Source organism: Microtus pennsylvanicus, chromosome 11 (assembly GCF_037038515.1).
Source record: "Microtus pennsylvanicus isolate mMicPen1 chromosome 11, mMicPen1.hap1, whole genome shotgun sequence".
NCBI lineage: Eukaryota > Metazoa > Chordata > Mammalia > Rodentia > Cricetidae > Microtus > Microtus pennsylvanicus.
Genome location: NC_134589.1, coordinates 33,782,899 through 33,851,568, shown reverse-complemented (window position 1 = coordinate 33,851,568; position 68,670 = coordinate 33,782,899). Strand labels below are relative to the sequence as shown.

General features: G+C 51.4%; 3 protein-coding genes across 8 annotated transcripts in view; all 3 read left to right on the top strand.

Moving 5' to 3' along the window:
• Rnf43 (ring finger protein 43) overlaps nt 1-5,437 on the top strand; it is a 70,942-nt gene extending 65,505 nt beyond the window's left edge. The window contains exons 6-9 of the mRNA XM_075991178.1: nt 218-379; nt 934-1,036; nt 1,652-3,007; nt 4,113-5,437. Of these exons, the coding sequence (XP_075847293.1) occupies nt 218-379; nt 934-1,036; nt 1,652-3,007; nt 4,113-4,156 (1,665 nt within the window). The 3' untranslated portion in view covers nt 4,157-5,437. The remainder of the gene's footprint in view (nt 1-217; nt 380-933; nt 1,037-1,651; nt 3,008-4,112) is intronic.
• Nucleotides 5,438-7,394: 1,957 nt separating this feature from the next.
• On the top strand, nt 7,395-14,988 carry Supt4h1 (SPT4 homolog, DSIF elongation factor subunit). Of its 2 annotated transcripts, XM_075991176.1 has the most exons (5): nt 7,395-7,543; nt 8,186-8,292; nt 13,266-13,321; nt 13,642-13,695; nt 14,156-14,988. In XM_075991176.1, the coding sequence occupies exons 1-5, from the start codon at nt 7,475-7,477 to the stop codon at nt 14,221-14,223; spliced, it is 354 nt and encodes a 117-aa protein (XP_075847291.1). In that variant the 5' UTR covers nt 7,395-7,474; the 3' UTR covers nt 14,224-14,988. The 2 variants fall into 2 exon arrangements, with proteins under 2 accessions (XP_075847291.1, XP_075847292.1); XM_075991177.1 differs by lacking the exons at nt 13,266-13,321; nt 13,642-13,695.
• Nucleotides 14,989-31,280: 16,292 nt separating this feature from the next.
• On the top strand, nt 31,281-58,653 carry Tspoap1 (TSPO associated protein 1). Of its 5 annotated transcripts, none has more exons than XM_075991171.1 (32): nt 31,281-32,494; nt 33,296-33,403; nt 33,641-33,769; nt 34,288-34,467; nt 35,014-35,199; nt 36,422-36,499; nt 36,587-36,670; nt 36,895-36,984; nt 37,142-37,264; nt 37,450-37,554; nt 39,482-39,532; nt 39,852-39,872; nt 40,545-40,749; nt 41,208-41,380; nt 42,506-42,621; nt 42,900-43,009; nt 46,724-47,554; nt 47,700-47,851; nt 48,162-48,527; nt 48,612-48,851; nt 49,284-49,466; nt 49,980-50,795; nt 51,355-51,454; nt 51,552-51,703; nt 52,331-52,499; nt 53,001-53,072; nt 53,430-53,459; nt 53,628-53,731; nt 53,818-53,889; nt 54,112-54,216; nt 55,652-55,713; nt 57,477-58,653. In XM_075991171.1, exons 1-31 carry the CDS (start codon nt 32,171-32,173, stop codon nt 55,679-55,681), a joined length of 5,505 nt encoding a protein of 1,834 aa, XP_075847286.1. In that variant the 5' UTR covers nt 31,281-32,170; the 3' UTR covers nt 55,682-55,713; nt 57,477-58,653. The 5 variants fall into 5 exon arrangements, with proteins under 5 accessions (XP_075847286.1, XP_075847285.1, XP_075847287.1 ...); XM_075991170.1 differs by having other exon boundaries at nt 53,376-53,459; XM_075991172.1 differs by lacking the exon at nt 53,430-53,459.
• Nucleotides 58,654-68,670: the final 10,017 nt, after the last annotated feature.

The window sequence follows — 68,670 nt, the reverse complement described above, 5'->3', positions numbered from 1 at the left end:
TTTTTTAAAGTGTCTCTTACAAGTAATCAAAGGAAGACAAGCATAATGGAATATTGCAAGGCGGTGGGATGGAAGGTCGCAGCTATGCAGGAGCTTGGAAGTGATCCGCCCTTCGGCTGTGTGACTTCATGGGCTGATGGAACTGAGTCCAAACCGAGGCCCAGAGAACAGGGACGCTGAGCCCTTGCTCCAGATTGAACTCTATTCCTCTTCCCAGGACCCTCTTCAGCAACGGACAGCCTGGGCCATCAGCCAGCTGGCCACCAGGAGGTACCAAGCCAGCTGTAGGCGGGTGCGAGCCGAGTGGCCAGACTCAGGGAGTAGCTGCAGCTCGGCCCCTATGTGTGCCATCTGCCTGGAGGAGTTCTCAGAGGGGCAGGTGAGGTGGGCCAGGCTGGAGATGGAGGTGGTAGCTGGGGCGGGGGTGGACAGGTCTAGGTATGACTCCATCCTACCTACTCCTGGGGTCCTATGTGTTGCTCCTCAATGTGGTCATTTTGTTGGCTTCTGAGAAAAAGATCGGTATTGCAGAGAGGGAGCCTCCTGTCAGGCGACAGTGGCACTTTAAACACATTATCTCTCATCAGCCCCATGGCAGAGGAGGGTGGGGAGGATTGGGTTCTTATCCTTACTGACAGCAGAAACTGTTAAGAAATTTGAGCCAAGCATTGTGGTGCATGACTCTAATCCAGCGTTTGGCTGACAGGAAAAGGAGGGTCAAGAGTTCAAGGACTATCTCACAGAGCTGTGAGACTATCTCAAAAAAAGTAAAACCTAAAACAGAGAGAGAGAGACTTGCCCAAAGTCGTGCATCTTAACGCAAATCCACCAGCTACCAAAACCCACACCTCCATTTCTCTCCTGCTCTTTTGCAAGTAGGTGAGTCAGGGAGATCCTTGTAACCTTTGGTTGCAACACTCTTGTTTGCTTCAGGAGCTCCGGGTCATTTCCTGCCTCCATGAGTTCCATCGTACCTGCGTGGACCCCTGGCTACACCAGCATCGGACTTGCCCCCTCTGCATGTTCAACATCGTAGGTAGGAGGTGGACCAAGGGCTCCCCTTGTGCCCACAGATGGATCTAGAACATAGCTGCCCTCTGGGAAAGACTAAGGAGAAGCAGCTGCCACCATGGTGGCTTCAGCTGCACACTGCTCAAGAGCCCCTTGTTTGCTGGGGAGGGTTGTCCATATGGAAGCCATCTTTGCTTGCTCAGAGAGCACGTTTTCCCGACAGTATTGTTGATTCTAAATCTGGGTTATTTTCAAATTCATTATTCTAATGTTCTGGCAATAAAGGGTCATAGTCTAATAAAATTGATATAGCAATTTTCTAAAAAAAAAAAAGGATGTGAAATCAATATCTTGAGGGAAAAGAACCTTGTGCTAATTCATCCAAAGGGACAGTGTGAGCTATTGGCAGCCCTGGGTGAAAGAGCCCCAAATGGCTGACCGGAGGAGCAGGGATTGACAGCCCTGACAAAAAGGAGGAGTTAAGTCCAGTCACAGGCAAAATTTTAGATTAGATGTTCTTGGTTTCCCAAACTGAGTTCAGAGGCGATGCAGGATCAGACAGGGTAGCCTCTCTGCGTTCATTCTCTGAATGAAGTCTGTGTCTATGAAATCAAATGTGCGTCTTCATTCTTTTTTTCAGAAGGAGATTCATTTTCCCAGGGCCTGGGAGCCTCTCCATCTTACCAGGAACCAGGCCGGAGACTCCACCTCATTCGCCAGCATCCTGGCCATGCCCACTATCATCTCCCCTCTGCCTACCTGTTGGGACCTTCCAGGAACTCAGGGGCCGGCCACCCAAGACCTAGGCCCTTTCTGCCCTCCCAGGAGTCGAGAATGGGCTCTCGGCATCAACGCCTCCCCAGGGCTTCACATCACCGGGCCCCGGAAGAACAGCAGCACCTGGCAGTACCTCAGCACCCCTACGCGCAGGGCTGGGGGCTGAGGCACCTCCGATGTACCCCTCAGCACCCCACAGTTTGCCCAGCAGCCCTGCGTCGGGCCAGGCCTCATGACAGCAGCGGGTCTGGAGAAAGCTACTGTACAGAGCGCAGTGGCTACTTGGCAGATGGGCCAGCCAGTGACTCCAGCTCAGGGCCCTGTCATGGCTCTTCCAGTGACTCAGTGGTCAACTGCACAGACATCAGCCTGCAGGGCATCCATGGCAGCAGTTCGACCTTCCACAGCTCCCTGAGCAGTGACTTTGACCCCTTGGTGTACTGCAGCCCCGAAGGGGATCTCCGAGGGAAAGGAACACAACCTAGGGTGACCTCTCGACCCCGTTCCCTGGAGTCAGTGGTGCCCACTGGGGAGACTCGGGTTTCCAGCCACAGCCACTATCACCGCCACGGCCACCACCACTACAAAAAGCGGTTCCAGTGGCATGGCAGGAAGCCTGGCCCAGAAAATGTCCCTCAGCCCAGGCCTACTGCTTCTCAGACTCAGCTCCAACCGGAGCCATCTATCTTGGACCCGAAGTTGACCACACCCAACCCGGCAGCTTCTTCACTGCTCCCCAATACACACCGGGCCAGATCCCTTACAGAGCCAGCTCCTGGCCTAGCAGAAGCTGCCAGCCCCAACCCCAATTCCAACCCCAACAGTCTTTTGAACTTGCAGAAATCCAGTCTCCCTGTCCGACACCCACAGAGAAAACGGCGGGGTGGCGTCTCAGAACCCTTGCCAACCTCTCGGCCCCAGGACTTGACTGTTCACCCAGCTTGCCAGGTTTTTCCCCGTTACAGCCCCAGCCTAGCATACCCTTGGCCCCCAGAGGCTCATCCACTGATCTTCAGACCTCCAGGCCTGGACAAGAGGCTGCTGTATGAAGCCCCAGGCCCCTGTTACTCGCGGTCACAGCCAGTGTGGTTGTATCTGCCCCCCCGCCAGCCTCTGGGACCATGCTCTCCTGGAGAGGGACATTCCGAGTGGAGTTCTGACATGCCAGAGGGCAGATCATGCCCTTATCCACACTGCCAGGTGCTACCAGCCCAGCCTGGTGAGTTTTTAGGGAAGCAGGTGTTCTGGGGAGAGGGGACTACACCTGGATGTTGCAGGGCAGATGAAAACAGCCACGGGGTTGCTGAAAGCCGAGGGCTGTAACTTATCTAAAGCGCAGAAATCACAGGGAGTTCCCAGCTTCCCTAGCAGCCTTCTCTTCCGAACACTCTTGTTAGTAAGGCCAACCACATCTTCATGGGAACCCATGGCATTTCTGTGTCTCAGCCAACAGCACCGATGTAAATCCTTGGCTCTAAGCCAAAAGCATTTGAGCATTTATTTGCCCAAACCATCCTCCCTTTCCGAGGCTCTTACCTCCCTCTCCCTCCCACCTTTGAGAGACAGTATATGAATGGTACACTTCTTTGCTTAGAGCCACTTCTAGAAGAACCCTTCTCCCTCAAAAGAGGACCCCAGAGCCTTTCCACAAACTGTCTAGAATCAAATGCTCTGTTACGTCTGCAAGAAGGAAAAATCTAACCTAACATGGCCTTCAGGGCCAGCTAGCTCCATTTCCCGTCCCTTCCTCTGCCCTCTGCTTCAGTCACCTTGGGTAAACACTAGTTCTAGTTCCTGCTGCCCATGATATCCCACTGACTTCCCTGTCCCTACAAACTCAATTTTTGCCATTCCTGTAACTCCAGCTCACGAATCTTTAGTCAAAAAGTCTTTCCTCACTGCTGTGCCTGGATGTGCTCTCTCCCCTCCCATGATGCACCTCTCATGACCCTCGGTCTGTGCCACTGCCGTAATGCCCATGTGCATGCATGCTTCCTCTCCTAGCTTATTCTTTTGGAGATCCTGTTCAGCAAATGGTAGCAGGCCAACTTCAAAGTGAATACTAAATAAATATTTATTGAGTGAATGAATGAATAGTAAATACTGGTCATACAGGGTTGCTGCAAGTATTTCTCTAGGTTTGCTTTTTTTTTTACTCCCGTTTCCCAAAGGGCCCCTCTCAGCTTTCAACCCAATCACCTTTCCTGATATATTCCCACTTCTCCGTCTCTGCGGTCCCTCCCCAGCCAGTCTCCACAGGTGGGAGAAGCAGGAGACTAGCTGGACCCTCCGTGACCTCTTTTCTCCCCTCTCTTCCCATGCAGGCTCGGAGGAGGAGCTTGAGGAGCTCTGTGAACAGGCGGTGTGATGTGAGATGACCAGACATAGCTCCAACCACGGGTGTGCTCCAGACGACTCAGGGTTCTACCCGGCACAGGGTTCTGCTCCTGGGAGAAGCCAGGGCCTCAGCAAGCCTCTCTTTTTGCTGCACTTCCTGGGACCACCGGAAGAAGAGTGGTGATGGTGGGTGGCGGAGGTGCTGCTCCCTGCCCCTAGCTCCCAGGCTTGTCTGCAGAACACACCTACCGTGCAGAAGGTCCTGCGTCCAGCCAGACCGCCAGCCACGATGCAGTTGTGGGGTGGGTCTCTAAAGGCTGAGCTTTTGACAGGAAGCTAGGGTGAATGTCTAGGCGTCCTCAAGGTGCTGCTCTCCCCAGCCCAGCTGGGTCTCCCGCTGGCTCTCCTTTGCCCCAGGCCTCTGGTTCACACAAGCCAATGGGTTCGGCTGAGGGCATGGCTGCCTCTCACCTCCTGTCAAGGCTTCTCGGGGGCGACTTCAGCTTGATCATTCTCGTCTTCACAAAAGAACGAGGGGATTTGGTGAGCCCCTGTCCTTAGGGAGGTCTCTGCACCTTCTCTAGCCAGTGCCTGCCCTGGTGCTCAGGGAGGAGTAGTCTCCTTCCCTGTTCTTAAACTGATCTTAAGTTGCAGGCTTCAGGAGCCAGGGTGTAGAGTTCGGTCCCAGAGGTGGGGACTTTTGACAAACCTGGGATGAATCTTTTGAGTATCAAACTCCGTGTCACTCCAGCAACTCCAGTTCCTCTGAGGTAGAGAGCAGGAAGGGAGAGAACAACTCCTCCTGGAAGCTCTCCTGTCTCTAAGTCCCACAGCAGGCAGAAAGGAAACTGACCACCTGGGAAGTGGGAGAGGATGAGATGAAGTCAGGGAAAGCAAAACCGCAGCTGAGCAAGGACAGAATTTCTCTCGGAGTGATTCTCAAAGATGGAGAATAGTATATGGCCTTGTGGGTTTGCGGGGCCCAGAGCAAGCCATACAACCCAACAGAAGGTGTACACGTGGAATTAGAGCACTAAGTGGACAAGGGCTGAGGGGCCTCCTGTCGCTCTTCATCCCAGGGCATCCTGACCATTGTTAGCCCCTCAGGTGTTATCCTTGCCTGGAATGTGAATGTGGGGGCAAAATGGGCATGGGATCCTACTTGGGAACCTTCTCTCCTCAGAGTCAGTGAGGAGACTGGCACCCAGGCACCCACATAGGTATTTATATCTGAACCAGACAGAAAGATGCTTGAATCAGGCACTATGTTGAGAAATGTATTTATTTGCTAATATATTTATCCATAAATATGATCTGGCTTTGTGGTTTTGTTTCATTATAATTTTCCACTCAGGATAACAATTTTATCTTCTCTCTTAACTTCTGTTGAATTTTTGAGGCCCAGCCTGACTCAACTTTGCAGCTGAGACCAGCCTTGAACTCCTGATCCTCCTGCTTACCCCTGCTCCAATTACTGGGATTATAGGCATGCAATGTTATTATATCTGGCTTTATATGTTACTTGTGATATCAAAAGCTCGTAAGGAAAGGTTGCTTTTAGATTACCGAAACATGGCTTCATAAGATCAGAGAGAGCATGCCTGGGTCCTATCGCAATTCAGTTGTTTATCTGTATTGCACTATTGCTCACTCTGATGCTTTGATGACTTGCTTTTTGACCTTAACCAAACCAAATATGCTGCCTTGGTATGTGTGCATGTAGTGTATGTGTGTGTATACACATGTGTATTCTGGTGTGAGTTTGAGGTCAGCCTGATCTCCATATCAAGTTCCAGGACAGCCAACGCTACATAATAGACCCTGTCTCTGGAGAAAACAACAGAAAGGGTCCCTCACTGCACCTGGACCTTTGTTTTGACTAGACTGGCTGGCCCTGAAGCCCCTGAGATCTGCCCGTCTCTGCCCCCCAGTGCTGTGATTATAGTGCCTACCATCATGCCCAGCTTTTATGCTCTGGGTCCTGAGCCAGCTCCCCAGCAGGGTTGTCTAGCTTTTCCCATCAATAAAATGATCCTCCTTCGGAGTTGATACAAGGCTTACATGAGATAGCGCAGTGAAAATGTATTCCAAACTGGAAAGCTATTTCCCACTGCTAGAAAGCATCAAAACCCAGTTACAGACCCCGTCTGAACAAACACAGCTTGGGACAGCCAAGAATCAGTCTTTCTGTAGTTCAGTTTTAATTACAAGGGCTGGAAGGCCAGAACAGCAGGCATTGCGACTATTTATATCCCAGCGCTCCAATTCAGATAAACACAATGACTACACTTCGTCCGCACGCCAAGAGAACTGGTACCTTTTCTGTATGAATTCTTGTGGGGGTCCTTTCAAACGGCTCAGGTATCGTGCCCTCCACAGATTCCCTAGGGTCTGGAGGGGGGGGTGCTCTGTTTACACTGCACCAAACCTTGTTCTTCTTCTGTATGGTTTGCTCAGGATACTAGGTGTCTGGGTGTCCTGTTCAGAAGGCAAGGACTTTTGCGTCCTACACTGTTCATTGGCGTAAATTCTCAGCCGGGAGGTGCAAGGGAGAGAGGTTTTTTTAGAAGGAATTGATATGCGTTCCCCCCACCCGTCTGCGCGGCTGGGGCTAGCATTCCTGTGGACCGCAAACGCAACCCTATCACGCTCTCGCAGTTTCATGAAGGGGTGGGGCCGAATCGGGTTTGTTTTCTTCTCTGCAGACGACCCAGAAAGGCAAGGACTCCCTGCCTCGTGTTTTAAAACAACCTAGCGCGAAGCCGCAAGCTTGGATCCTGAGCATTCGGGAGGCTGAGACGCGAGGGCAGGGACTACCAGATCAGCCTAGTCTCGAAAAAGTAAAACACCCGGGCGCTGTGGCACGCGCCCACGATCCCAGCTCTCCGAAAGAGAAGGCAGGGAGATCAAAAGTTCAAGGTCACCAGCTCAGAAATTACTGTGCAATAAATAAACAAATTAAAACAAGCAGACAAAACAATCTAGGCTCTCGACGAGAGCCTGAGAAAATCGGCGCCTGCCGCCAGGCGTCTACATCAAAAGGCCCGCGTTACAGTGCTCAGTTCCGCAAGCCGCTCCGCGCCACGCCTCCTGCGCAGGCGCTGACCGCACCCCCACAGTCCCGCCCCCAGCGCACCGTCTTCCGCTCGCTCACGCGAGGCCAGGTGACGCGCGCGGCCCAGGTGGCGGCCGGCTGCCCCGCCCACGGCCCCTACGGGAGAAACCATCTCCTCCGGGGGGGGGGGCCGCGACCGGCTGCACCGGAAGAGGAAGTTACGTGAAGGAAGTGGCAGGCATTCTGGGTAGTGGTCTGTTTACTTCCTGCGGCTGATTTGTCGCATCGGTGAGGATGGCCCTGGAGACGGTGCCGAAAGACCTGCGGCATCTGCGGGCTTGTTTGCTGTGCTCGTTAGTCAAGGTGTCGGTCGGGGACCTGGTTGTAGGGACGACTGGGGAGGCAGAATGGGAGAAAGAGGGTGAAATGGGGCCACAGACAGAAAAGGAAAAGGTCTGAGAGCCCGGGAGATCATCAGGGGAGGGGGAAGCCTAAGGGAGCCGTTGTTTACGTCGCGGGAACATGAGCAGGGCGTTCGGGCCTGCTGAGGGCACGGGAGATCGTACCCGCCTTTCAGCATACGCTTGGCTCCCCAGCAGGCGGTTCGGTGGATTACTGTGTTGGACTAGGAGCCAAAGCAGCTGAGAGAGTTGGAGGGGGTACCTGACCCCAAGGAGACTAGAAAAAGTATGTAAGCTGAAATAGGGACGATGAGAGAAGAAAGGCATGTGAGGGTGGAATTTAGGAATAGTTTGAAGACTAGTAGGTGTTGGACTACGTAGAACTAAGAGGTTGTCTTTATCAAGTGCCAGGCGGTGGTGGCGCACACCTTTAATCCCAGCACTCCGAAGGCAGAGGCAGGCGGATCTCTGTGAGTTCGAGACCAGCCTGGTCTACAAGAGCTAGTTCCAGGACAGGCTCCAAAGCTACAGAGAAACCCTGTCTCAAAAAACAAACAAACAAAAGACCTTGTTCATGTTTATCCTGTCTGTTTTTTCCCTCCAGACCATAGACCAGTTTGAATATGACGGCTGTGACAATTGCGAAGCGTACCTGCAAATGAAGGGCAACAGAGAGATGGTGTATGACTGCACCAGCTCCTCATTTGATGGGTAAGCCCAGCCGTGGTCCCTTGTTCACCTCTGCATCCTGTTGACTTGTGGCCCAAGAAGTAAATACGGAGCAGATCGTTGAGGTCATAAGACTAGCTGGTCACAACTGTTCTTTTGAGACCCACTAACTGTGCATCTGGGCCAGTAGCTGCTGAGTACTTGAGAAGTGGTTCGTTCAAATTAGAATATGTTTAAGTGTCAGAGATACACCAGAGAGCAGAGATTCTGCTTGAAGAAAAAAGGATGCCTAATTGTCTTAATTTTTAAGATTAATGTTTTGGATTTATTTGATTAAATACTGAAATTAGTTTCATCTTGTCTTTACTGTTTCAAACAGTGACTAGGAGAAAATATAAAATTATGTGTCCGGGCTGGGTGGTGGTGACGCACACCTTTAATCCCAGCATTTGGGAGACAGAGGCAGGCAGATCTCTGTGGTTCAAGGCCAGCATAGTCTACTAGACCTAGTTCCAGGACAGGCTCTAAAGCTAGAGAGAAACCCTGTCTCAAAGAAAAAAATGACACCCCCCCCCAAAATGACGTGTCCTTTTTCTGTATTTGTTTAACAAAGCTCCCCTACTCTACACTTTGTTATCTTGTACAGCTCTGCCTGGCGCAGCATGTAGAGGGTGGTGGCTCCTTGATGCTGAAGGGTTGCAAGGATAATACAGCAGTACAGCTTGATTGCCGTATACAAAGACCTCTGTTTAATTTCTGGTGCTTCCGCAAAAACACATGCACGAAGATCCATTTTAAAAATGAAGGGAAAGGAAGGTGATTACAATAAACTGCCCTCAAACATCATCTTAGTGAGTATAGGGGCTTGCACCTGTAATCTCGTCCTCTGAGGGGGAGAAGCCAGAGAATCAGGAGTTCAGGGCATGCCTTAATTATGTGTGTTTGAGGCCAGCCTGGACTGTGTGAGACCCTGTCTCAAATAAGACCAGCTCAATGGCACGGCGGGTAAAGATGCGGTGGTGGTGCACGCCTTTAATCCCAGCACTCGGGAGGCAGAGGCAGGCAGATCTCTGTGAGTTTGAGGCCAGCCTGGTCTAGAAGAGCTAGTTCCAGGACAGGAACCGAAAAAGCTACGGAGAAACCCTGTCTCGAAAAACAAAAAAAAAAAACAAAAAACGAAAAATAAAAAAAAAAAAATAAAAAAAATAAAAAGATGCCTGATGGCAGGGAGGCCTGGTAACCTTGACTTCAGTCCTGGATCCCACAAGGTGGCAGGAGAGAACTGAGTTCCTAGAATTGTTTTCTGACCTCAGCACGTACACCCTGGCATGCATGCATCTGTGAGAGAGAGGAAGGGCACTCCCCCAGTAAGCTAACTAGAAAAATAATAACGAAACACAACAAACTTGATCATCTCAAAGAGGCCTGTAAGAGGACTATATTGGTGACATGGTCCAGCCAGGACAAAGGGAAATGAGAGAAGTGTGAATGGCCCGCTTTTCTTCCCCAAGGGATCAGCATTGCTAGATTTCTTCTGGACCCTAGGCCAATTAAAGATTTACATCTAAACTGGGCTTAGACCTAGTATTTGTTAAAGTTCTATGAAGGTGGGCCTGATTTCTTTTAGGGAAAAATAAAAGATTGGGCAAAAAAGATGTCGGTTTGGAACCTTCGGTTCCTGTGCTTGCGAATACACATTATGGCTTCTTCATTAGCCATTCAAGGTTGATGCTTCAGGAAGAAGCTGGGTGTGTTGGTGCTGCCTTCAGTCCTAGCCCCTTATTGCATCACGAGACCCTGTCTGAAATTAAAGTCTAAAAGGAGTTGCTCCCATATATAGGTGAAGGTCTATGCTAGTTGCTTTGAAAGATGTTGAATTACACAATGAGATATAAGAGGCACACTTTGAGTTCTTACCAATTTAACCTTTTAAAAAATTGTTTTAAGGGGCTGGAGAGATGGCTCAGCGGTTAAGAGCACTGACTGTTCTTCCAGAGGACCCGGGTTCAATTCCCAGCACCCACATGACAGCTCACAACTGTCTGAAAATGCAGTTCCACGAGATCTGACACCTTCACAGCAATGCACATAAAATAAAGTTAAATAAATCAAAAAAAATTGTTTTAAAAGATTTATTTTTATTTTTGAATTACATGTATATGTGTGGGTGTGCGCACATAAATGCAGGCGCCAAAGAAGGCCAAAGTCCTTAGATCCTTGTGAGCTGCCCCGTGTGGGTGCTGGGAACTATACATGGGTCCTATTCATGAACAGTGTATTCCTAATCACTAGGCTATTCTCTGTCTCCCAAAAGTTTCTTTTTTTTTTTTAAGTTGGCTGTTTTTATTACATGTATGTATATGATACAGATTGTAAAGTTGTTACCTGTTGTTGCTGTGGTTTCTTACCTTTTGGCCATTATGAAGAAAGCAGCTCTGAAGATGATCTACACATGCTTGCTTCCCTGCTTTGGAGCTTTTGGTTTTATATCATGAGTAGATTTGTTATATCACAATGTAACAACTATTTAATGAAACAAAAAACTTGAAGGTTCCAATTTCTTTCCTCCTCACCACTGCCTGTTACTTTCTGGGTTTTTGTTCTTGTATTTTTTGTTTGTTTAGTTGGTTGTTAGTTTTTGTTTTTATTTTTGAGACAGAGTTTCTTTGTCTCCCTGACTGTCCTGGAACTTGCTCTGTAGACCAGGCTGGCCTCAAACTCACAGAAATCTGCCTGCCTCTGTCTCCCAAATGCTGGGATTAAAGGTGTGTGTCTTGCCTGGCTTTCGTTTGTTGTTTTTTAAGGTTTAAGACTCATCCTCATGACTACAGGCTATATCTGTAATTACCACCATAATAGATAGGTAGGAAATATCTTGTGGGTTTGATTTATATTTCCCTAGTAATTAATAACATTGGTCTTTTATTATTGCTAAAGCCATTTTAAAAAGTTTTTTTCTGGGGCTGGAGAAATGGCTCAGTGGTAAGAGCATTGCCTGTTCTTCCAAAGGTCCTGAGTTCAATTCCCGGCAACCATATGGTGGCTCACAGCCATCTGTAATGAGGTCTGGTACTCTCTTCTGGCCTGCAGACAGAATATTATATACATAATAAATAAATAAATATAATTTTTTTAAAGTTCTTTTCTTCAACGCTAGAGATTGAACTTCACATCTTACATGCCCTAAGCAAGCTCTCTGTCACTGAGCTGCATTCCAAGCCCAATGTCACTTGTCTTACATGTTTATAATCCGTTCATATCCTTTGGCCGTGATGGTGTGCTACTGTAGTCCCAGCATTTGAGAAGTAGAGACAGGAGGATCAAGAGTTTGAGGCCACTCTGAGCTTTAAAAAAAAAAAAAAAGAAAGGAAGGAAGGAAAGGGAAGGGAAGGAAAGAACAGAGAAGAAAAGAAATTTTAAAAAAGCCCCTCCCCTGCCACCCTGTTTTGAGGCAGGGTCTCATGCAGCCCAAACTAACTTCAAATTTGGTGTATAATAGAGGATGATTCCTGATCCTCCTGCCTCTACCTCCTGCATGCTAGAATTAAAGCTGTACACTACCACACCCACTGGAAGCCAGATTAGGACATCCGAAGTTAGCACTCTGCTGACTGAAGTATATCCCCAATTCTGTTTTTCCCACTTTTTAAATCTGGTTTATTTTGTTACTATTGAGTTGTATATTCTAGTGCATATTAAGTTTTAGAGAATAAGAAAGTCAGAGGAGAGCTACGTTATTTTAGTCAGAAGTCGGGGGAGGTAGATGTTTATCTGAGAGAACTATAAGATTCTTTTTTTCATTTTTGTTTATTATTTCATGTATATTATTGAAGATTGAACATAGGGCCTTTGCAAATGCCAAAGCTAATGTTCTACCTCAGAGAGAGAGAGAGAAAATGTCTGCAGCCCTCTTCTTGACTTTTTATTTTTGAAACAGCATCATTTTAAGTTGGGCAAACAGACCTTGGACTTGAAATCTTCCTGCCTCAGCCTCCAGAGTAGCTGGGATTGCAGGCTTGCCTGCTTAAGCCTAACTAGAACTATAGGATTGTAGGAAGTTGAGATGAGGTAAAAAGAACATTTCAAATAAAAGTATGACTGAAGCAGAGGCAGAGGGTAGGAACACCCGGCATGTTTGGAGAAGTGGGGCATTGTCTTTAGGTTCAGTCATTTGGGTAATAAGTTGTCGACTGGAAGGGTAGGTTGTGAGGGCAGAGAGTACTGATGGTGGGAGGAAAGCCTTTGTGCATGCCTGTCCTGGATCCGCCTGCGGAGCCATCTAGCTCTTCCTACCCTTCTTGCCACTCCTGGAAGTGAGATCAGTTCCACTCAAACCATGAGCAAAAGCATAGACTCTAGCATTGTTGCCAGGGAAGCAAAATGGCCTTGGGGAGGCAGTCAACACGAGTCAGTTCCTAGAACAGACCTGACAGTTCAGAGTACGGAACTACTGGGTGAGGAACAGAAATAACCTCTGTGACTCCATAGTGCCTGCCTGCTCGCATAGTGCCTTCCTAGCCCTTCAGCCGCCTTTCTGCTCACTGCCATCATGTGGAGGCAGCCACCTGCCAGAGGATTGTTGGAATAAGAAGTGGTCCTTGTCTGCTCTGTCAGTCTCCGCACTAGGAACTTTGTAGGCCCGAGTCCCATTGGTGAAGGTCTGTGAAATGTCTCCAGACTGCACAGCTCATTAGAGAACGGGCTTGGTCAAGTCTCGTTCATTTCTAGTAAAACAATCCATTGTTTTGAGTCCTTTGCAGCAGGCTCCAGCCCCTAGTGATTGGGCTGGTCATAGTCAGTACTGGTCATCTGTGTATAAAGCTCTTCTCACTGGCTGGCCGAGGACAGAGACTGAAAGATCACTGTGACTCCCTCCTAAGTCAGCTCCTTCCCAGCGCTAGAACTGTGCCAGCTCTCTGGTGATGACTTTCTCCTCAGATTGCTCTCCCGGGGCTATGGCTTGCTCAGTGCCCGCTCTTCAGGCAGGCTCAGGCTGAATGAATTTCCCTCTCTAGGATCATCGCGATGATGAGCCCAGAAGACAGCTGGGTCTCCAAGTGGCAGCGAGTCAGTAAGTGTTCTCACCCTGGCCTCTGCAGTGCTGGGAATGTGCCTGAGGGTCTGCGGGGATGCCATAAATGGGCAGCTTGTGCTGTTCTGGGTGGGAAAGCTGAGTCTTGAGGCTGGCAAGATGGCTCAGCAATGCCAGGACAACCTAAGTCTGATCCTGGGAATCCACATGGAAGGAGAGAGCTGACTTAAAGTTGTCTTCCCATCTCCATATGTGTGTGGGCACACATACACCCCTCCACCCCTCTTCCATTTTTGGCTTAATTCTCCATTGGTCTCCAATCTTAACTCATTCCCATTGTAATCTGCTTTCTTCCTCAGGTAACTTTAAGCCAGGTGTATATGCTGTGTCAGTCACTGGTCGCCTGCCCCAAGGTAATAACAATTGCAACAGTGTTTCTGTGCGGGCCCAGGAGAAGCTAGTCTTTTATGTGATTTAACAGGAGTAACCTGACTGATATCACCCAGACATTTGGCTTCATACTTTTGTGGGGGTTTCATTTGTTTGTTTCTTTGGGGATGGGGTGTTCACGACGGAGTTTCTCTGTGTAGTTTTAGAGCCTGTCTTGGAACTCACTACATAGACAAAGCCGGCCTCAAACACACAGAGATCCGCCTGCCTCTGCCTCCCAAGTGCTGGGATTAAAGGCGTGTGCCACCACCGCCCGGCCAAACCTTTGTTTTTGGTGATTGTGTGAGTCCTACTTTTAGTTGTCCCCTGCTCTTTGCCAGGATTTTAGGTAATAATCGGGCATCCTCGGTTCACAGTGGCAGGCAGGTTGAGTGGCTTTATCCCTGTGGCTCTCTCATGGGACTGTTTCTTTTCCTGTCATAGGAATTGTTCGGGAGCTGAAAAGTCGGGGAGTGGCCTACAAATCCAGAGACACAGCAATAAAGACCTAGCTAGGTGCAGCCCACGGTGTCGTCTCTCTTCTTCTGGCCCGTGCTTGTTTTCGTGGAACTAAACAGGCGGAACTCCAGATGCTCCCTGCCCTCTGTCTCAGCATCAGCAGACTCCCGTGAAAGCAGCACATCCGGCCCTTGAGTCATTTCACTTTCTCTGAGGCCTGGTGAAGTGGGAGTGTCTGCTGGGTGGAGTCTCAGAGACTGATGGAGGAGAGTAAGAGGCTGGTTCCTACCCCTGCCCAAGGCTCTGCCTTTGTCAGATACCAATAAAATAAACTTTTGGGATACACTTAAAGCTGTGACCATGCCTATGTTCCTGTCTCTCTCACAGTGATGGCTCACTTGCCTTGTGAGCTCTGAGGCCAGGCCTTTCTCTCTCTGGCCTGCGTTTGAGGCTGCAGGGTACAGCCTTTCTGCTGTGCTAGCCGGCATATTGTCGGATCTGCAGTCCTGATGAAGGTAACCCCTCTGACTGGAAGCCAAGTGTCCCACCTAGACCTGATGCAGCAGTCTCCTTTGAAGGAATCCATGACCTTAGTCCCCTTACCCCATTGCCCTGTTTGTACCCCTCTTTCTTCCTCCCTTTGTCTCTCCTTTTCATTTCACATTTCTCTTACTAGCCTTAGTGGCTGTTGGGTCCTGGTCTGTTTTTGTGTTTGCACGGAAGGCAGGCTCTCCTCTGGTCTAGGAGGAAGCCCATGGGTAATGAATGTCACACTGACCAAAATGGGTAGTTTTTATAATAAAAAGTGTACCATTGTATTCTTGTTTTAGTTTTCTTCAGTTTCCATCTGTAAAACGGGAGTGAACTGTTCATCCTGTCTGTTTACTCTGGATTCTAAAGACTGGAAATGAAAAATAAAATGATGTAGCTAGTCTAAAAGGGCCAGATGTGGCACATGCCTGGAATCCCAACACCTGGAAGCTGAAGTTGGGGTTAGCTCAAGACCCCTCTGGTCTTTATAGTGAGGCCTTGTCTCAAAAAGGTCAAATAATAAAGAGTAATATGTGAAATTTGCTCACCAGTTATTAGCTATTCAATATGATTAGTCAAAATTGGGGTAATGTCCAGAACCTCCCTGCTGGGGGAGTACCACCTTGCTAGCAGAGGCACCTGCACCACACTCTGGAAACCAGGCTCCATAATACTTGTGGGAAACGTGAGAAAGTCTTCTGCCCTGGCTGAGTGGTTGTGTCCTGGCTCCACTTGTCTCTTCCCTGCCTATGGAAAGAAGTTGGTAGTGACCAGGCCGCGCACATCCACTCGGGTACCCACTGAGACCTGTGCCGTCAAGCTCTAAGGTTATCACCCTCAGTTCTAACTGAGCTGTTGAAGGAGTTTTCTGGTCATCTAAAATAAGAGCTCAGCATATGAGTTCTTCAGCTGGGAGTCAGTCAGAAAGGGGCTTGGTAGAGCAACTCCGCCAGGCTGGAACCTCCCTCCTATAAGGAAGAAGGTTTCCCCAAGAGTGTGCCCAGGCTGTAGAGCCAGCACCCAAGCTTTCACTGGCTTTCTCGGAAGTCCCTTGGAAAGCCCCAGCTGCTGTCCTGTGTGCATGGCCCGGACGTGACTGCGTGGTGAGAATGGAAACAGTTGTGGGGAGGGGAGGCAAGAAGAGCCTGTGCAAATAACCACACCAGAGCTGTCTGAGTCCCACACCTAGCTGGGCCCCAACTGCCAATCTCACAGGAAGTGAAAGACAGCCACTGTCAATCATGGGGGCAGGGGGGCGTGTTGCAGCGCCCACCACTTGGTAGCTGCTTTTCCATCACTCCCTTGCCTTCTGGTACTGGAACCGTGCAGCCCAGACAGGCAAGAGAGTGCCAGAGTCCCACCCTTTGTGTGAGCCGAAAGGTCCTTGAGATGGGACCTCGGTTTTGGGCTCTCAGGGTGGGCTGTCCTGTGGCAGGGGCGAAGGTGCCTTTCAAATTCCAGGACTACTGTTTGCATTCTATGTCAGGGTAGTAAGGGCTCAGTCCAGTACTTGCTGTTTAGACTGCCCTAGCTCATGAGGTTTGAGTCAGCCCAGAGTCTTAAGACCTGGCTGTCCCCACTTCAGTGCTCGGGATTGACCCCCCGGGCCTCCTCATGCTAGGCAAACGATTTCCCACTAAACTATCCCCAGCCCTCATACTTGTTGAGTCAGACTCACTAATCTTATACATTGACTTTAAAATCACCCTGCAACCCAGGCTGACTTTGAACATGTGATTCCCCTGTCTTCTGAGTAACTAGAATTGCAGGTGTACATCATGAGGCTTATTTCCTTCTGGTCTCCTGTTCAGTGGTTTGACCTCTATCCCTCAGGGGGACAAGGCTCCCCTCCAGTTCAACAGGACAGATTCAACTCAGGCAAAACTCTAGAAACAGCGGCAGCCGAGCTGCTTTCAGAATGCTGCCTTGACCTCGTTTTCTACCCCCTGGTATTGGTCTCACATAACCGAGGGGCTAAGTGACCATCAGCACAGTGATGGCTGGTAGCTGATACAGCAAGAGTCAGGACGTCTCCACAGACAGCAGTTTCCCTAAGAAGAGGGAGGTAGGCTGGTAAGGGTCTAACTTCAGGCCGGGCTTGCCAGGCCAGGGACTGAGACTCTGCTCTTGATGTAGCCACTACGTTGTTACCCTCAGCCTGTGTACTGCCAACGGCTCAGGCCTGGCATCCCTCAGACACCCCATCTGACTATGTAAGAGACAGGTAGGTAGTGGTAAAGACAGACCAGTACCTTACTTTGGGAATCACTCCACGTGGTAAACTTTGATGTAAATAGTATTTGGTAGTTGACAAAGGTCTTTGACGTGCATTATCTCATCTATCTTTACAAAACGCCTGGGACATAGTCCTTATTTAGCAGCAAGGAGACACGCTCTGCGGGTTAAAGTGGCTTAGCCATGATTAATTGGGCCTCAGCTCAAACAAGGCAGTGTCCACAGTTGGGCGCTGCTGTTGCTCTCGTGGTCACGCTCTGTGTGAAGCTTTTTGTTTGAAGCCTTAGCGCCTTGTCCCTCCACACTGGACCCTGCTAACCACCCTACTCTTAACACCTCCCAACCCACATCTAAACTTAACCACGTGAGGCAGTGGCAGTAATGGTTCAGGGAGGAAGGGAAAATGGTCAAAGGGAAATGGGGCCAGCCCTTCGGTTCTCTCCAGCTGCATCTTCCATTCCTCTCCAAGCACTAGGCACCTGCCAGCCTGTGCCCCACATTTCCCATCCTCTTCTACATTGTCCTCCCCACCTCCCTCCACCTGCAGTCTGATTGTGGCCTCACCGCACCCTGATGGAACAGAGATGCTTGTGTGTGTGATGCAAATGTGTTCCCGCCAAGGGCAAGAGCCCCTGCATCCCGGGTCTGCTGCCTCTGCTAACACTGTCCCTGTGACTTTAAGTCATCTTGTCTACACACTTTCTTTCCTTCCTTTCTTCCTTTATTTTTTTGAGACAGGGTCTCACTAGTGTAGCCCTTAGCTGGCTGGTCTGCAGCTCACCAGAACAGACTGCAATCGGACTCAACGAGAGCTGCCTGCCTCTGCCTCCCAAGAGCTGGGACCGAAAGTGTGTACTGTACTCAGTACAAAGCTCCTCTCCACACCGCAGTTGACAAAGCCATGGCAACCATTGGCCAGAGAAATGTGCCTGTGATAGTGTGAGTGGGAGAGGGCATGCAGGGCACCCAAAGTGCCTGCTAGGTATATTGTTTCCTTCCTTCCTTCTTTCCTTCCTTCCTTCCTTCCTTCCTTCCTTCCTTCCTTCCTTCCTTCCTTCCTTCCTCCCTTCCTCCCTTCCTCCCTTCCTCCCTTCCTCCCTCTCTACTTTCCTTTCCTTTTTCCTTTCCTTCTTCCTTTTTCTCAGCAAAGCACTCTACCACTGAGCTGCATTTCCCACCCTGCACTAAACTTTGAAACACTTCAGTATATTATTCATACTGGTCTAGAAACTTACTCTGCAGCTCAGGCAGGAGCTTTAAACTTTTTGTTTGTTTATTTGTTTGCTTTTGTTTTTTTGACACAGGGTTTCTCTATGTATCCTGGCTGTCCTGGAACTTGCTCTGTAGACCAGGCTGGCCCCAAACACACAAAGATCCACCTGCCTCTGCCTCCCGAATGCTAGGATTAAAAGTGTGCACTTTGAACTCTTAATTCTCTTGCATAGCTGGTATTGCAGGCCTACATGACTAGACTTGCCTGTTTTTCTCTCTCACTCTCTCCGAGTGTGTGTGCGTGTGAGTATGTTGCTGAGGATTGAACCAAGGGCCTCATGCATAATAGGCAATGTTCTACCATTGAGATATATGCCTGGTCTTATTTTTTTAACTTATTACATACCTTGCTATCTGCCCACAAAAGTCAGGATACAACTTAACCTCTATTTAACTCAGAGTCATTGTTATGAACCTTCAGTTCTGTATCTGGTAAAATGGCTTCAGGACTAATTATTTTTCCATCTCTTGGATTCACGGCGTGTCTGCTGTCGCTTCTGTCATTCGTTCACAGCTGTCTCCCTTCTCGTCTCGCTTGAGCTGATGAACAGACAGCTACATCTGGTTCTTACTGTAGTGTGGCCGGTGAGTGAGTGAAAGACATGGCTGCTTGCCTGGGCCTTTGGCTGGGCGTAGAAGCCTCCAGCGGCGCGAAAGTCAGAACCTTGGGGCTGGTGGAATCATAGTAAGGCCACCACCTTATGAGTGACAGGGCCAGACCATACTGGCCTACTCCAAGAGGAACCACCGCGGTGAGGTGTGTTGTCCAAATTTGGCTCAGAGCTTTCGACCTCAAGGTGCTGTCGTGCTCCGCGAGTGTCCCGGGAAACAGGAACCAAGTGCACAGCAAACTACACTATGCTTTTGTCACCAAGGTGTCTAGATCCTGGGGACTGCGATGAAGACTGAGGGGCCTTTGAGTTTTGACACAACATCTCAACAGTCCCTTAGAGGTCAGGCAGCGTGACGCAGAGGACTTGAGACCCATGGAGCTCTCCTTGGGTCCCTCCCATGGCTGGTGGATGCCTGTGCCCGTATGTCAGGACTTGAGACCCACGGAGCTCTCCTTGGGTCCCTCCCATGGCTGGTGGATGCCTGTGCCCGTATGTCAGGAGCTAGCAGGCCCTTTTCCAGAGCTCTCTGGGTTGTTTCCATACGTGTACGTCCCCCTGAAAACGGAGACCCTGATTCTGTACTACATAGCAAACTGGGGGGGGGCTTCAGTCACCAAAGCGGGACCCCCAGCTGCTTTCTAGTTGTCCCTCCTTCCTGCTCCTCAAACCCAGCACCTGCCACCCTCTGAATCCTTTTTTGCTTTGGAAAAATACCTGAGAGTGATCTCTGTAGGGCCATTAGTCAGAAAAGTATGGTGGTTATGGCGATGGTGGTAACTGTTGATCATTCCCTGGGTGACCGAATGGCAAAAGCAGAGAGGGGAGCACAAACCCATACTTGGCAGGGGAAAGAGCTCTGGGAGGGAGAGGGTGCCAGTAACAACCTAGTTTCCTCAAGAGCTCTGGTCCTAGCAGGGACTGGATGACCCCGGGACAATGGAGTGATACAAAGCCCCGAGACAAGCTGGCACCTTCCTCAGCCCAGGACGGCAGCTGCAGCACTTTCTCTGGGCCGCTGAGTAGACTCACTTCCTCAGCCCTGCACCCTAGAGAAGCAGGAAGATGGAGGGCGGGTCTCAGACAGAGAGGTGGGGCATGACCTGGAATCCAGGCCTCCGCTGGGGAAGATGAGGCAGGCTTGTCCCTGGAATGGGCAAGCTCCTCCTCTACCCGCTTAGAGGTACCGGGATCCAGGATTGAACTGATGTCCACCCTGGGGGCAGGGGCAGGGTTGGGGAGGGCAACCCTCCACGTGTTGCTTCTGCCTCCTGGAACCCCAGCAGGCAGGTGGAGCTGGGGGAGTGTGACCGCAAGTCTCCAGACCTCAGCACCAAGGTCCCTTTGGGAGTGGGGCCCTTAATGCCCCCACTGTGTTCACAAATCCTCAGACCCCTAGAGGAGGAGGGCCTGGATCCCCTGCCCCCATCTCCTACCTCCATTTGTCCCCAGCCTCTCACCTCCCCCTCTTGGAACCACAGCCCCATGACACTGACACTCAGGCTCCATTGGTCTCTGGAGAACATTTGCCCTTATTTGGCCAGGCCAGCTCTGCACTAGGCCTCCACCTCTGGCCCAGCCCCCACGGGCCTGTGTCTCTCTCACTTCGTCTTTTTGAGGTTTGGCTGTGGGGCCCAGTGGGCGTCACTGCAAACGCACTTTCTGGTTGAGTCACTTCTAACGGCTCCACCACCGCTGTGAGCCGCTGCTGCTGCTGCTGCTGCTGCTCACTCCACTCCTGGACGCCCTCGAGGCTTGGTGGCTACCCCTCCCCCACCTGACTGCTGTAGAGGGCTCGGGGGACGGTGACCTTTGACAGGTTTTGCAGACCACTTGGTGACCCCTTTAGTCACATCTACTGGCCCTACCCCACAAGCCTGGGGCAGGGAAGTGGCCCTGAGTCTCTCCCGTAGACTTTCCCAGCTCCTTCCTCAGACTTTTGGGGATTCTGGAGCCTGATGAGTTCTTATGGAAGAATTATTTCTTTGGGGGGCGATTAGAATTGACTTCTTTGGGGGAACAGAAAAACGGGATGCAGAATGTTGGCTGATATTTAGAAAGAAGAAACTTAACCTGGCCGAGATTCCGGTTCCTCAATCTGAAATGGGGATACTGACATTTGCCTTACTGGGCCAGCATGATCAGATGAGATGCAGACCTTTTACTGGGTGCTCCGCGGGCCCCTCTCATGGCATGGAGAGATGAATACATACATGGAGCCCAGGCTAGCTCCTGCACATCATGGTCTCCTCTTCCCACATCTTTTCTTGTGTTTCCCGTTGTGCCCGGGTGCGAGGAATCCTGTGGGGGACAGGAGGCTGACAGGACTAAACAACCCTTTTGCCCCTGTTCCTAGGTAAGAGGAGAGTTCTGCTAGGGAGCCCTCTCTGGTCTTTAGGATGTCTGTCCTGGATCCATCTGGGAAGATGCACAGCTGCCCTCTGGCTGGACAGGTTTTAGAACATGGTACTATTGCTTCCCCCGACCACCAAGGTCCTTGGACCTTTGTCCTTGGGGAATACTCTAGAGTAAAATCAGATCCTTTGGTCAGCTATCTCTTCCATTCTACAGTTGAAGCAGAGGGTGGGATGGGATTTGAGGCAGGATGAATAACAGGCTTAAAGTTACACTATAGAGAGACCCAAGTGTCTTGTCTCCTCATTGTGTCCTCTTGGCTCTCATATCAGGGGTAGGATTCTGGTTAACTGAGAGACCATGGCAGGCAATACTCTCCCTCTCTCCCCAAGTCCTCTCTTTGTCTGCTTTCCTCTGTTAGCGTGATTAAACGAGATGCGGACCAAACATAGTCCTTACATGCGCTCTCAACTCTTTTTTTTTTTTTTTTTTTTTTGGTTTTTCGAGACAGGGTTTCTCTGTAGCTTTAGAGGTTGTCCTGGAACTAGCTCTTGTAGACCAGGCTGGCCTCGAACTCACAGAGATCCGCCTGCCTCTGCCTCCCGAGTACTGGGATTAAAGGCGTGCGCCACCACCGGCCGGCACGCTCTCAACTCTTATGGCACAGTGAGGTAAATATGTGGATCCCAGGCTAACTCCCACGCCACATAGCAGTCTCTCTCTCTCTCTCTCTCTCTCTCTCTCTCTCTCTCTCTCTCTCTCTCTCTCTCTCGTGTGTGTGTGTGTGTGTGTGTGTGTGTGTGTGAGAGAGAGAGAGAGAGAGAGAGAGAGAGAGAGAGCACATTTAATCTAGGAAGCCAGAACAGCTATGCACGTTAGGTTTGGCACCCATAGGTAGAGGGAACTTTCGCTTTCCTGTCTGTGTCCCTAGGCGATCCCTGAGGACAATGTGTCTGGTTTCATTACCCCTCTCAGGGTGGCTTTCTCCCTTCCACAAACACCCCCTTTCTTTCCCAGACTTTCTGCTTCTTCCCACGCCATGGAAAGAACCCTGCACTTGCCCCCCCCCCCCCCCCCAGTCTGCATTCGGTTTGTCTCTGTGCTTGCAGCGTGGCTTCCTAAGGGTCAGTTCATTGCTCTAATCCCTGTCTTAGGTCAGCACGGCTGAGCCAGAGCCCTATAAAACAGTCTCCCAGAATGGGCCCTGCATGCTGGAGCTACCCCTTGTCTACTGGAGAGCATGAGGTGGGATGTGGAAGTTGCCTGGACAAAGGAGGCAGAGGCCAAGAAAGACAGCCTGCCCACTCTCCTGCCCTGCTAGGCAGCAGCTCTTGTGCTCCCTAGGGCACTGAGATGAAATCCTCCTGAGTCTGAATTGACCTCTGCTGGGAACTTGGCAGTCTAAGGTCTTTAAGGTGTTCCCCTCCCTTGTCCCTGGCTTTCTTTTGACTGCCCCTCCAGGGAAGCCAGGCAGGGCCTCAGCAGTTTTAGTGATCAACTTTACCCAGTTTTGTGATGCTGGGGGATCAGTTTCCCTCCTTTGTGGCAGGCCCGCCCCAGCCTCAACACTAGTTCTCTGAAGGGTGGGCCTCTCAACCTTCTGACTTCCTGTTTGTGAGTGGTTAGCTCCTGTGGCTTCTCTCTTCAGAAGGCAGGTTATCGGGCCTGCCATCTCTGCCTGCCTGCCTATCTGCCCACTGAGTGAGGCCCCAGGCCTGTGCTGCTGGAAGAAAATCTTGGTTTTCTTCTCAAATTCTTTCACTCTTTGGGCCTGCACTCCTAGTAAGGCAAAGGCCTTCAAAGGATCCCTTTCTCCGTTTCTTCTCTTTGTCCAGTTGTCCCTTCCAGACTCTCTTCTGATTATACTTCTTCTAGAAGGCCTTTGCTGATATCTGTCCGTCGCCCCATGACTCTGGCCCCAGTGAGCCCCTCAGCACCAAGGAGGATTACTCGGTACCTATCCATAATGATCCTACACACCAGTATACAGATTTCCCCTGTATCCTCCTACAGTGACCCCGAGTTCCTCCTCAACTTCATCCTTCTCATAAGCTGAGAGAGCACCCCATAGCGGGGCCTCATATCTTCTCTTCAGGCTAACTTTACCTGCCCACAGCATCATCTCAGCAGACAAGATGGCTACCCTCAGGGTTAGTTACAAAGGGATGGGAGCAAAGATGGTGAGTTAGAGTGCCTCAGAATCGCTAGTCCCGGTCTGGACCCATCCCTTAGGTGAACAGGGTTTCATTCACGGCTCCCATTCCCTCTTCCACTTAGCAGAGGTATTGCAGGAAATGAGGATGACAGGACCCGGGCCTGGAGGTGGAACTGCACTGGTGGAGGAATGTTTGCCTGGCATGCACTAGGCAGGGTGGAGGTGGGAGCACACGCCTGTAATCCCAGCACTTAAGGGAAAGGCGGGAGGACCAAAGTCTTGGTTATCCTTGATCGCACAGCAAGCTCAAGACCAGCCTTAAAAACATAAACAAACAAACAAAAATTATCTTTGATTATATAGCAAATTCAAGGCCAGCCTGAGCTATACAGGATCCTGTCTTAAAACAAACAAACAAAAAAACAAGGATAGGGGTTGTGCGCACTTTAGATCTCAGCACTTGAGAGGCAGAGGCAGGAGGATCTCTGTGAGTTTGAGGCCAGTCTGGTCTACATAGTGAATTCCGGGACAGCCAGTATTACAAAGAGAAACCCTATCTTGAAAAACAAAGGAAAAGTCGAAACCAGAAAACCTTGGAGACTATTTTTTTTAGCGGAATTTAAATGGTGACCGCAGCCTCGTGTGCCTCACTATGTCTGGATGTGTTTCCAAGGGTGGAGTTCAAATCATCTACGTGAAACCCCCCCCTTCCTCAACAGAGGGAGACATTAATCCCTCCCCCTTTAGCCTCAGACCACCACAAACAAAAAAGATGGCTTTGTTTCTCTCTTCCTGGGGAGCTCAAGCAACAGGAAACTTTGGGGGCAGCAGTGGGGGGTAGGCCTGTCCTTCAGAAGTGCCTGTATGTTCCAGGACTTCTGTCTGTCACCTCACTGGTCCCAGGGTCCCAAGTGATTCTCCCTGTGTCCTTGCAGGAGGCAGGGGTGTCCTGGAGTGGGGAGAAGGCCTTCCAGGTGAGCCATGGGCCTGAGCTGGCTGTGTCTGCTGTGTTCGCTCTAGGAAGTGCAGCACCCCGTTCCACACAGGACACCTTCACTCTTCGGACACTCACAGCCCTGGTGACCTTCCTAAGATGCTGCCCCCTGCCTTCTACTGTGTCTTTTCTCTGCTTTTCATTTTTAGGGAGTTTTAGGCCCCCGCAATGATGAAGCCCAAGGCACAGGGGCCCTGGGCTCCTTCTCAGTTCCTTTGTTCTTCAGTCCCAGCCTCAAGATGGGAACCACAGAAAATTCCAGACCCTCCAAGAAACTTCCTGATCCCAAAAACTCTGTGGGTAGGGGCTGGGCCCCATGTGGTTTGGGGCACTAAAGACTGCTTTCAGAGGGAACGCAACACAGCTTCTTCTTAGAAGGTTGTAGGTATCAGTGACCTCCACTGCCTTGCTCAGGACTGAGGAGAGTCTGGAGTGCCCCTCGGACTCTTGGCTCTGACTTACTCAATATCTATAGCACAACTGGGCCCAGAAGCCAGGCTCGGGCTTCCCCACGGCACTTCTCCAGGGCAGAGTGTCTCTCCAGTGATAGGGCTAAGGGCTGGGAAGCCCTGAAGGAGTGGGGTCCAGGAACCCAGGTTACTGCACAACTTTGATATTCTTATCCTCTTATCTCCTGGGGCAGCCACTTCCCCTCCACCCAGGTCTGAGGCCTGGTGGTGGTCTCTTAAAGGAACACTGTCCTATTTTGGGCCAGCCAGCCTTGCAAGGCTGTTCCCCACTATTTCTTTAGACCTTAGGCTCATGCTCTCACTTTCTGACTTTCCACTGGGGCACCTGGGACAGATAACTGTTTTCCAGGATGGCAGTGCCTCCTGCAGAAGAGAAAGATGTGGAGCAGTCTCCCTCTCTCTCTGGACCTTCCCCAGTTCCTTTCTGGGCCTTGAATCTGTATTCCCTAAGGCATGTGTGGTCCCGTGTCTAGATGGGGTACCCAGAGAAGACTCTCATGGCCTTCCCGGAAGGAGTCAATAGTGGTTTTTGACTGTCCCCTGCCTCTTCTAACTGCCCCTCAAGGCCATTCTTGATTCCAGAGCCAAGCTCACTGAGAGGGACAGCTGGGGAAAATATGGGGTCTACACTCAGCCCAGTAAACTCCTGCCCAGACCCCCACCTAGTTCCCATCCCCCAGCTTGGGGCCCTAGACTGGGTAGTTTCCTGCCTTCCCCATGGGGAAAGTGGGGGTGACATGCAGGTGGGTGGACCCGTGCCCACATCCGGTGGCCAAGAGAACCTCCTGGTTAGAGTCTCTTTTCCTCCCCTCCCCCAAGACTCCAAGACACCTAGGCCCTGCCCAAGGACCCTCATCTTCACTAACATGGCCTGTCCTTCTGGCCCTAGAGCCCTAAAAACAGAATAAAGACCCAAGCCAATTGTGACACCCCCCTCCCATGATGCTGAGGGCTAGGCCAGGCCTGGGGAATTGGTGACTTTCAGGGGTACTGAGGATACTGACTGACTCACTGGGATATGGGTTCCACCTCCCTTCACGCCTTTGTACTTCTTCCACAGCCTCTCAGGAGACCGCATGGAACAGCCATGCCTTACTTGGTCTCAGTGACCAGAGGAGGGCTTGTCAGTGGGGGTGGCGGTGGGGGTGTAGGACTTGGGGTTCAGGACTCTTCTGGGCTCTCACTGAAGGTCCTAGCAGGGAACTGCTATCTACCGGGATCACTCCAATCAATGAGTCAGTCTCAACTCTTGAACCATCTCCTGTGGCTGGTTCCACTGGGAAAGGGCAGGCCTGGGATCCAGGAAGCCACCTGCCCCGAGCATGTGAAATGGCCTCTTCAGCCCCCTCCCGCCAATACCCAGCCCTGTCTCTGGTTTCCTGTCAGTCTGCACTCCCCAGGGAGGGGAGGGGTGGCTAATCTCTGTTGCGTTGTGGAGGCGGGCTCCAAGACCGTTGGGTGCCCTGAGATCTGACCCACGTGGCCTCGGGGTTATAAGCCCTGCCCACCCTGAAGGGAACCCCACTTTGGATCCTGTTCCTCTCAGCTCTGCAGCATCAGGTAAGGGCCTAAATCTTCACTCCAGCCCCAAGCAGGACTCCTTAACTTTGGGCCTAGAGGGTGGTGAAAGGCTTTGGGTTCAGGTTTGTTCTTTTTTTCTCTCTCCCTTTTTTTCTTTTTTGGAGCTTTTTTTTCTTTTTTCCTTTTTTTGATTTTTTAAAAAATTATTTATTTATTTATTTTTTTGAGACAGGGTTTCTCTGTGTAACAGCCTCAGGTGGCCTGGAACTAGCTCTTATAGCCAAGGCTGGCCTTGAACTCACAGAGATCCACCTGCCTCTGCCTCCCGAGTGCTGGGACTAAAGAAATGTGCCACCGCCGCCTGGCTTGGTTCTAAGTAGAGGCTCAGGACAGACAGTAGGCGGCTTGGGGTTTGGGTACCAGAGCCTTAGGCAAAGGGGCAATGACGCTAGGATCTGCCTGCCGTCATTGAGAACAGTTTTCAAAATCTTTTAAATTTTTGAAAGCAAGATTAAAGGGGAAAATTATTTCTGCACCCCCACCTCCGCCCCTCCCCCAAAAAAGAGGCACCTAAGGCTCTGAGGAAGGAGGGCTGGAGATAAGGACGGGAATCGGGAGTGGGCAAAGGCTAAGTGGGACCAGTATCTGCAACTGGAGCCCAGGTATTTTTTCCGCCCAACATGGCCTCCATTTCCGTTGGCGCATTCTTGGACTCCAGCTTGGGGAACAGCCTCCCGGGACTGAGGGACTCAGGGCCTTGATCTGATGGGGAGGGACACCAGCTTCTGGGTGTCAGAGCCTCTGTCTAATGCCCAGGCTGGACAACGAGGGTTTTAGGGGAGGAGGCCGTGGCTGCTTCAGTTGGATTCAAAACTTGGAGGCACCACCCAGGGGGTTGCAGTTCTAAAGATAGGGCTGAGTCTCTCGGGTGGCCGTGGCTCCACCTGAGTGTCCCCGAGAAGGGTGAGAACAGGGTGGAAACCTGGTGAGGGGGGAAGGGAAGGTCTCATAAAGAGGAAGTTGGGGGGGGGGGAAAGACTAGTCTGGCGCCATGCTGAGTCACCGCCCACAAGGCATAGGGCGGGCCCTCGGAGGCCATGGGCGGGAATGGGGGGTCCTTTGGAAGTGCGAGGAGGGTGGGGGCAGAGGGCTTTGTTTTAAAGCAGGAGTCAGCAGGAAGAGCAGGTGGCCTGAAGAATACCTGTGGACAGACAGACAGTGCAGTCACCCATAAAGTAGAAAGCACTACTAACAGCACTGGAGGGTGTAGTGTTTCCTACTTTATGGATGAGTGTACTGTGGGCTTCGGAGACCGCGCCACGCTGCGGCCACCTGCCACCGCCCTCCTTTACCCCGGGATCAAGGAGACAGGTGAGCACACCTCCCCGTTTTGCCAGCGCCCTCCTGAAAGACTTTCACTGCCCCCCCCCCCAAGCATTGCTCTTCCTGACCCCAGACAACTGGGGAAACACCATGGCAGCTCTCCTGTGTTCGGGTCTGAGGAGATGGGTGGGGCTGGATGTGTGGGCCTTGGTGCCACACCGGCAAGCGGATTGGGGATTCCAGAAGGGAGGCCAAATGGACCGGAATGGGTAGGGGTCACAGGGCTCTCCATATGAATAAAGAATGGACTTGTTTCACTTTTGTCTGAGACTCTGTTATTGGGGTATTGGGGTTGTGTGGGTTCCCCGAGTACCTGGGAACAGAATCACCACCCAAGAGAGAGATTGGGTGTCCTGACACAAGAAGAGTTAGACCAGGCTAAGCCACAGCCTGGGGATGGAAAGGCTTGGGTCACCGGAAGCCCCGGAAGCAGACCTTCTGGCAATGCGAATAAAGGGTTAGGGTATGAGGGGGCCTTTACTTTTGGCCCTAATTGCTGCTCCATCTTCTCTTTACTCTCTTCACCTCCAAAATGAAGGTCGCTTGCCTCTGGGTTTGGTCTAAGGAAGTCTAGAGCAGTGGTTCTCAACCTTCCTAAGGCTGCGATCCTTTAATGCAGTTCCTCATGTTGTGGTGACCCCAACCGTAAAATTATTTCCATGGCTACTTCATACCTGTAGTTTGCTACTGTTTTGAATTGTAATATAAATACCTGTGTTTTCCAATGGTTTAAGGGGACCCCTGTGAATGGGTCATTCAATCCCCCAAAGAGCTTGCAGGCCCCAGGTTGAGAACTGCTGATCTACAGGATCCTTGGTAGCATAAGAGGTGGGCAAAGCCACTGTGGCACAGTGTGCCCACCAGCGCCTTACACATTGTCAGGTCATGGGTGCTAGTCAGCAAAGCACACACGCATCGCCATTCACATGCATGGCGCCGGGCCCTGTACACATGCCAGCAACATGCATGAACCAAGACAGACTGAGACATGGGGGAGGGTAGCACTGGGTATATAGTTGCCTACTACAAACACGTGTTCATAGTGCTTACACATATAGTGTTATATGACATGTCATGATATAGATTCACATAGATACGGTGGCTCCATAGACATAGTGACATTTTTATAGATACTATAAAATGAAGATAATATAACAGCATACACACTGAGTAAGGATCTCAGTGTGGGTTTCAACACCTATGACACCTACGGACTGAAAAAAAAATTTTTTTTGATACTTATTTGTGTTTGTGCTTATGTACTGTGGCATGCATGTGGGGGTCGGAAAACACTTTGCATGACGGAATCAATTCTCCACTTTCACCATGTGGTTCCTGGGGATCAAACATGGTCAAGCTTGGTGGCAAGTATCTCCACCCACGGGGCAATCCTACTGGCCAGACTGAAAACAATGTGTTTCTAATGGCAAGGCAAGTATGTGGTGTATGCCTGTAATCCAAGCAGGTGGAGGCTGGAGCTGAGTGAGACCCTAAGAAAGGAAGCTGTGTCTTAAGTTCCATACATCTCTGTCAGTCTCACGATTTCCCCACTAATGCAGTACAGTTGCTTAGCACTTAAATTGTATTATAAGATATTATAAATCTAGAGATTTAAAGCATATAAGAGGGCTGAGGATATAGGTGGTGGGGTGCTTGCTTGGCGAGCAAGGGACCTTGGGTAAACAGGATGTGTAAAAGCTGTGTGCAGATATTTCATCATGTCATATAAAGGACTTAAGTGTCTGAGAATTTGGAGCATCTGGAGATGATCCTAGAGCCAATTGCCCTTAGGCATGGAAGAATAAAAAAAGTATATATATATCCTTTTTAAGGTTGGTTTTGGTTTTTTTGAGACAGTTTCTTTGTATAGCCCTGGTTGTCCTGGAACTTTCCCTGAATACTACTAGGCTAGTCTTAAACTCTCAGTGATCCACCTGCCTCTGCCTCTCAAGAGCTGGGATTAAAGGCATGCACCATCACACCTGGAAAGTATATCGTTATATGCATGTCATTGTATACCATTACACACCACATGACAATGTGTGTCATAATGTGTCGATGCCATATAATGGCATAGATACACATGATTTATGCCATATTATAATTTGTAAACTTACAATGATAGAATCATAATTGTATGCATATATACCTTGTGCCAAATAGACATCCCAATGACACAGAAACTTGCACAGATAAATACTCAATGATATTCATAGACATAAAATAGTCGACATACATATAATGATCCTCTCCGCATGTACACAGACATAAACATATCTCTCATATATACATACAATATACATAACGACATGCATATACATACTGACCTAAAGTTGCACGATAAACATCACATAGTGACATGCATACTAATGCATGCACGAGTATGTCATCTCCCTCTGCAACCCTCCCTCCCCTAGTCCCATCAGCTCTGGCCTTGGTGGAGCCTACAGTCTGGGGTGAGCCAGTGTTCTCTAGGGCTTAGCTGCTATTCTATTGTGGTGCCACATGAGGGCCCCCGACCTTGGCTTGAGATTGCTTGTCTTACTGAGTCCAGGAAACAGGGGTTGCCTCTCCCCATCACTCTTATCTCTAGGGATCTAGGTGCCCCACATACAGGCAGGCGCCTGGGTGGGGCAGTTCCTATGTCCTTGCTCCCAAAAACTCTTTTCTCATGGCAAAAATAAATAAGCAAACAAAGCCTAAGGCTAGACAGAAGGTGAACTTCCTGACAATTGAGGGCAAAGCCAGCCTAAGAGGTCATGTCTTGTGGTCTCCCCTGCTGGCCTGGGAAGGCTGGGCTGTCCCTCAAATGTGGTCTGCTGCCCTGGGAAGGCTGGGCTGTCCCCCAAATGTGGTCTGCTGCCCTGGGAAGGCTGGGCTGTCCCCAAATGGGTTCTGCTGCCCTGGGAAACCTGGGCTGTCCCCCAAATGTGGTCTACTGACCTGGGAAGGCTGGGCTGTCCCCCAAATGTGTTCTACTGGCCTGAGAAGGCTGGGCTGTCCCCCAAATGGGTTCTGCTGCCCTGGGAAGCCTGGGCTGTCCCCCAAATGTGGTCTGCTGGCCTGGGAAGGCTGGGCTGGCCCCTAAATGTGGTCTGCTGGCCTGGGAAGGCTAGGCTGTCCCCCAAATGTGGCCTGCATGAAGAAATTGAACTAATTTCATCGTATTTCTGCCTCTCCCTCTGCTCATTTTCCTGTTTTCAGCCTTTTATTTCTTTGTTTTATCCTAAATCCCATCTTTTCTGCTCTGCCCTTCTCTATGGCTAGGTCTGTGTCACGTTGTCCTATCTCCATAAGTCTTGCTTGACAGGCGACGACTGCTCCACTCCTTTTACTCTGCACCCTGGAAGATAAGGGGTGTGGAATCAAGGGGCCACATGGGGGTGTGGGGGGTCTAAGCTGCCATCCAGCAAGGAACCTGCTCTTCCCCCTCTGTCCCGACCCTGCCAGCCTGCCAGCCGGTCCAACCCACCAGTCCAGCGCCATCGCCATGGTAACCAGCAGCTGACTTCCTATTGGTGGGCAGGAGGGGAGGAGGAGGGGGAAGGGAGGGTTGATGATTCTCCCCTGCTCCCCCCACCCCATTCTGAGGCTCAGCCCTCCTTCGTGCCCACCATCTCATTTGGGAAGCTCTGGGACCGTGAGGGACTCCTGAAGTCCCTCGTGCTGAGACTAGCTGGGGCAGAGACTATGAGGCAAGCCGCTCACCGACCCAGGCCTCCTTAGGACCGCCCAGCCACCCAGCAAGCAAGTGATCAGCGGCAGCGGAGAGAAAAACTGGAGATAAAGGACCACAGTGGATCACTGGGCATCACCCCCAGCAACTCCTGAGGACCCCATCCAGGCTGAGGAGTTATGATGGATGGCCAGACTCGCAGACACTGACAGACAGACACCACTACAGATACACAGGGCTTGACAACACTGGCACACTGAGATAGGACCGGCGACAGCATCATACACCGCCACAGCCCTGCAACACAGACAGCCCCCACCCCACGCAGGAACAACTGGTAACTCTGAAATAGGCACAGACAGTGACACATAGCACCACCCTCCTCAGCACACACAAGTCGGGGTACCCATCCTCCAAACACATATAAGACATCACTGACCTGCAGGGACAGACCTGGATACGCGCATACACATACCTTCAGCTAGGTTCTGCTGCTGGTGGCCTCTGCACCGCCCCCCCCTCCACAGGGGACACCCTTGCTTCTCCTCATACTCTCTCACACACAGAACCATGAGCAAACATACCTGACATACCCCCAGCTCCAGCCTGGCAACCCTGATACCTTCTGAAGCCTCCTTCGTGGGTGGGAAGAGCTCAGCCAACCTCTCTCTGATGGAGCCTCGGTGAAGCCAGATGCTTACAGGGAGAAGGGTCTAGCCTGGCATGACCCTTATCAGCCTCCCTACTTGGCTGGGTGATGTCCCCAGGTCCAGGTTCTGGGGTCCCTTGTGGAAACCATGGAGCAACTGACAACCCTTCCACAGCTTGGAGACCCTGGAGTCATGGAGCCGTGGACACTGCCTGCCTGGCAGTGCTGGACTCAGGGCCAGGGGTGCGAACCTGGAGATGCAACTCCAAGCATTGCTGGTACGACAGTGCTGCCGGTTAGAGGACTGAGGGCTGAGGAGAATTCTGAGCCTGAGGGAGCCCATAGCCCTGGGCCTATTGGGAATACTGACCCTGAAGGAACAGAGACTGGGCTGCCCAAGCCAGGGCAGCAAACCGAGAGCCCTGGGTACAGCGGCCCCGGGCTAGAGGATGAGGAAGCACAGGCTTACAAGGTAAGGGAAGCTGAGGAGGGCTGCAAGATTGGCCAGCCATAGCCTGTAGCACCACAGCCCACATTTCTTATCCGGGCCTGCCTCTGTCTGTGAGTCTGTCTGTGTGATTATCTGTCCTCCCTGCACTGGATGGGAATCTCAGTGACTTTATTCTGTCTCTCTGGACCTGCCCCTCAGTGTGTGTGCATGTCTCTCTGACTGTTAGGTCTCCTCCTCCATGAACCTGGCTGTTTTTTGGGGGGGGGGTATTGGGTATGTTGGGGTTGTGGAGGTGGGCTCAGTGCTGGGCCTAGCCAAGTGACTCTGTTAGGTCTCCTCCTCCATGAACCCGGCTGTTTGGGGGGGGGGTCTTGGGTATGTTGGGGTGTGGAGGTGGGCTCAGTGCTGGGCTGAGCCAAGGAAGATGATGATGTGGATGGGTGTGAGCGATTTACTGAAGGATGGAGGAAGCAGGACTTTAGGGGAGGGCAGGGGAGACTCCCCGGACCCAAGGTGTCTAGAGGGATGGGAAAGGGGTTTGATCTGGCATTACCCGGGAGGATTTGGGCAGAATGGCAAGGATAGAGGAACAGCAAGAAATGCCTCTAGAATGGTGCGTGGTGGCGTGGAACTGCCACTGAAGGCATGGAGGACTGGGCACCCCTTCTTTTTAGGTCCTGAGGGTACCCCTCTCTAAAGGCCTGGGGCAGAAGAGAGAGCCTTCTTAGCTTCTCAGACTGTATAGGGAGATATTTCCTATGGAGGACCCTGGCTAGCCTGAGCAGATTTCTGAGGCACTGTACCGGTCCTTCCCCATGCCAGGCCAAGCTGAACGTGGGCTTCGGGGTCAGGTCCAATCTGGAGCTGCTGAGGGCCCTAGACGAGCTGCAGCAGCGCTGTACCATCCTCAAGGAGGAAAATCAGATGCTGGTGAGACCTGGAGAGTGGGGTCCCCCTCATCAGTACCCTGATCACCCCATAAACATCTCTTCAAGGAGGGAAGCACCCAAGGGTGACATTATCACGTACCCCACACCCCTAAGACCCTTGCATAGCACTGTCAAGGATCTCACTGTGTGCCTAGGCTCTAGCCTAGGGCCTGGGAAGTGGAAATGGGTCTGTGGGGTGCTCCCTACACAGTCCAATTCTGGCTGACCCCCCTGTCAGAGAAAAAGCAGCTTTCCAGAGACGGAGGAGAAGGTACGGAGGCTAAAGCGGAAGAACGCAGAGCTGGCGGTCATTGCCAAGCGCCTGGAGGAGAGGGCCCAGAAGCTGCAGGAAACGAACATGAGGGTGGTGAGGACAGACTGCTGGGTGGAGGCTTGGGTGATTTGGGAAGAGAACCAAGGCTGGGTCACAGGGAGTGGGCTTGGGTATCATAGACTTACTGCCCGGGAAAGCAGGAGTCTGGGGTAAGAAGGGCAAATGCTGGCCCAGAGGCAGCTGGGGGTACCTGGAGGAAAGGGGCGGATGGGAGAGCCTCCTTAGCAGTCAGGGAGCACAATTCTGGATTAACACGTGCTGGAGCTGTTTCCAGCCTCCTGCTGAGCTCATCTGGGGTGTGGAGCGGGAGTGGGGGCAGGGAGAAGTCCCATCATAGTGGCAGCCCTGAATTAGTAGTGTTCTTGAGACTAAACTAAGACTCAGAGTTAACACTTTCCATCCTGCTTGGGGGACTGTCAGGTTGAGGTTCATTGAGGATGCAGTTCCTCTGAGGCCCCAGACTGGGTCTCATCCTTATTCTACCTCTGTGAGATGAGGAGTGGGAGGTGTGTCTCCAGCCCTCAGATGCTCATGGCCTTTCCTCTGGTTAGGTGAGTGCCCCTGTGCCCCGAGCTGGATCCAGTTTGGAGTTGTGTCGTAAGGCCCTAGCCCGCCAGCGAGCCCGCGACCTCAGTGAGACAGCCAGTGCACTACTGGCCAAGGACAAACAGATTGCAGCCTTGCAGCGGGAGTGCAGGGAGCTGCAAGCCAGACTCACTCTGGTGGGCAAGGTGCGAAGGGGGCCTGGGCGTCTCTTCCTGCTCGATCCTACACAAGGATGTCTGCTTAGAGTGTGGGATGTGGACCAGATGTTAATGAGATGCAAATGTAACCGAGAGGTGGTGGCTGCTGGGGAGTAGGTTCCCCTGGCAACGGCCCAGGTGGGAGAGGGGAGAAGGCGACTGAATCGAAGAGGGTAGAGCCGTTGAGTCCCAGACCTGGACATTTTTTTGTGTTCCAAGCTTGAAGCTGTGTGCCGGTGGATCTGACTGTAGGAATCCACACATAGTTCACACTTGTGTGAAGGAGTGTTCACACAGGCATTTAGCACAGCTCAGGCACACTGCGAGCGCCCAGTGAACGAGTTGCTGTGAATGTTTGCCCACGAGCCAGGGGCATGTGGCTTCATACTCATACGTATACGACCAACCATATATGCATGGGAAGATACGCACTTTCCCGCGCAGCCGAACCTATCCGGTACGGTGGAGAGCTGGAGATGATCAGGGGCCAGGCAGGGGTTGGAAATGACTCGGCTCCTGGTCGCCCCACCCCAGGAAGGTCCCCAGTGGCTGCATGTGCGGGACTTCGACCGATTGCTGCGTGAGTCCCAGCGGGAGGTGCTGCGGCTGCAGAGGCAGATCGCCCTGCGCAATCAGCGGGAGCCGCTTCGGCCAGCCCGGCCCCAGGGTCCCACTGCCCTCTCCAGAGTAGGGGCGCCGGCCCCCGGGGCCCCAGGAGAGGTGAGCGCCTGCGTGGGGGCAGGTGTGTGAGTGTGCTCAGATGCGGGGTCGGGGCAATCCGGGGATCTTCCCCGGCAGGAGGCTCAGAAGGGGACCCCCGTGGTGACATGCACGCTCTCCTAGGGTCTAGGGAGCCTTCCCGACAAGGGAGCGGGGGACTTGTCCTAGACTCCCGCGCTCGTACCTGCGCCGCGCCCTACCCCTGGGGGTTTCGGGGTTCCTCCCTCCTCAGGCCTGCGCCCCACGGGGCCAGCCTGGCCGCCCCTGCCGTGTCGCTAGTGGTATGTCCCGGCCGCAAATCCCTGGTTGCCCTGGCAGCCGCCCGGGGCCCAACCCGCGCCGCCTCCTCCCGCAGCTGCGGTAGAGCGGGGACGCCCCCTTCAGCGTCCGCCCGGGGCCCAGGCCTGGCCGGGGTTACCCTGCGGGGCGGTGCATACGACTCAGTTCCAGGTACGGGCGACCTTCATTGAGCATGGGCTAAGGCAGCTTCTGTCTAGAGGGCCCCCCCCCCGAATCTCGGGGCCTGGCTCCTATTCATCATTCTAGGTGGGCAGCATTTAGATTGGCCTCCTGGGAAGAAGCCTGAGAGGCAGGAGGGATCCGATAGTATCTGAGAGTGACATAACCTCGTGGGATGGGGATGCAGGAAGGGGTGGTGGTGCTGGCTCAGACTCTGCCCCTCAGTCTGACTGATCCATGGAGGAAGATGCAATCAAGCCCTGGCCTCCAAAGTTTGTAGGAATAAATGGGAAGCTGATGGAGATGGGGATAGGGGGCGGGGGAGGGGGAGAGCTGGCTAGGTTTACTCTACTCTAGGCCAAGCACAGAAAGGATGATCCAGAACCCTAGCTCTAGGAATACCACACATATCTCTGGGGATCCAAGCCGACTCCTGATTCTCTGCTAGTCGCTGAAGGACGCCTAGGACAGTTATTGAGTGCAGAGCAGGGCAGCTGCTGGAAGCTAAAAACAGAAAGCGCTGGCCTGGATAAAGGACCCATCTCCCAGGGCACACGTGGGCCCTGGGATCTCAAAGCACTATGGCTCACAGATACAGAGGTGGAACCTTTATCCCTCCGTGTCAGCTGGAGATCTTGGGAGGGGTGGGCAGGCAACACCCCTCACCCACTAGCACAGATGTCATGGCTGACCTGGTCCTGAGGACAGGCCGCTCAGGGGCCCCGTTCTCTGGTACCATCTCCCCGCCCCTGGGGATTTGCAGGCCATACTCCAGGAAGATGTGGACAGCCCACAGGTGGTCCTAGGGGAGCCAGAGAAGCAGCAAAGGGTGCGGCAGCTGGTAAGTCCCAGGCTGAGGGCTGGAGGCAGACGACTATGGGCACTTCTACCTTTCCCCATGAGAAGCCCTCGGTTCTGACCCCTGTAGGAGACTGAGCTCTGCAAGAAGCGAAAGAAATGCGAGAGCCTGGAGCAGGAAGCCCGGAAAAAGCAGAGGCAATGTGAGGAACTGGTAAGCTCTCACGGCCGCCCAGGAACCAGCTCCCTTCTTTTTCCCAGGCCAGCCAGAGGGTAGGCTCCAGGAGCAGCAATTTCCTCTTGCTTTTATACTTCCCTTTCCTTCGGGTTACCATGGAAGGCCTTGTCTGGGAGGGCACAGTCAGTCCTTCATGTCAGTGAGCCAGAAAAGTGAATTCTGGCCCCTTCCTCAGAGCCTGTCTGACCTCACTCCCACAGGAACTACAACTGAGAGCAGCCCAGAATGAGAATGCTCGCCTGGTGGAAGAGAACTCTCGGCTCAGTGGGAGAGCCACAGAGAAGGAGCAGGTTCAGTTTCTGCCCTGTCCCTGGAGAAAGTTGGGCCCCCAGTGAGGCCTGAAGGCCTCCTCTTGGGGTGTAGTCTGAAGGGAACTGTCCCCCTTTGGCAAGTAGCAGCTGGGCCAAAGCTCACACGTGCACCTCCCTGACAATGCCTCCTCTCCAGGTGGAGTGGGAGAATGCGGAGCTGAAGGGACAGCTCCTGGGAGTGAAGCAGGAGCGGGACTCAGCCCTTCGCAAAAGCCAGGGCCTGCAGAGCAAGCTGGAGAGCCTGGAGCAGGTGCTGAAGGTGAGAGGCTCCTGCAGGCGCTGTGATGAGACAGTGGGTGGGACAAGTCGAGGATCAGGGAGTCCTGGTGCTGCCGGCCCTTTGTCTCTTCCCGTCTCAGTCTTCTTTTTCCCTGAAGCGGGTGGCAGTCGAGGTCCCCCGGTCTTAGGTGGACGCTCTGGTCTTGACCCAATCTTGTGTTTCAGCACATGCGGGAGGTGGCCCAGCGGCGGCAACAGCTGGAGGTGGAGCATGAGCAGGCTCGGCTCAGCCTGCAGGAGAAGCAGGAGGAGGTCCGGAGGCTGCAGCAGGTGAGCGCAGGGACAAGGGACCCCAGCTTTGCCACCCACGCATCCAACCGTTAAGCAGGGAGAGACAGCAGGGAACAAAATAGGGGTTCCCGACCAGTCAAGTAACTGACCGGAAGATTCTGAATTTGAGGCCGGTGTGGGTGATGTGGTGTGACCCTGCTTTAGACAATAAAAGGTAGAAAAATAAGATCAATTTTATGAGGAGAGTGACACGATACAACCCATAGTTTCACAAGGTCAGGCTGGTGGCATGGGTCCTGGGAGTGGCATCCAGCGGGTGATCAGATGTCAGGGCTGTGGCAGTAGTCTAGGAGGGTGCACGTAACTATGGAAGTAAACAAGCCAGCGGATTGGAAACACAGTTCAGTGATAAAACTGCAAGACCCCTTCCGTGTCACTTCTTATCTGTCTGAAGCCTGGAGAGAATGGGGCTTTTCATCCCATCCCCGGCCCCAGCATGAGGAGGAGGAAGGCAGACGAGTCTATTCTGTTGCTGTTAGGGGAGGAAAGAGTTCATTTCAGTTTATACTTCCAGGTTATAGTCCACCATCAAGGGGAGCCCAGGCAGGAAGCGAAGCAGAAGCTATGCATGTGGCGTGCTCACTGGCTCTCTCTCTGGCTTCCTCGATGTCTTATGCTCAACTAGCTTTCTCTCTCTCTCTCTCTCTCTCTCTCTCTCTCTCTCTCTCTCTCTCTCTCCATGGTCTCACTATATTACCCTGGCTGGCCCAGACTGCTCTGTGTACATCAGGATAGCCTCAGATTTACAAAGATCCTCCTGACACTACCACACCTGGCCCTCAGCTAGCTTGCTTATACAGCCGAGAGTCACCTGCCTAGGGATGGCGTTGCCCACCACAGGCTAGGCCCTCCTACATCAATTAACAATTAAGACATGTCCCACGGGCGTGCCTACATCCCCATCTGATAAGGCAATCCTTCAGTTGAGAGTCCCTCTTTCCAGGTGACTCTGGGTTGTGTCAAGTTGACAGAAACTAACTAGGACAGAGCAACAACTCTGGGAGACAGGGCACTTTGAGTTTCAAGTTCTGTTTTTGGCAAGTTTGAGGGGTATGATAAAGCATTCAAATGGACACATCCCAAGACCACTGAGCATGAGTCTGGAGCTATGAAGTGGCTGATCCTGGAGGTATTTGGGGCCATCAGTGCTCAGGAGACTGGAGAGAAGCCTGTGTCCAGGGATGTTGGAGGAGGGCCTGCTTGTTGGTTCCCAGACACCCGGCTAGCTTAGACCCAAAATAATCATACAGAAACTATATTAATTAAATCACTGCTTGGCCCATTAGCTCTAATTTCTTATTGGCTAACTCTTACATATTAATTTAACCCATCTCCATTAATCGGTGTATTGCCACGTGGCAGTGGCTTACTGGCAAAGTTTCGGCATGTCTGACTCTGGCCACAGCTCCATGGCATCTCTCTGACTCCACTTCCTTTCTCCCAGCATCCAGCCTAGCTTTCCCTGCCTACATAAGTTCTGCCTTGCTATAGGTCCAAAGCAGTTTCTTTATTCATTAATGGTAATCACAGCACACAGAGAGGACTCCCACATCATAGGGACACCTTGACTTTCTAAGGACAGAAGACAGGGAACAGAGAAAAGGCTCAGAAAGAGCCACAGTAGGTAGGAGAGGAGCCATCCACCGAAAGGGTGGATGTCCCAGGAGAGAAACTGCACCTGGCTCCACCTCTGGTGCTGTCCTCCTTCCTGTTTAAGGCATTGCTCAGGGCGTCTGCAGGAAACCCTTTGGCCTCTGGCTCCCCAGACCCTTTCTCCTTTCCTCCCTACATTGTCCCCCTTTCCTTCCAGCCCCTCCTCCTTTTCCTCCCCCCCACATCTTTATTCTTCACCCTGGGTCTGTTGTGCAGCCCTCCCTCCCAGCATTTTGCTTCTCCCCGTTTGTAGGCACAGGCAGAAGCCAAGCGGGAACATGAAGGAGCTGTGCAGTTACTGGAGGTAGGGGTCTTGGAGCGTACAGGAGTGGGAGAGAGCGGGAGAGAGTGGAAGGAGGGGTCTTAAGTGAGGCCGGGTGGAATCCCCTTATTGTTGGCCTATTTCTTAGACTGGGGTACCCAGGGCCAGAGCTCCTGAGTCTGGTGGCAGTAGTCCCCATTGCCACCCATCTTAGAGAAATGTCCTTTCTATGCTTTCTTTGACTCAGTGCACCTACAGGGTCATACCCATCCGTCATAGGTCCCCACCTCCCTCCTCCCCCTGGGTTATGGACATGGAGACCTAAATGTTCTAACCTCCCTGTGTCTTCCTTCCCCACCAGTCTACGCTGGATTCCATGCAGGTACAGTGTACTTCCACCTTCCACCTCCTGGGTGTTCCCTCTCCCGCCCCCCATATTTCTTCCCTCAGGGACCAACTCTGATATCCCACAGAGGGGCCATCCCTGATGGCAGACCTGAGACTCCACAGATATCCAGAGAGCTTACAGGACACATGGGCTGTCCCCTCATCCTAAACCTGTCACTGCACTTAGCAGACACAGGGCCCTCCCTCCTGTTGTCTTAGACCATGAGAATGTTCGTCACCCATTGGCTCACCTTCCTTATGACATTGTCAGTGGGAGAGCCCTTGATCTAGAAACTTGCCTGGTAATTGAGAAAAGGTCGTGAGAACTGGCTCATTCTATCCAAAGACAGCCTCGTTTCCAATGGAACCTTTCGCCCACCTCTCTGAGGGCAGGGCCACGGCCTATGGGAGAATAACTAGCGGCAAAGTTAGCTAAGGAGACTCCTGAGTTGTTGATGGTGGGCAGAGGAAATCCCTTTGGCCTATAAAGTATTCTGAGGCAAGAGCGACACTGGCCTGGGTCTGAGGTTGGTGCCCTAGGTTGGTACTCAGGCTGGGAGGGGGGCACACATATGTGTAAATTAAAGTCTGATGTAGAGCTGTGTGGAGCTGGCTGGTTCTCTACAGCTCTGCTAGGCATGGTAAACCACAATGGTTCTCGTTTCAGGCCCGGGTTCGAGAGCTTGAGGGGCAGTGTCGCAGCCAAACTGAGCGCTTCAGCCTCTTGGCACAGGAGCTCCAGGCCTTCCGTCTGCACCCAGGCCCCCTGGATCTGCTTACTTCTGCCCTGGGCTGTAGTGCCCTTGGGGACCATCCACCACCCCACTGCTGCTGCTCTACCCCTCAGCGCTGCCAGGGGTCCGGCCCCAAAGGTAAGGCGTACCCTAATGACATTGGTCTGGGGCTTTTGTATAGTGCAAGGAGTTCAAGATTAGAGGCTAGCCAGGCATCTGACGTCACACAGCAAGTTAAAGACATACCTCCTTAAAGTCAAGAGCTCAGGCAGCTGTTCTCCCTCTAACTGGGAGTCGGGCAATCACTGCCGGTATCAGGATCTTAGGAAGAGTCGAGAATTAAAAATCAGTCAGATCTGGTGGGTCTAGCTTGATTCTCTTCCCAGCTAGCTGGAGTTAGCATGTTGCTTAACCTCTTTAAACGCCGAGGGGATTCTGATAGATCTGAATCACAGCGAGTTTCTCCCCAAATATTTCCCTTATGGCTAGGAAATCTGGGTATAAAGGTCACACGCCCATAGCCGAGAAGCTCCACCTCTCTCTCCCAGTCCCTCTTCAGACCACAGATCCCAAACCCTTTGGCATCTTCTCTTTAGACCTTGACCTCCCGCCGGGTTCCCCAGGACGTTGTACCCCCAAATCTTCTGAGCCTGCTCTTGCTACCCTTGCTGGGGTCCCTCGAAGGACGGCTAAGAAGGTGGAGTCTCTTTCCAATTCTTCCCGCTCAGAGTCCGTCCACAACAGCCCCAAGTCGTGTCCCACGCCAGAGGTTCGTGCTGGGCCAGGGACTTTGGGCTTAGGGAAGGGGCAGAAGTGGAAGACTGGTGGTAACTGATCCCAAGCTGGGACACAGAAGGCCTGTGGGTTCCTCTTGTGGGAGGAACTCAGGCGTTGCCTGCTCTCCAGGGCCTGCCTACCTAAGCCGCACCTCTCTGGGGTCCAGGGAGGCCCTAGAGTCTTGAGCTGGATGAGGAGACAGTTTGGCGCCTGATCCACGTAATGAGTCTGTCCGTAAGCGCGACCGCAGTGGAAGCAGTGGCTTGTGGGAGAAAGAGCACAGGCTCCTGGGTTCTGATCCCAGCCTTATCTTAGGAAAGGCACTCACAGGGGGTTCTCTAGGCTTGGTTTCCTTATCTGTATGCTGGGGGTAGCAACCTTATAAGATTCTTGTGAGGTCACGTCTCAGCCAGGGGCACCCAGGAGATGCCCAACCTGTGGCAGCTGTAGTCATTACTAACTTCACCCTCAGACAGCTCTCCTGATCACACCTGGTCTCTCTTTCCACCTATGAACCGCCCAAGTGGAGATGGCAGGTCAGGAGCAAGGCTACTCTCACCAGGCTTTCAGAAAGTGGTACAACCCAGCCCTGGGCCTCTGCTGCCCCCTGGTGGGATAGACTGAGGGTGCTGGTTTTGGGCTAGCCTCAGCCGACCTGAAGTTAAGTTCCAGTGGGCCTGAAGCAGGAGATACAGTCACAGGGCTAGAACCGGGGTGGGGGTGAGGGTGGGGGTAGGGTGTGTGTGTGTAGGGTGTTTCCAGCTCTTTACAGTTAAGATGCTTCTCTGAGTTTCTACCGTACGAAGCCAAACTATCACTGATTCCTGCTCCCCCTCTGGCCTGGCCACCAGTCGGGTTGGGAGATGTTGCTTTAGTTCCTGGGCTGGAGCCAACATTCAGGAAAGGGTCCACGTTGTCCTCACACCCCCAGACTAGGACAGCTGTGTGCGTCACAGACCTTCTGTCTCAAGTCTAGTTTAGAAAATGCCAGGCCTTGTTGTCGCTGGCCTTGCCGTGTGTGTTTCCTGTTCCCTTCTCAAGGCCACTCTGCCTGCAGTGTCTTTGGGCCTTGGACCGTAGACTCTGGAGAGGGACCAACTCTTTCTTCTTGTCCTAGGTGGACACAGCCAGTGAGGTGGAGGAGTTGGAGGTAGACAGTGTCTCCCTGCTGCCAGCAGCTTCGGAGGGCAACTCGGGAGGAGCCAGGATCCAGGTCTTTCTAGCACGTTATAGGTGGGTCCCTCTTGCTCAGTCTGCCCCCCTCAGTGTTGGGATGCACAGGGGACAGATGTGGGCAAAGATGGATAGCCCTGGACATAGTGGAGGCTGGTACAGGGGTCCTGGCTGAACACTGTGCTTATGGCACAATTAAGCCAAGGTGAATACCGTGCGTGCCCTACTTGGCTACAGTAGTAACTGTGTCTCCAGAAAGGCTTGATGTGTGACCGTGAGAAGCTGAATATGGAGGCAAGATGTCATGTGTTGTTCCTCCTCTGCTACTCTCCCAACAGCTACAACCCCCTTGAGGGTCCCAATGAGAACCCAGAGGCTGAGCTTCCCCTCACAGCTGGCGAGTATATCTACATCTATGGCGACATGGATGAGGATGGTTTCTTTGAAGGTAGGACAGTAACAGGGGTTACCCTGTCCAGTCTCCTGCCTTTACTGTTCCTGGAGACTTCTGTCCTTTCAGTCCTGTTCCTCAGGACACTCCGTCCATCCCAGATTTTCAGACTCAGCTGAGGGTTGCTCTGAGATTTGGGACAGCCAACAGGGGAAGAGAAAGTGACTGGTCTAACAAGTCCATATGTTAGAAAGAGTGTCACAGGATGTCACAGGTTACTTTGGCTAGATTAATTTTTGTGCTAATAGAGAATGGCACTATTTAACACTGGTGATAATTACAGTTTGGCATCTGTCTGCAATGGGTCAGATAGGGGGGGGGGTTCATGTTCCAATCCCACACAATCCAAGCAGGTGGTAGGTAGGTACTAGGACCAGGGCGGGACTGAGCTTCAGGAAGGTTGTCTAGGTCCTGAAGGGAGACACAGGGCTCAGCATGCAGCAGGCAGGTGTGTCACTACCACTAGGCCAGCTGGTAGAACCTGCAGAAGGAGTAAGTGGTTGCAGGAGCCTCCTGCAGAGTACTCCTGGCTGGTGCTCCGAGCCTCATCCTTAGACAGAGGGGAGGTGTCCTGGAGAATGTGTGTGGCAAAGACCACAGCTGTGTGTAGAAGTTTAGGAAATGGGCCAGATCTGAGTGAACACCAAGAGCTTCAGAGCCTGCCTAGCTCCTTTCCCGGGGCCCCATGAGCAACTTTTGGGATTACAAACAGCTAAACTCCCTTTAAGGGTAGATGCTGAAGGGCTTCCAGCAGAATTGGCTTCCAGAAGAATTGTACTTAATTTGTGTCTTCATTTGTTGATTTGTTTTGATATTTGTTGTTACTGGGGTTTGCACCTAGGACCTTGTGCATGCAGGTACACTGAGTGCAAATCCAGCCCTCTTTCTGTTTCTTGACACAGGGTCTCACTAGGGTTTCTAGACTGACCTTGAACTTTTTTTTTTTTTTTTTTGGTTTGGTTTTTCGAGACAGGGTTTCTCTGTGTAACAGTCCTAGCTGTCTTGGAACTAGCTCTAGTAGACCATACTGGCCTCGAACTCACAGAGATCCGCCTGCCTCTGCCTCTGCCTCCCGCGTTCTGAGCTTAAAGATGGGTGCCATCACAGCCCGGCTTTGAACTTGGTTTGTGTCAAGGCTGGCCTTGAACTCTTAATTCTCCTGACTCAGCCTCCTAAGTAGCTGAGATTTCAGGCCTGTGTCACCAGACCTGGCTATCATATGGTTTGTTTTTTTAATTTTTTAAATTTTTTTTATCATATGTTTTAATGAGAACAAATGCTGGAAATTATATATCTGTCTCTAGAGATATAATTATTGGTTGTGAGTCACCATGTGGGTGTTGGGAAGCAAACCTGGGTCCGTTGCAAGAGAAGCCTGCAGAATGTAGCAGTGCTCTAACCACTGAGCCATTATCTAAGTCCACACTGTCAAGTTTTTTTAAAAGGGGATAGCAAAAACACAAACAAATCTTATACCTTTGTTTACTAGACTTTAAATTACATAGTCTCCAGGAGGTTGAGATAGGGTGTTTGTTTGTTTTGAGACAGAGGCTCATATGTAGCTCAGGCTAGCCTAGAATTCACTATGTGGACTAGACTGGCCTCCGACTCACTTTTTGTGGCCACATCACTCCAATCTCTGCATCTATGGTCACGTTGCCTCCTCGTCTCTGTCACTCCTGTGTTGTCTTTTATAAGGATATTTGCCATCAGACTAGGGCCCACCCAGATAATCTTCAATCAGGATATTTACTTAGTTAGATCTACACAGGAACTTTTTCCAGTTTAGGTAATGTTCTCAGGTTCCAGGGATTGGGGAACATGGTCCTTATGGTATTATTTAACTTATTGGGAATCCCTGCATTTCTTCAAGTTACTTTTCTCCTAATGTGAGCAGAAAAGGGAAGGGGGAAGGGCATAAAGTACTGCTGGGGCATCTCCTGGTACCCCAAAGACCCCACGGCCACCCACGGTCTGCTCCCCAAGAGCTGTTTCTCCCTCATAGGCCATGTGTGTACCCACTTGCTTGGTCCTCCAAGTCTTCTCTGTCACTTCTTCTTTGATGAGGTGGTTTCCCCCTTCTTTTGTGGCTTTCTGCTTTTTGATAAAGAGAAGTTGGGGTTCTCCATAGCCCCTACTCCTCAGGCCTGTGTCAAATCTACTACGGTTGAACATCTTCCCTCCTTCCTTCCCATACGGGATCTCCTGTCGCCCACACTGCCCTCCAATTCATTCCATAGCTCAGAGCCACCTTGGGCACCTGATCCTCCTACCTCCACTTCTCATATGCTGTATTGCAGATGTATACCCAGATCTTAGCATATATATGTTGATTTATTCTTTGACAGTTTCATGCTTGTCTACAATACATTTTGGGCACACTCTTTCCTCCTTCTATGCCCACCAATCCCCCCTTCCTTCTACCAAGTCTCCAACTCTCTTTTGTCTCTTTTGCTTTTCACATTGTGACCCACTTTGTTAGGGAGCCAGTCATGTGAGCATGGGTATAGAGCTACCCACCAGTGTATGAGCGACTCACCAGTGGCTACATCACTGGAGATACGGGCTTCCTATTCTCCAGCATCCCTTCACTCCGCTGGCTGGGGGTGGGGTTCTATGATCTGAGAAATTTCATATTTATTTGCATGTGTGTGTGTGTGTGTGCGCGCATGTGCACGCGCGTGCTTGTGTGTGCCTGCAGAAGCCAAAAGATGGCATCAGAGTCTCTGAAGCTGACATGAGTTCTAGGAACTGAACTTGAGTCCTCTGCATGAGCAAGAAAGTGCTCTTAACTGATGAGCCACCCTCATTCTTGAGATAGAGTCCCACTATGTAATCCAGGCTAGCCCCAACTTCCCATCTTCCTGCCTCTGACCTGCTGAGAGCTGGTACTATAGGCATATACCACCACTCCCAGATTTTTAATATGGAAGTTTCTAGATATATAGACCACATCGAGAGGTGGTAGGGTTGTGGCTCGTTTGGTAGAGTACTGCCTACCAAGGGCAAAGTCCTGGATTCAGTCCCCAGCACTGCGTGAAACCATGGGTGGTACACATTGGTTAGCCTAGTGTTTGTGAGGTGGGTCAGAAGGTCAAGGTCATCCTGGGCTACACTGTGAGTTCAAGGCCAACCTGGGCAACGTGAAACCACAATAGAGCAAAGCAAAGCAGAACACCCGAGGCCAGTGTGATGAATGTCCACATGCCTAGAATCCGCCTAGATTTTACAATTGTCTGCACCTTTACATGTTTGCTTGATCCATAGGTAGATGAAAAAAACTACTTAAAAATGGACTGTGGACATCATGACATTTCTCCTGGAAGTTCTTCAGTCCATTGCTTTAGAATGTGGGTGTTCTCGTAGGTCACTGGGGCACCAGCCTCACCTGGGATCTGGTTAGAAAGAATGAAACTCAGTATATTCCAGACTGGGCTTATGAAGAGTCTGCATTAAAAAAAAAAAGCTATGGGTGATTCATATGCAAATTAAGATTTAAGAGGCACTGTCCTGTATGATAAAAAAAAAACCCACAAAAGCAGATAGTAGTTCTCTAATTAAAACCTGGACTGTCCTGGATCTAAAATCACCACCAGGTAAAGGTTGACAGGTACTTAGGAAGCAGCCCTTGAGAAAATGTGTTACTGGATCAGCTTTTCTTTGCTTCTTTGTCTTCCCTTCCCTTGCCTTTTCCTGCCTTCCCTCTGCCAGGGGAGCTCATGGATGGCCGAAGGGGCCTGGTCCCCTCCAATTTTGTAGAGCGTGTGTCTGATGACGACCTCCTGACCTCCCTCCCTCGGGAGCTGGCTGATATGTCGCACAGCTCGGGCCCTGAACTCAGTTTCCTGAGTGGAGGTGGGGGTGGCTGCAGTAGTGGGGGCCAGAGCAGCGGGGGACGTAGCCAGCCCAGACCAGAGGAGGAGGCTGCAGGAGATGAGCTCAGTCTGAGCCCCCCACCAGAGGGACTGGGCGAGCCCCTGGCTGTGCCTTACCCCCGCCGTCTCGTGCTCCTCAAGCAGTTAGCCCACAGTGTGGTGCTGGCCTGGGAGTTGCCTCCTGAGAGAATAGATCTACGTGGCTTCCATGTCTTTGTCAACGGGGAACTTCGTCAGGCCTTGGGGCCCGGGGTGCCCCCCAAGGCTGTGCTTGAAAATATAGACCTGCGAACTGGGCCCCACCATGTGTCTGTCCAGGCCCTAACCAGCAGGGGCAACTCAGATCCTCTGCGCTGTTGCCTGGCTGTGGGTGCCGGGGCTGGGGTGGTACCCAGCCAGCTACGGGTCCATCGGCTGACAGCTACATCTGCTGAGATCACCTGGATACCAGGGAACAGCAACTTGGCCCATGCCATCTACCTCAATGGAGAAGAGTGTACACCTGCTCGTCCCAGTACCTACTGGGCAACCTTTTGTCACCTGCGGCCTGGCACGCTCTATCAAGCCCGAGTAGAGGCTCAGATCCCATCTCAGGGGCCTTGGGAACCAGGCTGGGAGAGACCAGAGCAGCGAGCTGCCACTTTGCAGTTCACCACACTTCCAGCAGGTATGTAGGTGTGGACAATGGTGACCCCCAAACCCAGGAGAGCCAAGCCTGAGTGCTCATGGCAGGGGAGACTGGCTTTGTTTGCATTCTTAGGGATGTGGATCAATCCTACATTGATTTTTTTCTTGTGCCCCATATCTCCCAGGTCTACCAGATGCCCCGTTGGATGTGCAGGTTGAACCAGGACCCTCTCCTGGAATCTTGATGATCAGCTGGCTCCCTGTCACCATTGATGCTGCTGGTACCTCCAATGGTGTCCGGGTCACAGGCTACACCATCTATGCTGATGGGCAGAAGGTAAAGCTTGGGGGTTCCAGCTACCTAAAGCCAAGGGGCAGCAGGTGGGTCCTTCCAGAGGCCTGTCTTCCTGGCCTGGCAGAGATGTTCAGCCCCTGGCCTTTGGGCACTGTGTAGTAAAATGATTGAAAGCATGGGTCTTGGTGGCCCGTGGAGGATAGAATTGCTTCTACTCTAAAAGCATGTGATCAGTAGAACTAAGAAGAGGGCTTGGACAAAGCTGCAAAGATGCCAGCAGCCGACCATCCTGACCTCCCACTTAGCTCTCTTAGCCCTTCTTCCCTGGCTTCTTTCTTCCCTGTTCCTATAGATTATGGAGGTGGCTTCCCCCACAGCAGGCAGTGTGCTGGTGGAGGTGTCTCAGCTGCAGCTGCTGCAGGCCTGCCATGAGGTGACTGTGCGCACGATGTCACCCCATGGCGAGTCCACTGACTCCATCCCAGCCCCTGTTGCCCCAGCCTTGGCTCCTGCCTGCCAGCCAGCCAGGATGTCCTGCCTCTCACCACGACCAAGCCCAGAGGCCAGAACAGCCCTTGCTTCAGTCTCCCCAGGGCTTGGGGATCCCAATTTTCCCCTCCGGCATCCTGCCCCTCATGGAACTCAAGATTCCCCTGCAAGCCTTCCCATGGAGACGTCCAAAGGATCCCAGGAGGAACCTGCAGTCTCTTGTGGTCAGGTACTTTATCTGTTTGGTGGAAGGCAGGCGCAAGCTGAAGGAAGGCTTAGAATCTGAGCTTATTCCCAATGTCATCCATCCCAGGAAGAGTCTGGGGCAACTGTGCCGGGCGCCTCAGAGGAGAAGAGGGCTATCGAGCCAACCCTGGGCCAGGAAGGCTCTTGCCCTGTGGCTCCCTCCCTGGCTAAGCAGCAAGTAGAGTCGACTTCAGGAGAGACTGGTCCCACGCCTTGCTCCACCCAAGAAGAGCCGACCCAGAAGGCGCCGAGTACTGAGGCCTGCCATGGAGGAGATCTGGGCTCGGGGCTGAAACACAGAACTGAGGTAGGGGTGGGAGACACGCTGTGTAGAATCAAGATGTCTCACTACACTTGGTCAGCCCCCTCTCCTTGTTTCTGCTCTGGTCTGGTTCCAATGCCTTTGCATTGTGTGTCTGCTTCTCTGTCACATTTTTTTCCTGTCACCCATTTGACTCTCTCCCTCACCTTTCACCGCTACCATTGTGCTTTCTGCCCATGGCTTTCTCCTCCTCTGTTAAGGGATCTTTTCTGATTCCGGTTGCAGCTGACCCTGCTTAGAGCTCTTTTTGCTTTTCTGTCTTACCTCTCCTATTTTAATTTGACATGCAGACAGGGCTCAATCAGCAGTCTGGCCTGGCCTGAACTCACTCTGTAGCTTAGGTGGGCCATCACCCTCCTCCCTTACCCTCCAGAGTACCATGATTCCAGCCAAATGTACCTGTCTTGCCTTTGCTAGAAAGAAGATACGTCAGAGCTTGGAGTTCGCCTGGTGAATTCCCTTGTAGATCACGGCCGCAACTCAGACTTATCGGACATCCAGGAGGAAGAGGAGGAAGAAGAGGAACAGGAACTGAGTTCCAGGCCTTGTTCCCCCCAGAAGCAGGTTGCTGGCAACAGCATCAGGGAGAATGGAGCCAAGGTAACGGGGTGGGGAGGAGCTGGTGGGCCCAAGACCCGAGGCTCCAAAGGCCTCTACTGCCACGGCAGCTGCTCCAGCAAGTCTAGGTGTGTGGCCTGGGTCCTATCCTAAGGAGCGGATGTGAAGACGCTCGGGGCTTTGGCCCTTCTGGGCAGAGGTGGTGGGGCACTTTCCATACTTTTCCCTGAAGTCTCCCAGAAGTAGCACCCTAGTCCTGAGAAGCCTTCTCAGAGCCTTGTGCTAGGAGGCTCAGGAAAGAGGGTGGAGAATTCTCTCTGTCCCGGCCTGCTCCATGCTCCTGCCGACAGGGACCGATGCCATCCTCAGTTCAGCCCGGACATGCGCGTGACTTTGGTCCAGCCACTGTCCCTCTGATTCTTTCCTCTTGGCAGGAAGCTGAGGGAGGAGGGCTGGGTGTGTGACCCCAATCCCATGTCCTCATTTGAGGACAAAGGCCCCGGACCTCTTATTTTCCTCGTGGACTTCTTGCTGCTCTCTTCTCCCCACTCCCAGCCCCAGCCCGACCCCCTTTGTGAGACTGACAGCGACGAGGAGATCTTGGAGCAGATCTTGGAGCTGCCCCTCCAGCAGCTCCGCCGCAAGAAGCTGTTCAGCATCCCCGAGGAGGAAGAGGAGGAGGAGGAGGAAGGGCAGGAGAAGCCAGACCCTAGCCAGCCTGAACTTGCATTGCTAGGGCTGGACTGTGACAGCAGTCAGCCCCAGGGACCCGGCCTGTGTCCCTTGTCTTCTGAGCCCTCTGGGGCCAGGGAGTACCTGGAGGATGTGCTGGGAGTAGCTGGTGGAAACAGCCGGAGGAGAGGCGGTGGCTCCCCTGAGAAGCCCCCAAACCGCAAGCGACCTCAGGATCCCCGAGAACATTGCAGCCGACTTCTTGGCAATGGCGGGCCCCAGACCACTGCACGGCCAGGGCCCCCACGGGAGAGGGGCAGCCTCCCTGTGATTGAGGGCATCAGGGTTGGACAGGAGGCTGGTGGGAGAGGGCGGCCGGGTCTATCCCGGAGGTGTCCCCGTGGCCCTGCTCCAGAATCCAGCTTGGTCAGCTGCCTCTCTCCAAAGTGTTTGGAGATCAGCATTGAGTATGATTCTGAGGATGAGCAGGAGGCGGGCAGCGGGGGTATCAGCATCACCAGCTCCTGCTACCCCACAGATGGGGAGCCCTGGGGCACAGCAGCCATAGGAAGGTCAAGGGGACCTCTGAAGGTCAATTCAGGGTCCAACCCCTACGTGCGCCTCCCAGCCTGGGAGAAAGGGGAACCAGAGCGGAGAGGCCGCTGTGCGACTGGCAGAACCAAGGAGCCACCCTCCCGGGTCTGTGCCCATTCCCCAGTTTGGGCGGCCCCCTCTGCCTGCTGCTGCCTGGTGGCTCTGCTTGCTGCCCACCAACCACTCCCATTCCACGCTGCCACCTCCATCAGCAGAGGTGGGGCCAGGGCTCTGGGCTCCCTCACCTGTCTCCCCCCCCACCTACATTCCACTGCTTTCTGCTTCTGCTGAACGGAACTGGGATGCACAATATTCTGTTACTATTGGCCGCCACGCGCAACCTTGGGCAGGGTGGCCCTGTCCCCTGAGTAGCTAGTTATATCTTCAGGACACTTGACTGTGATGCCATATCCAGAGTCACCAGCCCCGATGCTGATGGGAGACTGTCCTCTCACACTCTCCTTGGCCATCTCAGGGCCCCTCTACTGCACTCATCCATTGGGGCTGTCTGGTGCTCAGCGAGGCCGGGCCGGGTCCCTGGACGGGAATGCTGTGCTCCCGTTCTGCTGTGTTGCTTACGCTGATGCCGGGGCCAGAGCCGGGGGTCGTGGGCCAGCACCCGGATGGTGTGTCACTTCTGCCATCTGTTGCCCTGTCTTTGCAGGCAACAGAAACTGGGGAGTCCAGAGGGCAGGACAACTCTGGGCGGAGAGGAGCCCAGAGGAGAGGAGCCCGGGTGTCTAGGCCTGGAACCACTGAGTTGGGTGAGCATCTAATAGTGGCTGGGCCAGATTCAGGGGAGCGTTCCCCCACTTTGGGTGGAGCTCACTGAGTCCTTGCTCTGTCCCCAACCCTCCACAGCACCTCCAAGGAGCCCTCCAGAAGCACCAGCTCATCAGAACTTACCTGTGAGGGTCTTTGTGGCTCTATTTGACTATGACCCTGTTTCTATGTCACCCAACCCTGACGCTGGAGAAGAGGAACTGCCCTTCAGGGAGGGCCAGATCCTCAAGGTGACCAACTTACCCTCTGGGCCCAGAGCTCCAGTCTCTAGCCATCTCGTCTTCTCCTAACTCCTCTTGCGTTGAGCTGGGGGAGGGTCAGAGAACATAGCTTCCAGAGCTGGACGGTGGGATCCGGACCCTGCCTCTTCTACTCCTCCCCGTGTAGCTCTGAGTAGGTTGTAGAACCTCCCCGGCCCTCGGTGTCCTCTCTTGTAGAATGGGTGTGGTCCTTGTCACCTCACTGAGTTGCTTATAGAGTGACTGACTGAAGGCACACACTTCTTCCTGCCACACGGTCAGCACCGCAGCAATATTAACTACTTGTTAATATTACACTTTCGTTATTCCTTCGAGTATTGTTGGGAGGCTTTTTGCTTTCCTCTGGGGCTGAGAGATCCAGTCTGGGGTGCTTTGAGGGAAAGACCATATAGACAGCAGATTGGGGCGGCAGGAGTAGAGAAGAGATGGTTTCCTCAAATTCTTCTTAGTTCTGAATTTTTCCTGTTTCTGCTCTCCTCTGCCCCAGTCTTCAGAAGAGAGAATTCTGCAGCGCGTAGTGGGGTGCTACCAGGACCCAGGGCTGGGGTGCAAGGAGTGGGCAGAACTGGTATTGAGACCAGCGGCCTTTGCTTCCAGGTGTTTGGAGACAAAGACTCAGATGGTTTCTACCGGGGTGAAAGTGGGGGCCGCACAGGTTACATCCCCTGCAACATGGTGGCTGAGGTGGCTGTGGACAGTCCAGCAGGGAGACAGCAGCTGCTCCAGCGGGGTTTCTTGCCCCCAGATGTTCTCCCTGAGGGCTCGGGTATGACCTGCTTCTGTTCCTCACCCATCACCATTCTCCCTTGGTTTTAGTCCAGTCCCATCCTAAGAGGTTCCTGTGTTGGGGGAGAGGCCCAAGGTGCCTCATTTGTCCTGAGTTGGGTAGAGACACTCAAGCCTGGCATGCCTGCCCTTGCCCCTCACCTTTCAACAGCTGGCCCGTTGAAGAGGTTGCAAAGATGTAGCTTAGGTCCTGAGGGTCAGTTTGGCTCTCATTGCAAATATGAGGTGTGGGCTCTTAAATGAGCTCACTATGAAATGCCAACAAAATTAAAATATAAAGGAAGAAACAAATTCAGAAACCTCAGAGACCAGGGGCATGGCTTAGAGCACTTGCCTAGGTTGCAAGGTCCTGTATTTGGTTCCCAGCCCTACAAAAGAAAACAACAAAGACATAGGAACCTTGGGAAAAGCCTCTAGACTGCTTTATTGCCCAACTCTTGCCTCAGTTTCTCTCTTAGATCTATCTGTCTTCCTCAATTAGGGAATGGTCCCTCTATCTACTCCTCAACCCATATGACTGGGCCTCCCCCCAAGCCTCGCCGGTCTAAAAAAGGTAAGAACATACATCCTGTGGTACCTGTGACCACTTGTGTGGCTTGGTGGTAGGGTGGCAGTGTGTGACTCTCTGAAGAGAGGCCTGTAGGATTTTGAGCAGATAAAGGGATTATAGCAGGACCCTCCCCCCGCAACATCTGCCGCTTCTAGTGGGGTCTTTGTTCTGTCTGTTGCTTACTGGCTCTGGGTCTCAGTTCAGTACTGAACCAAAGGTCTGTGCTGATATTCTTTCTGAGTATCTCTCCTCCTGTGCCCTTCGTGGGAGGGTGAGCATCCTGTCTGTCCCCCGCCCCCACCCCAGCCTGGAACAAAGAGGGAAAGGCAGGCAGGACTCAGAGACACATTCTCTCCACAGTGGAGCTGGAAGGTCTCCAGCCTTGTCCAGGTGAGGAGTCATTTCTGGGCAAGGGTGTCTGGGGAGAGAGATGGGATGGGGAGATCCCACTCATTGGGAACAGTGACACTGGAGTGGTGGGGCTGGTGGCCACGGGGCTTCAGTGTGCAGGACAGTATAGGGAGGGGTTCAGATGCAACTTCTTCCCCCTCTCTGCAGGTCCTCCTAAGCTGGTCCATTCTGCTGTCCTGAAAACCTCCAGACCTATGGTGGCTGCTTTTGACTACAACCCCAAGGAGAACTCCCCCAACATGGATGTGGAGGTGACGGCCGTCATAGGATGCCCGGTGATGGGGAACGGGTGGCAGTCCTTCCCAGGTCTGACATCTGTTTCTTGATCTTTTCACAGGCGGAGCTGCCCTTTAGGGCAGGAGATGTCATTACTGTGTTTGGGAATATGGACGATGATGGCTTCTACTATGTAAGACCCTTGCTGGGGAAGGAAGGTGTATTATACTCTGTTATACTCCGGTTCACCAGCTGGGTGGGCGTAAGAGCAAGAGGGCCTGACAGAGGGCTGGAGGAATGAACTGGGCTGCTTGTGGTGATGCTGGCCTCAGGCTGTTCCCCGGGGTCTCAGGGTTAAGGGGACAGGGCTGGGGCCTTCTCCTAAGTCTCAGCCTCATCAGCCTCTCCTCCTCAGGGGGAACTGAACGGACAAAGGGGCCTGGTTCCATCCAACTTCCTGGAGGGTCCTGGGCCTGAGGCAGGTGGCCTGGAGTCTGGGACATCCCAAGCTGAGAGTCAGGTCAGTGAGGAGCTGGGCTACCAACTCAGCGTTTCATCTCTGTCCTGCTGGGGTTCTGGATTCTACGGCAGAAGATTCTCAGAGGCTGAGACCATGATACAGAGGAGCACTGTGGGTGCCTTAGAAGAGTAGGGAGCACTGCAGGTGCCTTAGGAGAGTAGGGGAGCACTGCGCGTGCCCCAGCAGAGTAGGGGAGCTCTGCGCGTGCCCCAGCAGAGTAGGGGAGCACTGCGGGTGCCTTAGAAGAGTAGGGGAGCACTGCGCGTGCCCCAGCACAGTAGGGGAGCACTGCGCGTGCCCCAGCAGAGTAGGGGAGCACTGCGCGTGCCCCAACAGAGTAGGGGAGCACTGCATGTTCCCCAGCAGAGTAGGGGAGCACTGCATGTTCCCCAGCAGAGTAGGGGAGCACTGCATGTTCCCCAGCAGAGTAGGGGAGCACTGCACGTGCCCCAGCAGAGTAGGGGAGCACTGCATGTTCCCCAGCAGAGTAGGGGAGCACTGCATGTTCCCCAGCAGAGTAGGGGAGCACTGCGCGTGCCCCAGCACAGTAGGGGAGCTCTGCGCGTGCCCCAGCAGAGTAGGGGAGCACTGCATGTTCCCCAGCAGAGTAGGGGAGCACTGCATGTTCCCCAGCAGAGTAGGGGAGCACTGCGCGTGCCCCAGCACAGTAGGGGAGCACTGCGCGTGCCCCAACAGAGTAGGGGAGCACTGCATGTTCCCCAGCAGAGTAGGGGAGCACTGCGCGTGCCCCAGCACAGTAGGGGAGCACTGCGCGTGCCCCAACAGAGTAGGGGAGCACTGCATGTTCCCCAGCAGAGTAGGGGAGCACTGCATGTTCCCCAGCAGAGTAGGGGAGCACTGCGCGTGCCCCAACAGTGTAGGGGAGCACTGCGTGTGCCCCAGCAGAGTAGGGGAGCACTGCGCATGCCCCAGCAGAGTAGGGGAGCACTGCGCGTGTCCCAGCAGAGTAGGGTTCTACTAGCCCCCCCTTACCTAGTATCTGCCCCTGTCTGCAGATCAGTGATGGCAGAGACCCTGATTCCCAGGCCATCTGACCTAGCTAATGATGCCTAGGGGCCAACGCTAGTGAGGAGCCCCATGAAAAAGGATCCTTGCCACTAGCCAATCATTAGAGTGCTCCCACCCTACTAGGTCCTCCTGCCTCCAAGCTGCCTTTTGAAACCAGTTGGCCTGCAAGGCCTCTTAACATGAACATGCCTCTCCTTGGGATGGGTGGGATACATTTAAGTATCCAGATTCAGAGAGCAGGGAGGGCACCAAGAGACCAGGCTCCAGCGAGGAACCCCATACAGTAGCCTCAAAGGCAAAGGCTGTGTCAGGGAGCAGTCAGCAGGTACCTGGGCCACTTGGTGACTGGCGGAGAGCATGCAGGTCTGTTGGTAACCCATCTCCTCTCTTTGTTCCCTGTTCTCAGAGAACGAGGAGGAGAAGAGTCCAGTGCTAGATGGAGATAGATATTTGTAGAGAGAGCGACATGTAAGTGGGGACTGTCTCACGTGTCTCATGTCACCACCATCCCCCACCTTACCGTAATTAGACGTTGTCTCAAATGGAGTTGGCCTGGCTTTTCTACTTCCTCTAAGGAATGGGGGAGGGAGATCTTGCCGTGAACCAGATGTGGGTGTGGGATCTCCACTCTCCCTGCCTTGCCTTTACCCTGGGCAGTGTCGTGTCGTCTTAGTATATGACATTGTACCTTAGCTGACTCCTCATATTCTGTAGCATGCAACTTATAGAACATGATGTGACATTCACGTTATGACTCAGTGGTATTATGATACTACATGACTGTGGTATTATAATACTGTGATTATTATGGGTGACAGGGAGGTGACACAGTAATGTCACCAGTAATAATAGTCTTCTCACTCTGGTCCTCTGTGATTCGAACCACTAGAATATCAGACATATGCTTTTATCCCTGTTGCTTAAGTTTCTCTGCTTGAAGGATAAAAGGGATAGCTTGAATAGTTGAAATCTATAGACATCCTTAAGCTATTCTCTGGGGCTCAGTGAACCCCTCCTTTTGTTCCCCCAGCCACCTTTTCCTCCTGGGAAAGGCTTGGACTTCCCAGGAGCCATGGGCCTTGGCTGTAAATGTTTTGACTCCTAGGCCTGAGTTTGTGTGTCCTTCCTTTCCTCTGCCGCCTCACTCAGGGCCACAGTGGTGGCAGCAGCGATAGGTTTGCTTGTGCACCCAGTCCCTCGCTTCTGGTCTGGGTTCTGTGCTTGGTTTTGGCAAGGAGCTTGCCAGGCTCCTGGGAGCAGTGGGGGCTGGAGGGAGAGAAGACAGGAAATACAGTTTGGGTAAGAGTTAACAAGGCTGTGCCCAGCCAGTTCCAGGTGAGGTTCAGTTGGGAGTAGCTTCCTGGTGATTTCCCTGTTTGCCAGAGTCTCTGCCCTTAGGTCACCAAAGAGCTCTGCCTGGCGGGCTTGAGACAGGGGGAGCACTCAGATTTGTGAAGGGAGCAGGGAGGAGGGTTAATAAGAAGGTGCTCAGGGAGGGACTGCCTGAGAGCCCCCTCAGGGGCCATTCAGGGTAGAGTTTCAATCGCCCCATGCAGTGGGCCATGGGTCTCTGAAGACCTCTGGGGCATTGTGTCCACTGCCTTGATTGAGGTGTTCCTTTTTTGTCTGTGAAGTGCTTCAGGTGCCACCTGAAGTGTCTCTGTCCTTGTTCTTCCTTCCTGGGCAGAGAGATGATAAGTGGGAGACGGAGGTCAGCTTGGCACAGATAGTGAGGCCCCAGGAAAGGGAGGGGCACACCCAGGGTCAGTGACAAAGCAGAGCTCAGACTCTGTCCCATGAGACTTCCTTCCTAAGCAGGGCTCATTATCATCTCCCTTCACCGCCATGCCGTGTGTGTGTGTGTGTGTGTGTGTGTGTGTGTGTACGTGTCTGTGTGTGTCTCTCTGTGTGTATCTGTGTGTGTGCGTGTCTGTGTGACTCTCTGTGTGTATCTGTGTGTGTGCGTGTCTGTGTGACTCTCTGTGTGTACATGTGTGTATCTCTGTGTGTGTGTCTGTGTGTGTGTGCATGTGTCTGTGTGTATATGTGTGTATCTCTATGTGTGTCTGTGTGTGCACGTGTGTGTGTGTGTTTGTGTGTATATGTGTGTATCTCTCTGTGTGTGTTTGTGTGTCTGGAACAGCGGCAAGGTCTGTGACAGAAGAATGAAGGAATAAAGGCATTGGTGGGCAGGAGCCGGCGCTGGCCTTACCCTCTTTCTTACATTCCAGGACTCTGGAAGCACCATCCAAGAGTCGCCAGTGCCCCCTGGCTGGCACTATAGCCTCAGCTCTGGAAGTTCCTTCAGGACCAAACTAGGAGAGCCCCAGAGCATAGCCGAGAAAAAGCAGGGTCTCCTCTCCAAAGGAAAGGAACTCCTCAAAAAGCTGGGCTCCAGAAAAGAGTGACTGTCATCGGTCTGCAGGTGGAAGTGGCCCCTGGGAACTCCAGATCAACTGGGTGACTGGACAATGAAGCCCAACCAATCCAGAGCTGTTCTCTGAGCAAACACTGACACTCAGAGGGATCCAGGGCACCTGGTGAGGGCGGGGCTCCATGCACCTTAGTGCGGGGTCCTCTAGATGGACTGTGCCAGGCAGGAGGTTACTGAGATGCAGAGTAAGTAACTAAGCACCATCAGATCAGGGCTGGACCCATGCCTCTGGATTCCCAGTCTGCCCTCCTAACCTCTTCCTGGCTTCCTGTCAGGCACCACTGATCGAAAGTCAAGAAAGTTGACTGTCCCTGCTTCCAGGGTAGCCCCTGGGTGGAGACACCGGCCACTCTAATAGTGGCTCTGGCTGCCTCCCCTCTGTCTTCCCTCCCCTGCGGGAACATTTGCACAGGAGTGTCCCCTGGGGCAGGGGGCAGAGCCGTGTATATATGTACATATTCAGTGCCTCAGTCCAGCTCCTCCATCTGCTTCACCACACAGGTCAGGGGAGGAGAAAGGCCATGCCAAAGCGGGCCTGACCCCGCCCCATAGTGCTCCACCCCTCCCTGCCCAGGCCACCTGGCCTTGTGTCATCCCATCCCCCGAAACCAGGGGACCAGGGGGCAGAAAGCAGGAGCTGGGTTTGCCTTATTTTGCTCATTGGATTCAACTTCTCTTTTGCATCATTTTCTTCCAGTCCCTGTTGGGGTCCAGGGGCTGAGGGAAAGGACAGATTTATGCAGCTATTTTCATACATCCCTTGTTCAGAGCGGGTAGAGGTTTCTCCACCCCGCCTCTAGCCATCCCATCTGTCATCCCTTGTCTGGGCGAGTCTCTTTGCATGTTTCCTTTGGTGTGGTGGGAGATGTTTGACTGAACCTCCACCCCTACCCTGGTCTCCAGGGGTGTGGGATGGTAGGGCATTTGTTTAAAATGACATTTTATTATAATAAAGTCTATTTTCACAAAATTGATGCTGGACTCTGCCTGGGTAGAAGACTCCATAGAGGGATGGGTCATGCTGATGGCTTTGGATTCATGACTCCAATATCCAGAAGCTTTCCTTGAAGGGTGGCTGAGGCAAAACTAATCCTTCCAGAGACAGGGTAGGATGGGAAGTGGGGGACAGACCCCCCTGGGAAGAGAGTAGAGGAAACAGAAGAGAGAAGGCATCCATTGCAAGACAGCAGGGTGGCCACACACTGCATCCCCCACCTGTCCCACACCAGACCCATAGACGTAACAGACATAAGGAAAACAGCTGATGAACAGGTACTTCACGAAGTCCTATCTGAAGTCAAGAAATGGGCATCTTAGGCTGGAAACACACAACAGGATTGTAAGAAAAATGAGTGAACGGATGAGGGTCACATTCAGAGACCCCAGAGCAGGGTGTGAATGGGAGAGTTCAGCACAGTGCTCCATTCCAGGGAGACAGGTTAGACAAACAGCAACAGCATCAATAACAGCAAACCAAAAAATCTCCACCCTTAAAAAATATTAGGCAACCATAGTAATTGCAGTGGTGACATATTAACACATCAACCAGGAGACTAGTAGATTGGAACAATCTAGAAATAGTCAAGGCATAGGTAAGTGGCGGAAGCAGTGCCCACAAGTCGGCAGAGAAGTGACAGACCAGCATTAAGGGTCTCGCTGCGTGTGGAGGTGCACTCTTTTAATCCCAGCACGTGGGAGGCAGAGACAGGAGGGTCTCTATGAGTCTGACTGCATGGTGAGATCCAGGCCAGTCAAGGGCCACATAGTGAGACCCTGTCTCAAAAAAGTGAAATGAATAAACAAACAAATAAATCTGTATGGTATTTCCCTGTTCATATGCATGAAGCTTTAAGATGAGTTAAAACCTAAATATCAACTGTTAAGGTTGTATAAGAGCACACACAAGAGCCTATACAGAAGAATATATGTTTACTACCTTAAAGAGGGCACAGAAAGGAGTCGTCACCCAGAGAGAGAGAGAGAGAGAGAGAGAGAGAGGAAGCTGACTCAGAACAAGCAAGGTGTGACTGTCTTGCCGAAAAAGGTACCAAGCCACGTGGCTAACACAGACAAGAATAATGGGTTAATATAAGATGTAAGAAAAAGTTATGGGGACTGGAGAGATGGCCCAATGGTTAAGAGCACTGTCTGCTCTTCTAGAGGACCCAGGTTCAATTACCAGCACCCATATGGCAGCTCATAACCACCTGTAACACCAAAGTATCTGACACCCTCATATAGACATAAATAAAAAAAATAAATTATTAAAAAATATTTTTTTTAAAAAAGAAAGTTAGTAAGAAGCCAGAGCTAATAGGCCAAACGGTTTATAATTAATATAGACCTCGGTGTATTTTTTTGGGACTGAACAGAAACAGGACTGGGTGGGACAGAAACCTTGGTCAACAAATGGCACCAACGTGGACAGCTAAATCCACTTACAACCTGAGAGAGCTTAGGAAGCTATTCTAGATGGAAAAGAATAGAGTTAAGCATGGCTTCTTGATAGCAGCACTTTCTTGGGTGGGCTCTGCTTGCTACAGGTAAGTGCTCTCATTTAAGAGAGGCTTCCTGACTCAGCTTTAGCTGCAAAACCTTGCAGCTCTTTTAAGAGGTCCTGCCATGAAACACTTAAATGGTGTTGATTTAAAGCTGACTGCATACTTTTTGGTGATGGCAGGGGCCTTGAAACGCCATAGAGTTGTGGCAATAAACATGGCTCCTGCCAGTACCTCTGCCATGAGGCTAGACTCTGAGAAAAGAGCTAAGGAATGGGCTGGATCCAGCCATCAAAGCCATGGCTTTAATCCTAGCCATATCGCTTAGCAAATTAAAGACTCATGTGGTCATAAAAAGAGAGATATACAGTAAAGACAGATACAAAGATGAAGAAAATCTCCAAACGGTTTACTGTGTGTTTAAAAATATATGTAAGCTTGGGAGAAAAAAAAAAGGATAAAGTCCTTAAAAGAAAAAGAAAAAAAAAGAGAATAGTTGGGTGAGGTGTCACACACCTTTAATCCCAACAGAGGCAGGTGGATCTCTGTGAGTTCAAGGACAACCTGGTCTACTGAGTGAGTTCCAGGACAGCCAAAGATACACAGAGAAACTCTGTCTCAAAAAGCCAAAATATAAAAATAACAATAAAAGAGGGCACAGAAAGAGGGGACAAAGAGACAGGGACAAAATGCAAAATCTGAAGGAGAAGATTATCAAATGGTATAAAGAATAAATAAAAAGCAATTGATGAAGAAAATGTTTGCAACATGTTACAAATATTTTCTTCATCAATGGCAACATGCATGACAACTGAAGGATTACCGTGTGTACACACAGAACATAAGCAACTTTTACAAATCAGCAAACAGAATGACGGTTCAAGAGAAAAATGGGCAAAGCCAGACAGAAAAGTGACAGTGGTTATAATACAAATAAAAATATACTCATTCCAACTATTAATCCAAGCGATGACATTGTGGCAATGTTATGTGATCCCAAAGGAAAGCAAAAAGTATTAGAGAACAGTTTGGAAATATCTAGAGGATAAAAATTAAAAATAATACCTTAGGGGCAGGGGATGTCTGCAGTGAACTACCCCCTCCCTTAAAAAAATGAAAATGCGCAAAACCACGGCTCGGCTGTAGAGTGCTGAGTGCTTGCCAAACAGGTGTGAGGCTCTGGTTCAGCCGCCGGAACCTGGAAACACAAACGCTGAGATCTTGTGTAGCTGCTTTGCACCAGAGAACAGGTATGTGCACGTCAGAGGCTTCCTAGCCCATTGTTTTTAATAATGGGAAACTGTCAGCTTCTATTAAGAGAAAATGGATCACATAAAAGTCGTATAGCCCAGTGAAGGAAATGTACTAATTTAAGTCAAAGGACTTTTGGCAAAACTGTGGAGTCAACCTAGAATCTCATATATGCAAGGCAAGCGCTATACCACTGAGCCATGGCCCCAACCCTTATGTAACAATCTTGAAAGTGATGCTTTTAAAATGCTTTTATGAATTCTTTGAGAAAGTCACACACCCTAGTTTCTGTCCACCCTCCCCCCAACTCCTCCAGATCCACAGTTCCTTTCCTCAACCACCTTAAGTCTCCCTTCTCTCTTTTAAACTTCTTGAACCTAATTTGGACTGCTTACATGTTCTGGGGAGTGGGGTCCTCCACTAGAGCGTGCTCTCCCTATCAGTGGCCACACCCTTAATGAAGACTGACTCTCCCTCTCCCTGCAGCTAGGAGCTGCCAACAGCAGCTAGAGGTGGGACCTGTGCTCAGCTGCCCTCTCCAAGTCGGGACTTTGACTTGAGTGTGTGCAGGTCCTGTGCCCGCTGAGTGGCGGTTTTTAATGGAACTTAAGGCATGTCTATGAGAAGTATTTTCTCTCTCTCTCTCACCTCCCTCCCTCCTTCTCTTCTTCCTTAGTGGTGAAGACTGAGCCCAGGCCTTTGTGCAGGCAAGCATGCTACCACGGAGCCACACTCCCAGCCCAGATGTGTTGCTGAGTGAAAGAAACACATTGCCGAGCAATTCACATAAAGTCGGGTCAGTTACGGACAAATGTTCCCCACAGATCCACAAATGAGAGCATGTACAGCAAATGCTTTGGAGAGACAAATAAAGATGACCACAGTGTTTGTGTTTAAAGAGAGCAGGAAAGCGACCGAAGCTGGGAGTGCCACTGTAGCCTTGTAGAGGGGAATTTAAACCTCATCTGTAGCTTTCTTTTGGCATAGGGCTCCACGTATCTTAGGCTGGCCTCCACCCTGCTGTGTAGTCAAGGACGATCTTGAGTTCCCGTTTCCATCTTCTGAGCTCAGGCATTATAGATGCGTTACACTCTGCCCAATCCATGCAGTGTTGGGGCCTGAACCCCTGGCCTCCTGCATTCTAGGCAAGCACTCTACCAACCAAGCTATGTCCTCCCCTCATGCAATTTCAACCCTTCGATGAACGAAGATGTTGAAGAAAGTCAAGCCAAAAGCTGTCTATCGGTTAGGTGCAATTGGTGTGTTTGCATCCCGACTGTCGAGGCCTGGTATCCAGCTTCCAAAGCTGGCTGGAGACACTTCCTTACACACACACACACACACACACACACACACACACACAAACACACACACACACACGAATCTTCCTCTAATTTCAACTGAACTGTTTCCTAAACAGGATTAAGAAACAGCAATCTGTTTTGCAAGCAGTGGTTGCCCTGTTATCACACAGGAAGCTGGGCTAAATTCGAAGGGCTGGGAAGTTTGGGAAAGTCCATCAAGGAGAAGGGAGAGTAGAGAGGTGTGTGCGCTGGCTGGGGTGTTCCCTCCCTCCATGACTGTAGTCTGGAGATGTAGCAGTTCCAGGGGTGCCCTCCAGAGATCTTTCCTGGGGCAGGGAGCTGAGGCGTGACTGCTGGGGCAATGCTTGTGTGGAACCTCCTTCCAGGGAGTCATCTTCTGATCTTCCAAGTTCTCAGGGGCCTGGGAGCACCTGACACATAGAGGGCCTCGCTAGATGAGGGATAAACAGAGTCCAGGTAAGGGAGGCTGCCGGCCTTGCAGAGGCCCCAAGTGAGGCACGGTTAAGTGGTCAGAATCATTGGGAAGCCACAGAGCATCTCCAGGCTCTGGGCACCCTGGGCCCACAACCCATGCCCTGAGGTACAGGCTGGGGGCTTAGAGAAGTCTTTGCTTGAGAATTCTCCCCTCCAGTGGGTAGAGAGTTCCAGGCATTGGCCTTCTTTCTCAGAAGTATTCCTTGTTCTTGCTGCTTATGGAAAGGTAGGGCCAGCTTCCCCGTTGATGGGAGCCCACAGTGTTCTCAGCGTTGACATCTGAAATCTCTGTGTGACTGACCTGGGCTGCCTGGGTGACCCACACTCTCCTGTTTCAAGACCTTCATAGCTGCCTGGGCCCTTAAGTACAAAAATTCACAAGAGTGTTGGGCCTTGGGCCCTGTTTGTCTCCCCAGCCTACTCTAGTGACCACTGTGTCCCTGCATTGAAATGGTCTGAGTGACATCTACTAGGTCTGGTGTTTGGGGCTATCTAGAATGCCCTCCCCAATTTGTGTTTATTTAATCACCCCCAAACATCCTTCAAGACATAGTATAAAGCATAGGTCCCTCAAGGAAGTCTTTTTTGGTATCCCTGACCCCCAGTTGATCCAAGGGCTTTGACACTCCATGAGAGTTTTGTGCGGGTATGTAAGATGCCATTTGCTTGCTTTTGGCTTCCTCACTATGAGTTCCTGGAGGACAAGGCCTACACTTTGCTCCATGGAGTGTGTTTCCTGCCTAGTGCAGTCCAACACTCAACATATGCAAGGGCTTAATAAATACCCATTAAAGAAGTCACCGACGAAAGGTCAGGAATAACGGCAGAGGCCATTAGATAAAGAGCCGTGACTTGAAAGCCAGGGAGGCTGGCAGATTATTCTGAACTGTACCGCACTGGTATCCTTGGCAACAGCGTTTCCTTGTTGGACTTTCTTCTTATCATCTCTGTTAAAAAAAAAAAAATCCATTCACTGTCTCTTCCTTCCAATCACATAAAAAGGGCTGATGAGGGCCACGGGGAACAGGTGCTGTCATGCTTGCCTGCTGGAAGGTTGGAGTACCGTCCACATGCCCGGCATTGGGCAACAAATTCTAAAGGCCTAAAATTGTGCAAGCCCAAATTTTACTGCTAAGATATTTTGGACAAAAGAGAAGCAAACTCACCTAAGAGAACTAGATGGCAGGAAATAATCAAATTGAGAGCTGAAATCAACAAAATAGAAACAAAGAAAACAATACAAAGAATCAATGAGACAAAGAGTTGGTTCTTTGACAAAATCAACAAAATAGACAAACCTTTATCCAAACTAACCAAAAGGCAGAGAGAGAATATCCAAATTAACAGAATCAAAAATGAAAAGGGGGACATAACAACAGACATGGAGGAAATACAGAGGATCACTAGGTCATTTTTTAAAGTTTATTTATTTGTTATATATGCACATGTCATAAGAAGGCTCCAGATCTTATTATAGATGGCTGAGGGCCATTATGTGGTTGCTGGGAATTGAACTCAGGACCTCTAGAAGAGCAGCCAGTGCTCTTAACCTCTGAGCCATCTCTCCAGCCCCCAGGTCATATTTTGAAAACCTATACTCCACAAAATTGGAAATCTTAAAGGAAATGGACAACTTTCTGGATAAATATCACTTACCAAAATTAAATCAAGACCAGATAAGCAAATTAAACAGACCTATAACTGCTGAAGAAATAGAAACAGTCATCAAAAGTCTCCCAACCAAAAAAAAACCCAGGACCAGCTGGTTTCAGCTCAGAATTTTACAAGACTTTCAAAGAAGAACTAACACCAATACTCCTCAAATTATACCACAGAATAGAAACAGAAGGAACACTGCCAAACTCTTTTTATGAGGCTACAATTACCCTGATACCCAAACCACAGAAAGACAATACTAAGAAAGAGAATTACAGACCAATCTCACTCATGAACATTGGTGCAAAAATACTAAATAAAATACTAGCAAATCGAATTCAAGAACACATCAGAACCATCATCCACCATGACCAAGGTGGCTTCATCCCACAGATGCAGGGATGGTTCAACATATGAAAATCTGTCAACATAATCCACTATATAAACAAGCTGAAAAATAAAAACCACATGATCATCTCATTAGATGCCGATAAAGCATTTGACAAAATACAATATCCCTTCATGATAAAGGTCTTGGAGAGAGCAGGGATACAAGGGACATACCTAAACATAATTAAGGCAATATACAGCAAGCCAACAGCCAACATTAACTAAATGGAGAGAAACTCCCAGCGATTCCACTGAAATCAGGAACAAGACATGGTTGTCCACTCTCTCTATATCTATTCAGTATAGTTCTTAAGGTCCTAACTAGAGCGATATTTTGAAAAAATAAATTGAGACTGGGTCTTCCTCTATCTCAAACAGACTGGCTTCAAGATCAGAATCCACCTGCCTCAGCATCCCCAGTGTTGGGATTAAGGGCATGCAGAGCTGCCCGTAGCGAAGGACTTCTTGCCTAAGGAATTAACTGAAGATGTGACTAGCGATCCATCTTCAAGGATGCTCCTCAAAATATTGTCCAAGTATCTAACAAGAAAGGTCTAGTTAATAAATCACATAAGTTATTCATGCAGAATCTGCAGGCATAAAAGCAAATAGTGCCCAGGATGGTGGCACATAACTTTAATCCTAGCACTCAGGAGGCAGAGGCAGGTGGATCTCTATATAAATTGGAGGCCAGCCTGGCCTACATAGTGAGTTCCAGGAGAGCAAGGGCTACGTAGAGAGACCCTGTCTCATAGCAAACAAGCAAAAAGGAAGGAGACAAAAGGGGCCAGCGAGATGACTCAGTGGGTAAAGGCACCTGCACCAAGCCTGAATCATCTTTGGGACTCAAATGGTGGAAAGAGAAAACTGACACCCTCGAGTTGTCCTCTGACAGTGGTGTGCACACACACACACACACTTACAGTCCAATAAATAAATAATCAAAACCACAAATAAATACAATGAAACAAATTTTAAAAATGAAACAAGTGCATATGTATTGACCGGGAGGTGTGAAGACTAAGCTGTTGAGTCCTGTAAGAAGTTGTGACAATCTTGGTGGTGGTGTCTGATTGCGATCCTAGTAATCCAGAGGCTGAGGCAAGAGGTGTTCACGTTCAAGCAAGACCAGCCTGGGTAGTACAGTAAGACCCTGTGTCAAAAAGTTATAAAATAATATAAAATTATCCTTAAGAGTCTTTCAAGAGAAATATTATTTCTACACAAAGGATCGTAAACTCTATAGGATGACTGGAAATTTTGTTCATTCTTATTGCTTATTTATATGACAATGACAAAATTTTGAAAAAATCAACCACAAAATCAATTGATTATAAGTAATTTCTATTTACTTTGTTTTATTTCCGAGCTGAGGTCTCATATAGGTCAGGCTGGCCTCAAGTTAGCTCTTCAGCTGACGCTGGCCTCTGATCTCTCATCCTCCCGTCTATTTCTCAAGTGCTTGAATTACAGGCATGTACCAGCACTTCCAGCTCAATTTATTTTTATTTCTTGCTTGTTCATGCCCTCCAGATTCTCACTGATGAAAAGTATGTTACCTGTAGAATTTTTAAAGCTGAAGGACTGGAGGGGTGGCTCAGAGGATTAGGAGGAGCACTGGTTGTTCTTCCAGAGGTCCTGAGTTCAAGTCCCAGAAACTACATGGTGGTTCCCAAGCATCTAGAATGAGATCTGGTGCCCTCTTCTGGTGTGCAGGCAGTCAGAACATATAGACATAATAAATAATTATGTATATATAATATTTACATAATATATAACATGTATGCATAATAAATAAACCTTAAAAAGTATATTCAAAAGTTTCTAAAGGCCGGGCGGTGGTGGCGCATGCCTTTAATCCCAGCACTAGGGAGGCAGAGGCAGGTGGATCTCTGTGAGTTCAAGGCCAGCCTGGACTACAAGAGCTAGTTCCAGGATAGGAACCAAAAGCTACAGAGAAACCCTGTCTCGAAAATCCAAAAAAAAAAAAAAAAAAGTTTCTAAAATTCTAGACCTGATTCTCAAAAAGCCATTTGTCCAATTTCATACATAGCATGAGCAGAAGAATGATTCTTCTGTGTCTGGGATCAGTTTCCCAGGTAACAGGATTCTTGGACACAGTGGAAAGATATTTATTTGGGTGTGGCCTTGTCCCTTGTTCCTTACCCAAGATGGGATCTGAGCATAGACAAGAGTGGATGACAGGAAGGTGACCACACAGTCCTACCCCAGACCTGGGAAGGGTCCCAGGAGGTAGACAGGCACTGTACTTTCTCTGGTTAAGAACGGCAGTTCTACAGCTAAGCCTTTCTCAACGGAGAAATTCCCCCTTTCTATTTCATAACGACCTCGAATCATTAACCCGAACCTTCCTAACTGACTGCTCTTGTCTTGAAGAGGCCCTGGGCTGCATCACCAACTGACCATCAACCACAACCAGCTCTGCCCCTCCAGGAGCAGACATGGGTCCCTCCCCACCAGAAGTCAAGAAGAAGGGGCCGTGGCGAGACAGGAAGTTGCCTTTGCTCTGAGCCTCCAGCCCCCAGGGTCCTCCTTCCTGTGAAGCCCAACTGTCTCCAGCCAGATTTCCTGTTCCCTTGGCCCCACTGGGTTCAAGGATTGGAGAGGGGGTGACTCTGGGGCCACCTAAGGGGTCAACGTTACTGCATTTTCCCCATCACCTTCCCTTCTCCCCTGGGTGGGGGGAACTGCAGGACTCCCCATAGCTCTTTAGCTTTTGGCTCCTGAATTTTGTTTCTTTCAAAGGAATCTGGGATACTCAGTTGAGCCAACATTTTGAGGGACTAGCTGTCTGGGCTCTCCAGGAAGAGCTCTGATCACTGTCTCTTGCCCAGGTCCTCCATCTCAAGGGCTCCTCTCTGTGCAGCCCCGTTGGTAAAGTGAGTCAGGCAGGGTGACTGAAGAGAGACGCTCCAGGATGAAATGGGGCCTTGAAGGAGCGGGGAGGGGGTCAGCTTCTGTGAACTGAACACCAAAGTGACTTTCCACAAGCATGTTTATTGACTGCTCTACAAAAGACATTTCAGAGAGAGACAAGCTCCTCACAACACAGCCCTAACCTGTCTCTCTCTCTCTCTCTCTCTCTCTCTCTCTCTCTCTCTCTGTCTCTCTCTTTCTTTTTGAGACAGGGTTTCTCTGTGTAGTCCTGGCTGTCCTGGAACTTGTTCTGTAGATCAGGCTGGCCTCGAACTCACAGATCCAGCTGCCTCTGCCTCCCTAGTGCTGGGATTAAAGGAGTGTACCACCACTGCCTGCAATCTTTGTGTTTCTTAATGAGCACATCAGCTCTGTAAGCTCAGCCTTGAATTGTGCGCTATTTGGAGTGATTGATATGGTACAAGACTTCCTAGTTTGCCAAGAAGGTCTTATGAGAAGA

What these genes read in the sequence shown, in the direction of transcription:
- Supt4h1 (XM_075991176.1), top strand. Translation starts at nt 7,475, where the DNA reads ATGGCCCTGGAGACGGTGCCGAAAGACCTGCGGCATCTGCGGGCTTGT. An exon ending in CTCCAAGTGGCAGCGAGTCA is followed by an intron (nt 13,322 to 13,641) that starts GTAAGTGTTCTC and finishes TTTCTTCCTCAG; the next exon opens with GTAACTTTAAGCCAGGTGTA. An exon ending in CACTGGTCGCCTGCCCCAAG is followed by an intron (nt 13,696 to 14,155) that starts GTAATAACAATT and finishes TTCCTGTCATAG; the next exon opens with GAATTGTTCGGGAGCTGAAA.
- Tspoap1 (XM_075991170.1), top strand. Translation starts at nt 32,171, where the DNA reads ATGGAGCAACTGACAACCCTTCCACAGCTTGGAGACCCTGGAGTCATG. An exon ending in AGTCGTGTCCCACGCCAGAG is followed by an intron (nt 41,381 to 42,505) that starts GTTCGTGCTGGG and finishes TTCTTGTCCTAG; the next exon opens with GTGGACACAGCCAGTGAGGT. An exon ending in TCAGGGAGAATGGAGCCAAG is followed by an intron (nt 49,467 to 49,979) that starts GTAACGGGGTGG and finishes CCCCACTCCCAG; the next exon opens with CCCCAGCCCGACCCCCTTTG.